The 68,378-nt window shown below is 41.4% G+C and overlaps 1 protein-coding gene across 4 annotated transcripts; it reads right to left on the bottom strand.

The window, feature by feature from the left end:
• LOC109843393 (bZIP transcription factor TGA10) lies at window positions 17,880–25,591 on the bottom strand. 4 transcript variants are annotated; one of them, XM_020412324.1, is made up of 11 exons: window positions 25,219–25,589; window positions 24,251–24,351; window positions 23,310–23,362; window positions 23,051–23,224; window positions 22,834–22,902; window positions 22,680–22,739; window positions 22,503–22,580; window positions 22,343–22,415; window positions 21,969–22,240; window positions 19,805–20,044; window positions 17,882–18,566 (listed from the first exon to the last, which is right to left on the bottom strand). In XM_020412324.1, exons 1-11 carry the CDS (start codon window positions 25,347–25,349, stop codon window positions 18,417–18,419), a joined length of 1,401 nt encoding a protein of 466 aa, XP_020267913.1. In that variant the 5' UTR covers window positions 25,350–25,589; the 3' UTR covers window positions 17,882–18,416. The 4 variants fall into 4 exon arrangements, with proteins under 4 accessions (XP_020267915.1, XP_020267913.1, XP_020267914.1 ...); XM_020412325.1 differs by having other exon boundaries at window positions 24,251–24,348; XM_020412326.1 differs by lacking the exon at window positions 22,834–22,902 and having other exon boundaries at window positions 17,880–18,566; window positions 25,219–25,591.

Below are 68,378 nucleotides of genomic sequence, written 5' to 3'. Positions count from 1 at the left end.
AGGGCGGAGCCACCATTTGGTGGCCCGGCCAGGCCGAGCCACCGGGTGACGCTTCAGCCAGATTTGATCCTGTTTTGGTTTTGACAGTTTTTTTTGGGATTTGTTCGTTCCTGAGTGTCCTAATTGATCTGATACTGTGGTTATTCAGTTCTCAACTGAAGATAAGGAGGAATCCTTCGTTCTTATCCAAATACCCGCTCCCGAAGCTTATAAATAGGAGCTCGGGTGCTCATTTCTCTAGGGTTGAAGATCAAGGGGGTAAAACGCTGCCGAATTAGAGAGTGGAGCCACGAATTTACAACAAGGGTTAGCAGATCTTGGCAATCTCCTGTGTATAAAGAGTGGAGTTCGAGAGATGTGAGACTCATCCCCTATTCCTCCGGATTTAAGTTTGGTCTTAAATCTCGAGAAGAGCCGTGATCCCGCTTGGTTGAGATTACCACTACAGTGATTACTTTCTTCGTGAAGTAAGAGCTTTGATCATCAATCTGTTAACCGGATGTGATCCGTGGCGATCCACAGATATCAACATCCCCGGCACAGGCAATGTTCCCATGCAAGCAGCCGGTGATAAACGTCTGTTGTGCTATTTGACAAGAGTCGTATCTTTTGTATTTTCATTGTATAAGGAGATCTTATAAAAAGATCAAATTTTTATTTGAGTTTATTGTAAATGACTAAAGTTGTAATAGATTCAATCACATTGAAAACAGCGACTTTTGATCCAAACACGCTGGCGATCACAGTGGGAGCCAACAGCTTCACTACCGAAGCTGTCGTACTACAACCAAGGATCCAGATCGTGGTTGAAGAAGTGGTCGAGTACAAATTCGACCAAATGAAGTTCGAGGAGTATCTGTCGTCCTCCTCCTCCAGATCCTCTACCCCTCGCAAGCGCAGGAAGATCAAGGCCCGCGTTACCGTTGCAATCTCGCCTTGCAAAGCCCCTCCGACCTCCAACGAGCCCGGATCTATAGATCTGGACCCTTCCCTATCAAGGAGTCAATCGCAGAAGGCACGCCAACCTTATCAAAGAGGGCACGCCAAAAGCAGCGCCAACGACTTGCGTGCCGACTTGCTAAGGCTTTGGAGCCTGTTGACGGGATTAGCTATGAGATGGATCTGAAATGCAGAAGGCACTGAGTGTCCCAGCAGCAAATAAATAGCCTTGTTTGGGTCAAAAGTTGCCTTTTCCATTGTTTTCAAACCTGTTACACCGTTTATCGATTACAAGTTCAAACTGAAAAGAGAGTTGATCTTTTTATAAGATTTTCTTACAACGAAAAATAAAGATTACAACTTTATCAAACAAAACGTAGCAGTAGTTTATCTCCCGCTGCTTTGCGTGGGATCTTTGCCTGTGCCGGGGACGCGTTAGTCCGTGGACCACCGCAGACCAAAGCCGATCGACAATATAATTACGCTCTTGTTTCACGAGGGAAACAATTGCGGAAGCGACAATCACGACCAAGCGAGATTGTGGCTCTTCTCGAGATTAAAACCAAGTTTAATCCGGAGGAAAGAAGGGAAGAGAATCACAAACCTTTCGAAGGGGCTTTCTTTATGAAAGTGTTCGCCAAGCTCTGATGATTCTCCTCTGAAATTCGTGGTTGACTGGTCAATTTGACAGCACCTCGCCTTCTTAATCTCAGATCTCCGATCCCCTTGAAAGAAGACCTTAGGCTTCTATTTATAGGCTTTTTGAGATGTGTCTCCTAGTAGGAATTGATGTTTAAACGTTATCTATGGTTTATAACTGTCTAAACGTGTTTATGGATAACCTCAGAGCAGTTGGAGAGGTTTTGGGACGAAAGAATCCTTAAAAATCATCGAAATCCGTGTTTGGGGAGGTTTTGTATCCAACAAGAGTCCTGGTGACTCAGAAATGTGCGAGTCAGCTTCTGGTGACTCGGAACTGTGCGAGTCAGCTTCTGGTGACTCGGAACTGTGCGAGTCAGCTTCTGGTGACTCGGAACTGTGCGAGTCAGCTTCTGGTGACTCGGAACTGTGCGAGTCAGCTTCTGGTGACTCGGAACTGTGCGAGTCAGCATTTGGTGACTCGGAACAATGCGAGTCAGCTTCTGGTGACTCGGAACTGTGCGAGTCAGCTTCTGGTGACTCGGAACTGTGCGAGTCAGCTTCTGGTGACTCGGAACTGTGCGAGTCAGCTTCTGGTGACTCGGAACTGTGCGAGTCAGCTTCTGGTGACTCGGAACTGTGCGAGTCAGCTTCTGGTGACTCGGAACTGTGCGAGTCAGCTTCTGGTGACTCGGAACTGTGCGAGTCAGCTTCTGGTGACTCGGAACTGTGCGAGTCAGCATTTGGTGACTCGGAACTGTGCGAGTCAGCTTCTGGTGACTCGGAACTGTGCGAGTCAGCATTTGGTGACTCGGAACTGTGCGAGTCAGCTTCTGGTGACTCGGAACTGTGCGAGTCAGCATTTGGTGACTCGGAACTGTGCGAGTCAGCTTCTGGTGACTCGGAACTGTGCGAGTCAGCTTCTGGTGACTCAGAACTGTGCGAGTCAGCTTCTGGTGACTCGGAACTGTGCGAGTCAGCTTCTGGTGACTCAGAACTGTGCGAGTCAGCTTCTGGTGACTCGGAACTGTGCGAGTCAGCTTCTGGTGACTCAGAACTGTGCGAGTCAGCTTCTGGTGACTCGGAACTGTGCGAGTCAGCATTTGGTGACTCGGAACTGTGCGAGTCAGCTTCTGGTGACTCGGAACTGTGCGAGTCAGCATTTGGTGACTCGGAACTGTGCGAGTCAGCTTCTGGTGACTCGGAACTGTGCGAGTCAGCTTCTGGTGACTCGGAACTGTGCGAGTCAGCTTCTGGTGACTCGGAACTGTGCGAGTCAGCTTCTGGTGACTCGCTTTACCATTTGTTACGGGAATAGGCTACCCGGCAACGTGTATTAGACGTTGACTTATCCCTACTTAGGCTTCGGGATGAGATACCCCAGAATCGAACTCTGGTGTCTTTTTCTACAGAGAAAGACTAAACCGGCAGCGCGTGTTAGGCGTCGGCATATCCTTTCTTAGGATTCAGGATGACATTCCCCATGCGTGTAAGGCATGGATTTTGGTGTTATTAATAACAACCTGTCATAATGTTGAATATGTGAACGGGTGTTCTTTTCGATGGTTAAGAACTAACCGGCAGCGCGGGTTAAGCGCAGACTTATCCTTGCTTAGGTTTTAGGATAAACTACCCCAGAATCGAACTCTGGTGTCTTTTTCAATCGGTAAAAGACTAAACCGGCGACGCGTGTTAGGCGTCGGCATATCCTTTCTTAGGATTCAGGATGAAATTCCCCATGCGTATAAGGCGTGGATTTTGGTGTCATTAATAACAACCTGCCACAATATTGAATATGTGGACGGGTGTTCTTTTTAACGGTTAAGAACTAACCGGCGGCGCGGGTTAGACGCTGACTTATCCCTACTTAGGCTTCAGGATAGAATACCCCAGAATCGAACTCTGGTGTCTTTTTTTCTACGGAAAAAGACTAAATCGGCAGCGCGTGTTAGGCGCAGACTTATCCCTGCTTAGGATTCAGGATAAAATTCCCTGTACCTGTGAGGCACAGATTTTGGGAGTTGACAAAGGTGGTGTCTTCTCTTGGGGCAAAGACGAACCCGAAATGGGAGAGGAAGAATTTTATATTCTATCTCCCGACACTGAAGAAGAAGAATTTTATATTCTATCTTCAGCTAGAAAGGAGGCTCGAGGTGGGATCTCCACCCCTAGAATCTGGAAAGGTGAAACTAAGAGTGGGATCTCCACTCCGAGAATCTAAAACTTGAAACTAAGAGTGGGATCTCCACTCCAAGAATCGAAAAGATTCGTCCTAACTGTAGGAAGGTTTGGCCAAACAGGAGTTTGAGATGACCCTAACTGTAGGAAGGTTTGATCACTCGATTTGAAAGTGGACCTCTCGTTCATTGGAGGAATCGAGAGGGGAATTTGACTGTGGTCCTAACTGTAAGAAGGTTTGACCAATTGGGAGGTTTGAGACGATCCTAACTGTAGGAAGGTTTGATCGCTCGACTTGTGGACCTCTCGTTCGTTGGGGGAATCGAGAGGAGTTTTGGTTTTGGTCCTAACTGTAGAAATGTTTGACTAATTCTGAATATTATGTACAGACTCTAGCAATGAGAGTGTTGAGTGCACAGACGCGGTGAGAATTTGAATGGGATTAAACTTGATTGAATTTAACGGTCCCACCGTCAATTAGTCTGATCGGTGAGAGATTTAGTGTTCATCACTTTGTTCATGTCGATCGGGTTATCTCTAAGAATATTAAAATTCTTTTGGGAACTTCCCGTTACACGAATTATCCACTCCCAGCTTTCTTACAAAACTGGGTGTAACGAGGAGTACGTTATCCTCAATCGCATGATCATGTTATCCTTAAGAATATATGATTCTCTAGGAACTTACTGTTACATAAATCGTCCACCCCTAGCTTCCTCTGGTTCGGACATTATTCTCAGTTACCTGACCGGGTTATCCTTAAGAATATTAGTGTAACATCCTCCAGGAACTTCCCGTCAAAAGTGGGAAACAGTTTAGACTCATATACCTATTGGAGTATGCAGGGAGCAGTTTAACCTCTTGCACCTGTTGGAGGATGCAGGGAGCAGTTTATCCTCTTGCACCTGTTGGAGGATGCAGGGAGCAGTTTAACCTCTTGCACCTGTTGGAGGATGCAGGGAGCAGTTTAACCTCTTGCACCTGTTGGAGGATGCAGGGAGCAGTTTAACCTCTTGCACCTGTTGGAGGATTGAGAAACAGTTTATACTCGTATACTCTTTAGAGTTTGCAGGGAGCAGTTTAACCTCTTGCACCTGTTGGAGGATGCAGGGAGCCCGTAGTGTTGTCAGCTTCCTCCTGATTTGTGATAGGTGGTAGCTTGATCTTGTTGCTTCCAAAGAGGGATTCGAAGATGGCTGGAACGTCTTCGTCCTTGAAAGAGTACACTTTTTGGAGTCTTGGACCCGAAGTCTTTTGCTGCCTTCGGGATTGCTGTTGTGACGTTTGGTTAGCACCATCCACAGCTGTAGGTGCCTTGCCCTTACCACGAGAGGCGAAGTTTGAGTTCAGCGGATTAACTGTTGGTCGGTTCCTCTCGGCCTTCTTCCTTCGGAGGAAGCGTTCGGCTTGTTCACCGCGTACCTTCAAGTCCTTCCATGTCTTGGATGGTGCGGTACCCATAGCTTCTAATACATCTATGGAAAGATTATTATGGCACGTCTGGAGTATGAACTCCTGCGCGACCAGATCTCGGCAGTTCATTGCCTTGTCCCGGAAGCGTTTAACAAAGTTTTCCACGAGTTCTCCATCTTTCTGCTTTTCTTCAAAGAGCGTCCCGATTGACACCTCCGTGTCATCGTCGAAGAAATTAGCGAGAAACATGCTTTCCATATCGTCCCATGTAGTGATACTTCCCGGTTTGAGCCGGCGAATGCCAGTCTTTTTTACTTCTTGGGCAGACATCAAAGCATTGATTTTGCTTTCCAAGTCTTTCATCTTAAGATCTTCGCCTACCTCTCTCTTCTGGCGATTTTGGGGATGGATATTGATACCACCCCCAGCGTTAAGAACGCCTTCCGTATTCCTGTTCTCGCGGGGAGTCTCGATGTTAAGATTTTCTTCTACCTCTGAGTCGCTATCTATCTGATTAGCGGTCGGACGACGACTAGATTCACCGCGCTGGTTTGTCAGCTGTTGGAGTTGTTGTGCGTGTAAATCTTTAACACGTTGTACAGCCATCTCCATTTCAATTTTAAAATCCTCCTTTTGCTTTGCCAAAGCTTCTTGAAGAAGTTGAGCCATCTGTTCAGTGGTGATCATGAACGACTCTCGAGACTGTCCTGTACTGGATATAGTAGCATCTGAAGCGATCACTGAGTTAGCATCCGACGCCCCTTCGTCTGAGGACTGTCCTCTCTGGATTCTGTTATAATTGTAATCTCTAGGCCTTATAGCCCCGATTTGCAGCCGAGTCAACCGTTTGGACATTTGTGAAAAAGGCTCAGGGTTGTAGCGCCGCGTGGACTTTCCTTTTTCTGCCATATTAATCGTGAATTCCGAAAGTTCACGTTCCTGAACGGGTGGCTTTCTTTTACGGAAACGTCTTGATTTATTTCTCTCCGTTTCTGTAGAAAGTCTTTCAAACACTGAAATCCTTTGCGAGGCAGTCTTGGAACAGTTACATTCTGCTAACACTGCCTTGATGAGTTTAGTACAAGGACAACGAGAATCCCTTTCTCGGGAGTTTCTCTTCCGAGATTTACTCATACCCCCAGTCTGATAGTACAGCTCATCGATATTATTATCGGAGCCACCTATCTTGTGTTGGCATAACCCTCTTATTCTAACATCGTCTTCTTCTGACGAATAAAACTCTCTTTGAGGATATATCGCTCCGTCATTATTTTCAAGAGTCGCTCGTTTGAAAACTCGCCTTCGCGCGCGTGAGGGTTCAACAGAATCTCGAACTTCTACCCGTAGCCCAAGGCGAGCGGTTACTGGTACTTTCTCTGTATGAGGGATTTTTGAGTTACTGGAGACTCGCTCCCGACCCCCATTCTGACAAATCATGCGGGGTTTATTTTTATGCAAAGGGCCGAGACGATCCATTATGCTCATTTTAACTCTGGATAAGTCCACGTTACCGTGGGGTTTTACAGGAGGTGAGGAAGTCATTGGAACAAAAGCAGGAGCTGTCGGAGACTTGAAGCTGGTCGCAGGAGGCGAAATTTCTGCAGACAGAGATGAACCAGCTCGCGGGTCAGCAATTGGTGACTCGGCCTTGGCCGAGCCAGCGTTTGGTGACTCGGCCTTGGCCGAGCCAGCAGCATGTGCCTCGGTTTTTTCGGGCTTTGTTCTGGATTTTGGCCTCCAGATTTGACGTGGTTTCGTCAGTTTAAAATCTGCAGTACTTGTTTGTAGTTTCTCGGCCTCTTGTACCAGGATTCTTGCGTGAGCAAGTAAAGCGTGGCGCTTCTTGGTTCGTTCTTCAAGAGTGGAACGTGTCCTCTTAACGGGGACCCATTCATTTGTCGTTGGTTTGGACCAATCGCTAAGTCGCTGCTGTGCCTGTTGGCGTCCTCTAGACTTCAGATCCGCTTCATAGCGGATTCCATCAACTGGCTCGGAGGCTTTGGCCAATTGGCGTGCAAGGCGTTGACGCCGCCTTTGACGCGCCCTCTTGGATAAAGTTGGCTCGGCCTTGATAACTTCAGTTTCACAAGGAGTCTTTTGAACCGCTGCGGGATGAGGTTCTTGATTTCGAACCTTCAAATCCAAATGTCCTCGACCTTTCCTTGTGGAGTTTCTCCTATTCCTACGAGGGGAGGATGATCGGGAAGAGGAGGATAAGTACTCTTCATATTTTGCTAGGTCGAACTCGTACTTGACCTCCTCGTTGATCGGTATGACGATCTTTGGTTGCGACACTACAGCTTTTGCAGAAAAGCTGTCGGCTCCCACTGTGGTCGCCAGTTTGTTTGGGTCAAAAGTTGCCTTTTCCATTGTTTTCAAACCTGTTACACCGTTTATCGATTACAAGTTCAAAACTGAAAAGAGAGTTGATCTTTTTATAAGATCTTCTTACAACGAAAAATAAAGATTACAACTTTATCAAACAAAACGCAGCAGTAGTTTATCTCCCGCTGCTTTGCGTGGGATCTTTGCCTGTGCCGGGGACGCGTTAGTCCGTGGACCACCGCAGACCAAAGCCGATCGACAATATAATTACGCTCTTGTTTCACGAGGGAAACAATTACGGAAGCGACAATCACGACCAAGCGAGATTGTGGCTCTTCTCGAGATTAAAACCAAGTTTAATCCGGAGGAAAGAAGGGAAAAGAATCACAAACCTTTCGAAGGGGCTTTCTTTATGAAAGTGTTCGCCAAGCTCTGATGATTCTCCTCTGAAATTCGTGGTTGACTGGTCAATTTGACAGCACCTCGCCTTCTTAATCTCAGATCTCTGATCCCCTTGAAAGAAGACCTTAGGCTTCTATTTATAGGCTTTTTGAGATGTGTCTCCTAGTAGGAATTGATGTTTAAACGTTATCTGCGGTTTATAACTGTCTAAACGTGTTTATGGATAACCTCAGAGCAGTTGGAGAGGTTTTGGGACGAAAGAATCCTTAAAAATCATTGAAATCCGTGTTTGGGGAGGTTTTATATCCAACAAGAGTCCTGGTGACTCGGGACTGTGCGAGTCAGCATTTGGTGACTCGGAACTATGCGAGTCAGCTTCTGGTGACTCGGAACTGTGCGAGTCAGCTTCTGGTGACTCGGAACTGTGCGAGTCAGCTTCTGGTGACTCGGAACTGTGCGAGTCAGCTTCTGGTGACTCGGAACTGTGCGAGCGTGATTCTTCCAGTTTCTTTGTTTTGCGTACGCTTCGTCGCCTTGCTGATTTTGGATGAATTCCTTTGACTTGGATAATAACGTTTATCGTTTTTTCCTTGTCTTGCACTGTGTTTGAGGACCTATGGGCAATTTTTAACGCCTACAGGCCTCTTCTCCAAACCAACAGCGAATGAGTGGATCCAAGTGAAACGGACCTGCTCAACCCTCGAGGAGCGAATTCAGAAGCACCGCGCCTTGATTGCGCATGCACAGATTCTCGTACAAGAAACGCAGAAGTTGAAGAAAAAAGAGATGATCAAGAGGCCACAGAAACCATGCCAAGTCTGGAAACCAAAGTTCAAAACGACGTCGACAAAAAGTCAAATAGCGCCCGGAACTGCCAGAATGCGCGAACCACCATCTAGTGGACCGGCCAAAACAGAGCCCCAGTGGTGGCTCGGCGTAAGCCGAGCCACCAAGTGGATGGTTCGCGCCGGTTCACACCCGGTTTGGTTCAGTTGGCACGTGGTCCGGTTCGGTTCGCACCCGGTTCACCTCCCGCAGTCCCGTTTAAGCCTCCGACAGCCCCTGTTTCTATCCCGATGAATTACGCACTTCCGGTGAAGCCTCATGACCACGGAGACTTGTCCCGTTTCAAGATGAAAATGATGGATCGCCTGGGTCCTTTGCACGAGGATCGAGGAAAAGTTTTAATCAAAGAACGCTTAGGTCCGGTGACTGAACCCTGAGCAACCACTAGAGCTGGAGGTCGCACACACCCTCGCAACAAGTCAGAGCTTTCCTATAATGGGGAAACCCCTGCACTTGACCGCCTTGGACGATGAATTGAAGTCCAAGAGCCCATCAAGAGTTCGTGCTCCCAAAAGCATAGCTCCAAATACGTGACTCTTAAGAACGCCAATAAGGCAGCAAGCTCTCAGAAGGAAACGTGTTCGTCAGACGATGACGTTATACCTGAAAAGTCGTGCCAACACGTGATAGGTTGCTCCGGTCATATGACCAACGAGTTGTACTATCGGGTTGGGGGTACGAACAAGTCTCAGAAGAGAAGTACCCGAGAAATAGAATCTCACAGCCCATGCGCCAAACTAATTAGGGCAGTATTATCAGTGTGTAGCTACCCAAGACCGCTCCGCAGAGGGTCTCGGTATTTGAGATGATAGCTAACGGAGCGACTAAGTCCAAGCCAAAACGTTTTCGCATGAAACAATCGGCCGTTCAAGGTAACGAATTTTTGGAAGTCACAATAAATATGAGTGATAAGGGAAAGTCGATTCAACCTTCTAACTCTGACCCGCTTATATCGTATCATCTAACCCGGTTGCAATTAGGAACTATTAGACAAAGAGATTATCAGAGAATGTAGAGGGGATTATCCTCGGATGATGAAGCATCAGATGCTAACTCTGTAGTCGTTTCTGACAAAACGGTGTCCAGCTCAGGACAATCCTATAAGGCATTCATGATCAACACCGAACAAATCGCTAAAATTCTTGAGGATGCTCTAACCAAGCAGAAAGAGGCATTCAAGATTGAAATGGAAATGACTATGCTACGGATGAGAGAAGAGCATGACCAATAAATTTGGGCTCTGTCCAATCAGTTCGGTGAATCCAGCCGTCACAACTTTGCTGACCAAGCAGCTAGTGATTCAGACGTGGATGAATACATCAATGCGGATGACCCTCCTGTTGACTAGAATGCTGGGGGTGGCCCCACTAAAAACAACGACGCTGGGAGTAGTCCCACCAAAAATGATAACACCGGGGGTAGCCTTATTGTTCCTCTTAAGAATCGTCCAAAGCCCGATACGAGCGAGGATAAAAAAATAAAAGATCTCGAGAGCAAAATCAACGCTCTAATGTCTGCTCGAGAGGTAAAAAGGATCGGCATTCCATGTCATATCCAAGAGAGTGGGATTCAATAGCATACCCGACGAAGTTCAACTTGATTAATTTCACGCCGTTAGATGGGAAGGGATCGCCCACTCAACATCTGATCTACTTCAAGTCCCATTTGGGTATGATCTCTAACAATAAAACCTTAATAGTTCGATCATTCGTTGGCACCCTTCGTGGGCCCGCCTTCGATTGGTATCACCGTCTCAAGCCTGGAAGTATCAACAGCTGGGACGATATGGAGAGCTCATTCCTTAGTAATTTCTTTGACGACGCCGCCGAGGTATCCATCAGGATGCTCTTCGAGGAGAAACAAGAAGACGAAGAAACGGTCGACGACTTTATCAAACGTTTCCGGAATAAAGCGATAAACTACCGAGATCCGATCACGGAGGACTTCATCCTCCAAACATATCATAACAACCTATCTATTGAGATATTGGAAGTTATAGGAGTCCAACCGTCCAACACATGGAAAGAGTTGAAGACGCGCGGAGAGTAGGCTGAACGTTTACTCAGGAGGAAGAAAACTGAGAGAAGCCAACCAACGGCTAACTCTCCGAACTCAAGCTTCGTCTCTCGTGGTAAAGGGAAGACACCTGCAGCAGTCATTGACGTTAATCAGACATCACAACAGCAATCCCGAAGACAGCAAAAGACTTCGGGTCCGAGACTCTAAAAAGAGTACTCCTTCAAGGACGAGGATGTTCCAGCCATTTTCGAGTCCCTCCTTGAAAATAACAAGATCAAGTTACCACCTATCACGAATCAGGAGGAATCTGACAACACCACGGATCCAAAGTACTGCATGTACCATAGGAGGATCCTTCATCCCACCAAGAACTACTTTACTCTTAAAAATAGCATCCAAACCCTGGTTGAAGCAAGCGTCATATCGCTCAATTAGGTCGAATGGACAACTCCAACAAGTATAAGAGTATAAACTGCTCCTTCTGACACTCCGAAGAGTATACGAGTATAAACTGTTTCTCAATACTCCAATAGTTATATGAGTCTAAATCGTTTCCTACCTTTGACGAGAAGTTCCTGGAGAATTTTTATACGTAATATTCTTAAGGATAACCTGGTCATGTAACTGAGTACAATATCAGACCCAGTTCCGCAAAGGAAGCTGGGGGTGAATGATTCATGTAACGGGAAGTTCCCGAAAAAATACTACATGTAATTTTCTTAGGGATAACCCGATCATTATGAACAAAGTGATAAACACTAAACCCCTACTGTGATTTCCGAATACTCTTTTGCTGAGACGAGATTCGATCACTTCGTTAGATCAATCTTCCCTCACAAAACTCCCATTTGTGTTTGACAACTCATAGTCTTCCACCATAAAATCCCTCACTAATCAAATTAATTGACAGTGTGTCCACTAAAATTCTTTCCGGTTTAATCCATGCAAACTTCTGCATGTTCGTGCACTCAACACTTTCATGGTTAGAGTCCGGATATAATGCTTAGAATTTTGATTTGTCAATCCTTGACGAATTGTCAAACCCCTTCGTGTTAAGTCCTTATCACTTGACACCAAGAACCCCTACTGAGTGATTTGTACAAGTCAACACTCTCACTATGATTTGTACTCCTACTCCCACTGTCCACTTGGTCAAACCTTCCTACAGTTAGGACCACAGTCAAAATCCCCTCTCGATTCCTTCAATGAACGAGAGGTCCATAAATCGAGCGATCAAGCCTATAAAAGTTAGGGTCATCTCACACTCCCACTCTCACTTGGTCAAACCTTCCTATAGTTAGGACCAAAACCAAAATCCTCTCTCAATTCCTTCCATGAACGAGAGGTCAACTTTCAAACCTAGTGATCAAACCTTCCTATAGTTAGGATCACCTTAGACTCCCGCTTGGTCAAACCTTCCTACAGTAAGGACCAAAACCACAATTCACTCTCGATAAATGAGAAATCTATCTTTAGTTCGGTAATCAAATCTTCCGACAGTTAGGGTTATCCGAATCTTTTTGATTCTCGGAGTGGAGATCCTACTCTTCGTTTCACCTTCCCGGATTCTTGAAGTAGAAATTCCACTTTGAGTTTTCTTTTGTAACTGGAGATAGAATATAAAATTTTTCCTCTTTAGTTTTGGGAGATAGAATATAAAATTCTTCCTCTCCCGTATCGCGTTCGTCTTTGCCTCAAGAGAAGACACCACTTTTTCAACTCCTAAAATCCATGCCTTACACGCGTGGGGAATTTTATCATGAATCCTAAGTAGGGATAAGTCAACGCCTAACATGCGTTGCCAGTTTAGTCTTTCACCAATTGAAAAAGACACCAGAATTTAAGTCTGGAGAATTTTATCCCGAATCCTAAGTAGGGATAAGTCAACGCCTAACACGCGTTGCCGGTTTAGTCTTTTACCGATTAAAAAAGACACCAGAATTCAAATTTGGGGAATTTTATCCTGAAGCCTAAGTAGGGATAAGTCAGCGCCTATCACGCATTGTTGATTTAGTCTTTTACTGATTGAAAAAGATACCAGAATCCAAGTCTGGGGTATTTCATCCCGAAGCCTAAGTAGGGATGAGTCAGTGCTTAACCCACGTTACTAGGTGGTTAGTTCTCATAAAAATGACCGAGTCTACGTATTCAGTATCATAGTAACAAAAATCCATGCCTTTATGCATGGGGAATTTTATCCTGAATCCTGAGCAGGGATAAGTCAATGCCTAACACGCGTTGCCGGTTAGTTCTTAACCATAAAAAGAATAAAAGCCCACATATTAGACATTGTGGTAGGTTGTTATTCATAGTGTCAAAATCCGTACTTCACACGCACGGGGAATTTTAACCCGAATCCTAAGTAAGGATAAGTCGGCGTCTAACACGTGTTGCCGGGTAGTATATTCCCGTAAGAAAGACGAAGTCTACATATTCAATATCATAGCACTAAACTCTCTTAGCACAACGTTATATATGAAAACGGGTTTAAACAATTCACATGCAAGCCCGATTCAAACGGTAGTCGGTAAAGGCACGTCAAATCCGTTGATGGCTGAGGATTTGCTAAAAATCCTAAGTCTACGTCTAACATACGTAGCCAGGTAGTCTATTCCCGTGAGAAAGACGAAGTCTACGTATTCAATATCGTAGCACTAAGAGAGTTAATTCTCTTAGCACAACGTTACATGTGAAAACGTGTTTAAACAATTCACATGCTAGCTCGACTCAAACGGTAATCGGTAAAGGCTCATCAAACCCGTTAATGGCTGAGGGTTTGCCAAAAATCCTATATATGCGAAAGTCATTGACGCACTAGCCTCATTAGTTGGTATCGTGACTTGGCATCTAACAAATTCGGGATAAGATCCACACATACAGATGAATCAGTTTTAAATAATTGGTCCTGCAGCCTAATATTTGGGACCGTCACACTCTAATGCCTTAAAAGCTTAAACTGTGTAGACTCCAGCTAACGTATGAGTATAAACTGTGTTAACGCCGGATAACGCGTTACAATAAAGGCCGATGCTGGTCGACACATCAACAATTTCGCTAAAATAAGGAAAAGGATGATTCCAGGGAGTTCAATCACATTCAGATATGAATTTCTGACAAAGATAATCAGTTCAAAGTCAACTCAACGATAAGATCTAAATTCGAAAACTGACGCATCAACTTCAATCCAAGATTTTGTTAATGGTCAGACGATAAAGGCAGCACCGAAAAAACTTCATCTATTCGATAAAATACTGAATAAACTAAAGGCTGAAGTAGTCAAGAATTCAAGTAGTTCACAGGTCCCTCTACGGGATTGAGGAAAGGACCTATCTTATCCAAAGCATTCCAGACTCCCCTATAAAAGAACGAGTCTGAAATTCTTTAGAGGGGGTATCTGTAGGCGTCAAAAATTACCTATAGGTTTCTGAATACAGCTCGAGACAGAAAGAATGTGATGAACGCCATTATCTAAGTATAAGAGGATTATCCAATGCCGATGAACACATGAAGTGAAACGGCGAATCGAATAGCCTGTGCGCTCATCGACCACTAAATCGGTGAACCAAGTGGCCTGCGTACTCACCGGCTACCACCAAGTGGCCCGCACGCTCACTGGCCACCAAAACAGCGTACAGATCAACGAAACGATGAAATACGCGTAAAGACAGAACGAGTCAAACCCGAGAAAACCAAGAAAACCTCTGACGGTCGGATCGCGTCAAAATGATTCGGTCGGGCCAGTGGCTCAGCACAAGGCCGAGCCACCATTTGGTGGCCCGGCCAAGCCGAGTCACCGGGTGACGCTTCGGTCAGATTTGATCCTGTTTCGGTTTTGACAGTTTTTCTTGGGATTTGTTCGTTCCTGAGCATCCTAACTAATTGATATTGTGGTTATTCAGTTCTCAACTGAAGATAAGGAGGAATCCCTCGTTCTTATCCAAATACATGCTCCCGAAGCTTATAAATAGGAGCTCGGGTGCTCATTTCTCCAGGGCCTGAAGATCAAGGGGGCGAAACGCTACCGAATTAGAGAGTGGAGCCACAAATTTATAGCAAGGGTTAGCAGATCTTGGCGATCTCCTGTGCATAAAGAATAGAGTTCGAGAGATCTGAGACACGTCCCCTATTCCTCCGGATTTAAGCTTGGTCTTAAATCTTGAGAAAAACCGTGATCCCGCTTGGTCGAGATTACTGCTGCAGCGATTACGTTCTTCGTGAAGTAAGAGCTTTGATCATCAATCTGTCAATCGGATCTGATCTGCGACGATCCACGGATATCAACGTCCTCGGCACAGGCAAAGTTCCCACGCAAGCAGCGGGTGATAAACGTCCGTTACGCTGTTTGACAAAAGTTATATCTTTTGTATTTTTATTGTATAAGGAGATCTTATAAAAAGATCAACTTTTTATTTGAGTTTATTGTTATTTTTATTGTATAAGGAGATCTTATAAAAAGATCAACTTTTTATTTGAGTTTATTGTAAACGATTAAAGTTGTAAAAAAGATCAACTTTTTATTTGAGTTTATTGTAAACGATTAAAGTTGTAATAGATTCAATCACAATAAAACAACAACTTTTAACCCAAACAGAGGGTTCTAGCCTCAAGGTGAATAGTACAAGAAATTAAAATCTAACTACAAAATAAATTACAAAATCTAAACTACAAACTAAATTACAAGAATTAAATGCAAAAAAAAATCTAACTTATAAGCATAAAATAAATCTAAGGAAAGAGGGTTCTACCCTCTTGGCTATTTAATAAGAAAATAAAATCTAACTACAAGCATAGAATTAAATCTAAACTAATAAGCAAAAAAAAAAGAAATAAAAGAGAAAATAAAAACAAACCTTCAAATTGATCTTCATCTTCATCTTCATCATCCAACAAAGAAAAGAAAAAAAAAATTAAAGTGGTGAAAAAAATTCTTTTATTAATTATAACAAAAAGTTATAAGTTTGGAAGGTCTTCTCAATTAAGAGTAACCCTTCTCTCCAAATAGAGATACAAAATTTTTTACACCCTCAACCTCTCACTCTCTACCCCTATTTATAGTAAACAACAATGAATGAGAGCCCTTGGATGAAGACTTAAGTCCTAAGGAAACATTTTTATTCTTTGAGCTTTTGGGCTTGGATTCTTAGGCCTTTTGCTTGTTTTCTTCATTAATTCAATGGGCTTTTGTTAAAAGAAGAGATCTTGGATTTTATTCTTCATTAACCTTTAATTTCTTCCCATAATTACTTCTCCAGTGCAGAAATTCAAATTATGCTTCTTTGTACAAATATTTGTTCATGATATGTTCCTACAAGAGGTCAGGATTTTGATCTAGACTTTTCTCCCTTGCCTTTTCCTCGCTCATTGCCCTTTCCTCGCTCATTGACCCTTCCTCTAGCAAATAGTCTCAGAGCTTTCTCCTTGTTACCACTAGTGGCCATGTCACTAGTTGTAATTTTTCGAAGATCATCCGTCAGAAGCGCCATTCTAGTCTCATCCATCGTCTTATTGTCTCCTATAAGCATCAATATTTATACCAAGTTCTCATAAGACTTCGATAAAGAAAGAAGTAGATCGAAGAAGTGCTTGATCCTCATCTTCTACTGTCACATTAATATCCTTAAAATCCGATATGATCCTATCGAACTTTTTAATACACTCCCGAATTGACGAGCCTTCCTCCATTTTGTAAGTATACAATTTGAACTTTAAGTAGATCCGATTTGTTAGACTCTTCATCATGAAGGTACTCTCTAACTTTGACCACACGCCCGCAGCCGTTTCCTCTCCATTTACCAAGAAAGCAACATCCCTCTTAAGGCATAGGATAATCGAAGCTCGTGCTTCGAGATCTAACTCTTACCGATCCTCATCGGACATATCTTTGTGCTTCTTTTCTTTTCCTAGTAAAGTCTTGTGCAATTTCTCCCAAATCAACGAATTTTATCTGTATCCTCCAATAGGAAAAATTATTCTTCCCATTAAAATTTTTAATCTCGTACTTTCAATTTTAATTGTTTTACTATAAGACGTCATTCTCTGCTTGTATTAATAAAACCGCTTCTCTCAGGAATTTTAACAAATACCTTGTGTTTACTACACAATAATCAAGCATCACCTCAGATCAGAAATTTTGCCACCTTCAATCTGAATAAAGAGCTATGATACCAATTATGGGGCGTTGAATCGCGTCTTCACGTCGCGGAAACGATATCATCCGAGAGAAAATTCTGGCTTTTGTTTTCACAAAAGCTCAAGTCAACCTCTATATTCTCGTTTCACAAAGGAAACAAGAATAAAAGTAAAATATCTCAACAAAGTGAGATATACACTCTTCCTCTCAGCAGTTCTAGGACTGAATGTCAAGCGAACCTACAAGCAATAGCCAACACACAGTTTAATATATAAGATTTACGTGGTTCGACAAACTTGCCTACGTCCACGGGAGGTGGGTTCACTATGAGGAGAATACCAAAATTTTACAACTCACAAGCTCTCTTTTTCTTCTCTTCTCACTCACTCTTCTCACTTACTCTCCACAACACTTTTTCTTTTCTTTCCCATAACTTCTCTCTTCCTCACCTCTTCTATTTATAGGCAAAGAAGAGGGGACAAGAGAGTATGGGTGAGCATGGGGAAGCATGGGGGGCTCCACCATCTGTTGTCCCACCATTCCACATTCATAATTTCCATCCTCCTGATCATTCTTAATTGTTCCATTTTTAAGGAGTGTAAAGGTTGGACAATATCTTTGCAAGTTCCTGCACTGTTTTTGAGCTTTGTGGCTCATTTCTTTGTTTTTGACAGTTGAGATTTCTCAATTTTCTCTGAGAACTCTGATGTACAAACAATGCTCATGTTGGTGAATGAATAAAAGTTTTCATTGACTAAAAAAAAGGTATATTAAAGAGGCTAGAGCACAATGCGACAACAAAGGCAGAGCTGATCTTTATCTCTTCTCTTCTCTCATTGACGATTATGATCGAAAAAATGTTCTCTCTATATGTTAATATTTGGTGATTTTTTAAAAATCAAATATTAAAGTACCGGACAACAAATGTTGATCGAAATTTTCAACATTTTAGCCAACGTCCATTTGCAACCCCTTTGTCTTCTGTCCTATTCGCCAAATATTCCACAGCATGCACCGCGCCTTGAGCCACATGGACAAGAACCAACCCCATCCTACTAGCTTAGTGTACATTACAGCACAACCTATTAAAATAAAAATAAAAAGAGAGAAAAAATTGAGACAAACCCCAAATTTGATCTTGCAAGATCACCTCAACCCACTTCTCCATTCACTGCTTCTGAGAAATACAAATACTAATTCCCAAGTCTCCACTGCAACTACGTATTTATAAGTACTCTCCTGGTTTAATACAAAGGTAAGCTAACTAATCAGAAAGAGTAGAGAAATGGGTGAAGCCCTATTCTAATACAACATTAATTCAATGTATATCTGTCTGTGATCTATATATGTCTGATCCCTATACATCTTTCTCCACAAAAATGGAGGAGATCCCTGACATCTCTATATTAATTAACTCCTTTAATCAACAAAGAAGAAAACATTTGAGAGTGAGACAACTGGTAATGATTAATCTTTCTTTTGATCACCTCTCCCATTTTCCCTCTCCAGAGCGCTTTGATGGCAACTACTCCTGCCTTGGCCGAGCCATCCAGAGGGAGCTCAATGCACGAAGGCGATGGAAGTATTCGGCGATAGCCAGGAAGCAGCGAGCACTTTGACGTGTTGTCAGGATTTGGTGAAGCCTGTGGAGGGTTTGCTGCCTCAGATTATCTGCCTGTAAGAATTCATAATTATCAGCTAAACTGATAATACACATTTATAACTGGTAACTAGGCTTAGAAAATAGTAAGACATAACAACTAGAAACATTAGAATACCCACACTTGGACGTATATATGGAAAATAATAGTTACATTGAAAAAGGGGGACATTTTTTGACTTTTAATTGGACGAGGATGAATAATTGAGCATTCACCTAAACTTGAGACAAATGTTGAGGATGGATGTAGAATTATTGCCTTATTTGGTTAGAAGAAGCCTTATACAGTGTGAAACAAGGTATTTTGCAAGGATTCTAGAGGGAAAAATTTGATACCATGACCATAAACATCAATTAGGCCCTGTTTTCATGATATGATGGTGAGAGGTGAAGAGCATGGAGGCATGCCAAATATTTTTCATTCATTGAGATGTCAAATTAATACAATCTTCGTGTTCCAAATATCATTGTTTCTGATAGCAACAGAGCCTTCATGCATATACCTTAAATCCCATTCTCTTTGTAGGGATCGTGGACTAGGTGATGTTAACCGAGGGCCTGTTTTGAAAATAATAGAACTGTGGCATGCATATATATATATTTCTACCTAAACCATTGAGCTGTACTAGGACTTTCAATAACCTAACAACTAAATAATGAAACTATCAAAGAAATTAAAATCATATTGAATTCCCTGTTTTAAATTAATTATGGCCTAATTAGGTCCAGTTCTGTTAGGACAAGTAGAGCTAATACTTGTTCCATCAAGGTAAAACCTACTCAAGATTCCAACATAATGTTTTTTCCTTCGAAATTGGTAGGTTCCTTATGCTTCTCCTAATTTAGGGGAGAAAGCTATCCAATAAATGTTGTTTTTAACTATTAATTCTATTAATAAGGCCATATGTCTCATCAACCCTCCAGAAGTCCCGCTGATTCGAGCACAATGTTTCAGTATAGCCTATAACTAATACATAACGTCTAAGTCAAACATATCTATGCTTGTGAATGCAAAAATTTTAAAACACATTGTGAAAATATGAAGAAACAAAATAAATGGATTGCACCGGTTTGAAATAAAACCATCTTGACTATTAGATTGAAAAACCATGCGAACATTTTATAACTAGAATATCAAATCTCAATCGATCATAATGATAATATTACTTCTACTACGTATAAAAGATGTACGATAAATTAGCAGTTAACTATAAGTTTGATTTGCGAGTGGTAAAAGAGGTAGTAAAACTTACTTGTCGAACAAACCCCTCGAGTGTGGAGAGCTTGTTCATGGCAACAGCCATCTGCCCCATGTAGTTGGCCATGTTGGAGGGGCAACTCAAAGCATCGGAGACGACAGTGTCAGATAGAGACTGATAAAGGGATTCAAGCCCTTGGCTAAGTGCATCCTCTGTCTCCTGTGTCGATTGTTGCAACGCGCATATTCCTAGTATTTGTTGTTCCGTTAATGGCTCTATGTGGCTCAAAAGAATCTACATACCCAATTTACCAAACAAAGTAAATTGTTGGAGATAAATTAGTATCTAACTTTTTCTTTGATATGCAAAAGAGGATGTATAACGTGCAAATCCATGAAACTTAAATTCTTTTGAGACAAATATGTTTCTTCATGCAAGAAAAGAATCATTATATGTATATATTATATATATATATGTGTGTGTGTGTCAAGGAATCATAGAATAAAACACTTTAAGCGTACGCTTGTTCATTCTTTTTTGGGAGATTTATATGTTATATATAGTTAGGAACCACAATAAAAAGAGGCATTACTTTTTTGAAGTTATATAAAAAGAGACATTACTTTTTTTTTTAGTTATGCCTAGAAATTCATAATCTAATAAAATGTGTTATGAGTTGAGTTCAATAAAATAAAAAAAAGGGGGGAAGATTAACATCTCTAGAAAATGAATAACTGGATAGAATGTATCCCATGCGTTTTGCAACTTTTGCTCATTTATTATGTGGTGTACAAACTATGAAGGGTAGGGGAATAAAAGGACCATGCTTGCACGGATCAGCAACGGATCGATCATTCATTTACGGTGACTCTTGTTCCTTTTTGTTTCCCATTTTCAGGTAAAAACTAACATAACTTTATAAAATACATGAAGGTATGGCCACATCTCCACCATTAGAGGAAAGCCTTCTCCACATTTTTGTAATTTGTCACATTTTGATTTATCCACTCCCATACCACACCACCAACTTCCCTTCCTTAACATAACTTTGTGACAAAGAAGGGAAGAACAATGTCAAAGTCTTCATAAATTGAACCATAAAGTCCATCTAACCATGGACTAGCATAAAAAGAGAGAATTGGACATTCCAACAGATATTGGTGACATTCCCCCGTTAGTCATATCTATAGTAATTTGCACCTAATGTCTTCGATCTCCCTAGCTGGTATTAGAAAAAGTTGTGCTAAAATTAACAAATCAATTTGAACCTAAAATCTTCCAGTAAGTGCAGAAAAATATAGAATTCTGAACCTCTTGAATATAGCAAGTTAATTTGTCTACTTCAAAGAGACGACCAGGAAACACTTTGCAATACTTTGCAATACTTGGCAATTTTAGTCGCAGCATATATATATTGGGAGTGCTTTCCTATGAACCTAATAACGACCCTTTAATTTGTCTTCATAAAATATTCGTCAAAACCATCATTTCTAGAATATTACAAACTAGTTGGCAGCATCTTGCATTACGTTTTAGATGAGGCTGGTTGTTATAATTATCAGAACTTCTTCAACATTCTGATTTTCTAATGTAAAAAAAAGTTTTAGAACTCTTTAAATAATTTTAAAATATATATATATGAAAAACTCGTATTGTTGACCCAAGGTTGTTAACCAACTTAAAGGATATTTTTTATCACTTCCTTTGATATTTAAAGTAATTTTTAATTTGCTTCTCTAATTAAGCAATATTTATTGTGTACTTGACCATGTTTATATAAATCGTTAGTTGTATAGCATTGTTTGTAACATATTTAAAATTTAAGGCTTTTACAACAAAGGAAAAAAAGTGTGTCACTCGTATATCTTTAAGTAGCAAGCAAATTTGTAAACTGTAGCTTTTAGAGATAGTATAACTCAGATAATTTTATATGAAATTTCTTGAAAATATGTAGAGGTGATATTAGGTGACAACGTACTGTAAATAAAGTTTGACATTGACGTAGAATTTCTTTGAGTTCATTTTAATTAGGTCAAGTTTATAATTAATGTGACACATGATTCATTAGCTGTCTGATCTTCACCTACATTTCCCTTCCTTATATATATATATATATATATATATATATCAAGATGATTTACTGTATACTAGCATAAATCTCATGACTTAGGTTTGGAATCATGAATGACTTTCGTCTAGGGTTAGGGTTTACAAGGACCTTGATGAGCTCTGACGGGCGAAACCCGCCCATCCACAAGAAGCATCGCTCCGCTGGAGTCTTCCACATGCCAGAAACAAGGTGGAAGACATCGGATTTGGCAGCCATGGTCTTGAGGCTGAACATCTCATCGTAGTGGTGCAAACAATTATCGACGAACATCCTCAGCTCATTCTCCTGAAGGTGCTCCTGCACTGCCGCTCTCAGCTCACACATGAGCCTGTGGTGCTCCTCTAGCCACCTCCCGTACTCCATGTCAAACACCGCAGCATCTAATCCAAGTAAATACAAGAAAAATCATTTTAATGGGAAAAAAGATTAAAAAAAGAAAATGTAAGCTTAATTATCCCTGGTTTGGAGTGGAAGATTAATGCCTGAAGTAAGGCCGCCGATGCCTGCAGGAAGTCCTTGGTCACCAAGAACGCCTCCACCACCAAAGAACACACCCTAATATTTTGTGAGAAAATAGCTAAGAATATTGCAGTGAGTAAAGGAAAACACAAAAAATAAAGCAGTAAAATAAAAAAAATGTACCTGAGCTCTAGCCCTCTGAAGCTCTTGCTCTATCTGAGTTAGCTTGATCCTACTGGACTCTAATTGTTGAACATAAGCCTGTTAAAAAAATAAATTCTTTTTAGAACTAAGGATGAGAGAGAGAGAGAGAGAGAGAGAGAGAGAGAGAGAGAATATTTTAGTTTTTGATTAACTTGCCTTCTTTCTGAGCCTGCTTTTTCTTGCTGCCTCCCTATTCTGAGCAAGTCTTCTCAAAGTCTGCAGATATACAAGGCAATAATTAGTTCAGTAAATTCTTTGATAATTATCCTTATTTAATGTATTCCATTTTTTTTCTAGAATTAAACTAAACCTTAGGGTCAGGTGTTTTAGGTCCTTCATGTTCTGAACTAGACTGTGCCCCCTTTTTGTTCCCTTCCTTCTGCTTAAAGAAAAAATATATATATAAAAAAGGTTACTATTTGAAAACCATTAATTAATTATTCGAACTCGATCAGTAGAAACGTCATCAGGTTAGTTTATGTTTTTTGAGAGAGAGAGAGAGAGAGAGAGAGAGAGAGAGAGATCACCTTCACTACTGCCTTCGTGTCCTTGGCTGAAGATTCAGATGCAGTAGCAGCAGCTTGAAGACCAATGTTACTGTTGTTGTTGTTGTTGTTCCTTTTGGTGCCTATCTCCATGGTTGGCTCTGACATTGTCCCCTTTGAGCCACCACTTGCCGGAGACCCTAAACTCATCCCAACCTACCAAAAAAGGCCAAAAAAATATCAATATAAAAAATTATATATAATTTCAAATTCATGATAAAGAAATAAAGAAGTAGTATACCTCTGTTGATGGCTCTACATGCATTGGTTGAGAGGGGAAGATGTTCAAAGTTTCTGCATACATGAATGAAGCCCTGCAAGCATTAAATCTCCTGAAGAATGGGAGTTATCAAAGCTAACAAATACATATATACAGCCCACATTTCATTTGTACTTGTGTGTGAGCTTTATCAAGGCACCACTTTTACTCTAACCTAATATTATAACATATTATTATATATATCGTTCTTTTTTGTTTTGGTAACCTATATGTATCATTCTTACTCATGGTAGAGAAATAAATAGAGATATATAGAGAGAGACAGAGAGAGAGAGAGAGAGAGAGAGAGAGAGAGAGAGAGAGAATCCGGGTCATCAATATATAGAGAGAGAGAGAGAGAGAGAGAGAGAGAGAGAGAGAGAGAGAGAGAGAATCCGGGTCATCATGCATTTGTAGCTCTCTGACATTCAAAACAGAAGAAAAGAAATGGAGAACAAAAGGAAGAGAGAGAAAATCTAAATCTATTTGTTTTTAGTTGTAAGAATTTGTTTCAGGGATATCATGATGATTATTCTGTTACATGTCACAGTCTACACAGAATATTCAGAAAAGAATACAAAGAATGAACTAAAATTTAATCATATAAAAAAATTAGCAGAAGAGACAATCATTCTCACAAATTCATTTTTCATAAAATTCAGAGTCTATATCCTTTTCTGGGCAAAAATCAGGTCTAACATCGTGCACAGAGATCTACCGAGACATGATCTTCTCATGAGCAGCAGAAAACAGCTTTTCCTAAAACGAATCTATAACTGATGCATACAAGGTACATAGCTTTTTCCACATTAGCACAATATTAATACAATAAATTTATAGAAAGACATTAAAAAGAAAAATAGAGAATAAAAAAAAAGATTTGATTTTAGGGACAAAAACAGTGGCAATAGGAAGAGACTCACGTCTTTGCTCTTGGACTGATGAATGGTCTTGCCCCTCGAGATACATAAACAAAGCTTGATCCAACTCACCCAAGTCATAAGCCCCACTCTCTTTGCTTCTGCTAAATATCCAATAAAAGTTGGGGGAAAGAAAGTTATTTAAAAAATTAGTATTATTGAAGTAAGTTAGCAAATCTCTGCATGAAATCAAGCGAGGGAAAAAAGAGGTAAAAGCTTTTGTACATCACAAATCAAAAGCATATATATACAGGCCGACTCTCTTGAACACGATTTGTCTAATTAACATCACAAATCAAAGGCATGGGAAAATATTTTTTCTAAGAAATTAAGGGAAAATACGGCTTTCCATGACCCAAGTCCATGTAGTTAGCTAGTCACATAAAATAAAGCCTTTTTAATGCAAAATTTTCAAAATTAAGAAAGTCAAAGGCCTTTTGCCTCTATCGTATTGTTATTCTCACCATAATCAAGGTTGAATGAATTCAAGAACCTGATCTCTAACTCAATTCCTAGTACTATAGGGACACACACACCTGAAAGATAAGCCAAAGGCTTAAATTAGCTATACCGCTATGTTTTTCCTTGTTGAGGAAAATGAAACATCCAAGTCATGGATAAATTTTCTTCTTGCATAAATCTAATCGATAACAAAAACAAGAAACAAAAAAAAAAGAAGGATGTATGGAGATGATCCAAAACATGGATGATGAAGTTAGAAGTTAGTGAGTCAAAACTCTTGGAATGCAAGGCTTATATGCTATAAAACCCTAATATATAATAGCCAATATAAGAGGAGAAGGCATCGATAGAACTCATGACACGCATATAATTGTAAGGGTTTCTCTTCTGTAGCTGAACTCCACTACCTCTGATCATCTCTCACGCAAATCGCTGGGAACCAAAACGATAGAAAAATAAAAATAAAAGTCTACGAAATAAGTAATATGTATTGCTTGTGATTAATTTACATGTTGAAGTTGCCATGCATGGAAGAAGAGGGCTGGATCATTCCAAAAGAGATTTGCTTCTCTTGGTGCTGATGTTGCCCATGCCCAGCTTGTTGATGATGAGAAAAACTGTTGTTGCCTCTGCTTGCCATTGAGAAAACTGGCTAAACCTTCCTCCTTCCTCTTTCTCTGAAGGACCTCCCACCTAAACAGCCCATTAATGGAAAAACCAACTCCCGTTTTCCCCCATTGAAAGAGTTGAAGAAAAAGGAAAAGCTAGCCAACTTCTTCTCTCCTTTCCCTATAGATTGTTGTTTGTTTTTATTATATGTTTGGATTGAGCTAGTGAGAAGAAGGTGAGTACTTAATTCAGAGAGTTGCAGACGGGAGGGAGCAGATAAGGAGTGGGTCAGATTACCACCTCAACCGTTCTCCAAGACAAAGACAAGAACCGCCGTAGACCAATTGAAAACTACTCTTTTATCTTTGGAACGGAGGGGGATAGTACCGCCCTTGAGAAGGTGACCGGAACCACCTCGTGTGATTTTTCATACCCCCCGCAACTTGGCCATCCCTCCTTGTATTGACCATCATGTCCTTATTGGACTTTTATTTTGGCTAGCTGTTGGAGTCTATTGAGTCTGTACAAGCAACTATAGTATAAATGCAAAAAATAAAAATAAAAAATCTTTCTAGAGTCCACAAAACTAATTAATTTGTGTCATGATGGTTGAGATCTGACTCGGTGGTAAAGCATGAATTTAATTATGAAAAGTCTCAAGCTAAAAATTTATTTAATTATATTTCGGATCTTTTTCACTATCAAAAAAAGAGCAAAGAGATCATTATTTTATCATAAACTTTGATTATCTTGTAGATACACTATAATTTTTGTAGTACAAAGTTAGAAGTTTGTAAGACTCGTATATGTGGATGTGATAGCATGTTACATTTAGAATGAATACCAATTACTTAGAAGATAATGAATAAGTGTAATAAAATAGTGGTCTCTTCGTTACTTTTTCAATAATAATAGGGAGAACCCAAATTCATATTAACTATGCAGCTATAGTATCGGTACATATAGATCCTAAGTAACCAATATTTTACATTCTATATATTGTACCAAACTAAAGGTCAGTTTGATATTGCTTTTTATTTTTTTTAAAAATAAGTCAATATTGACACGTGATAAACTTTTTGTTCATGCTAAGTTTAACTGCTTTATATCTGATTTTATGGGATGCTTTTAGTCTTTTAGATGATACCCCCCTCCCCCCAGATGGTTCTTTTAAAAGCAGTTTCTGCTTTTATATTTTATATACTTTATGTACCCTTTAAAATTTGACAATAACTTTTACTATCAATAAATATGAAGCTAAACTATGATAAATATGAAGCTGAAATTATGTGTATTTCGGTTAAATTATGTGTATTTTGGTAATTTTCACTTATGTGTATTTTGGTAATTTTGCTAATCTATGATAAATATGAAGCTAAAATTATGTGTATTTCGGTAATTTTCACTTATAATAAGCTTTAAGCGTAGTTTTATCAAGAACTTTTTTTAGGTCAATGAAAAGTATTTATTTCATTACTATAGGCGTTGGTAGCGCATATAAATTGCCTCATGCATATCTAAGCATTACACTTCTAAACTCTGGTGCTAAACCATTCACATCTCTAATACATAGAGTTCAACAAACTATGATCTTTAAAATAGTCATTATAATGTAGCGTAGACACAAAAACATAGTACTTTATCAGCTGCACAATCTCATTAGGGTTTTTCCTATTTACATCCGATAAAAAGATTACTTAATGTAATATTATTGGGAAAATTTGCAAAATAGACCATTTTTATGAAATATATAGCGAAATAGACCACTTTGAAAAATAATTAGCAAAATAGACCTCTTTTGAAAAAAAGAGGTCGATTTTGAAAAACAATGCTCAGAAAACATACGGGACTACTAGTCCCGTATATTTAGAGCCAACTAATCACGGATTAGTGACTCAGAAAACATACGGGACTAGTAGTCCCGTATGTTTTCTGAGTAGAAAATTTCACTAATCCGTGATTAAAACATACGGGACTGTTTTGCATAATAGACCTCTTTTTGGCCTGTTGGCCAAAAAGATGTCTATTTTGCTAATTATTTAGCAAAACGGTTTATTTTGCTAAATAATTAGTAAAAACGGTCTATTTTACAATTTTTTCCAATATTATTATATCGTAAATACTATTACGTTGCATAATGGAATTTGATGATCATTTTCAGACAATTCGTCATTTTAGAAAATAGGCTAATCTCGACATTTATTCTTTTCATCTGGTGACCGCCGGTAAATGCCGCTTGCATTACGTATGCGACGCCCGCCTTCACCTTGCCACGTGCCGGTGGCGAGCAGGTCCACCACTCTTTTAGAAAGTCTGGGGCGTTATGAGATGGGTCCCACGGGTAGCGCTATCTACACCAACATTTGAGACCGACGAAGGGACTAAAGTCTGAAAGTGGACATCAAGCGTTAGCGATCTTAGGTGCTAACTTGGGCTCAGTTTACATTCGCAGAATAGGCAAGCGAATGGGCCCACTCTACCGGCTTTCGCTCTCACCCATTTCTTTACTCCCTCGCCCCCAACAACTCCCAAGATACGGACTACTGTTAGGAACAATGGGAATAGAATAACAGGGGAATTGTTATTCTCACCCCGACTTATTTATTTATTTAACTTGAAGCCCAAAACTAATAAAATATAACAATATCCCTTGGAAATATGTAGGCCGCGAGAGAGAATATTCACAATTTTAACGTTATTCTATTTCCGGTATGAATTTCACCCAGCCATGTCTTTAAAGAGTCTTCGGAAATTTTATTCGCTTTTGGATATATAACATTGTAAAGCTGATCTAATAAATTGCTGCCTTTGCTGGTTTCTTCCCTGCCCTAATTTTTAGAACTATGTATTTTGATGTGTTTAAAGTAATATTAAATTATAATTAAACTATTATTACTTATATTGTCATGCCCCACTCATGGGTAATGACCTGATAGGCAGAATATTAATACTATCAAGTATATAAATTGTGCTACAAATACCATGTAACCTGTTTTATTATACATCCACAACAACTCATAATACAGATATACATGAAAATATAGGTCTCATCACAATATATATCGAGTGTACGTTAGCGCGCGATCTTGGGAAGGGAGCAGCTCTGATGGTGTACGTTAGCGCGCAATCTTGGGGTTGCTAACCTACACCTCTGCCGAGATCTTGATGGCAAAAAAGAAGAAAAATAGTGGTAAAAAGATCTTTAATATAGGTCTTAGAGCTTCAAATCTGAGTCTGGTTTCTCATGGAGATCAATTTGATACAAATTTTATTAAGGATAAAAAAGGATCTATCTAAGATGTAATGAGGTCAACTAGTCCTCATGGGGAGAAGATGAAGAAATTCATGACAGAAATCCTTGAATCTACGTTTCCTCAGGAGACTCCACTGTTGAGAGGGGTTCAAATTCGTCAACTAAGTCTCCCCTCTCCCAAATTGGTGCCAGTTGTTTGGGTCAAAAATCACTGTTTTCATTGTGATTAAATCTATTACAACTTTAATCGTTTACAATAAACTCGAATAAAAGTTGATCTTTTTATAAGATCTCCTTATACAATGAAAATACAAAAGATACGACTTTTATCAAACAGCACAACGGACGTTTATCACCCGCTGCTTGCATGGGAACTTTGCCTGTGCCGGGGACGTTAATATCTATGGCCCGCCGTGGATCAGATCCAGTTGACAAATTGAAGAACAAAGCTCTTACTTCACGAAGGAAGTAATCGCTGTAGCGTAATCTCGACCAAGCGAGATCACGACTTTTCTCGAGATTTAAGACCAAGCTTAAATCCGGAGGAATAGGGGACGGGTCTCAGATCTCTCGAACTCCACTCTTTATGCATAGGAGATCGCCAACATCTGCTAACCCTTGCTGTAAATTCGTGGCTCCATTCTCCAATTCGGCAGCGTTTTGCCCTCTTGATGTCCAGCCCTGAGAAATGAGCACCCAAGCTCGTATTTATAAGCCTCGGAAGCCGGTAATTGGATAAGAACGAGGGATTCCTCCTTATCTTTAGTTAAGAACTAATTAACCATAGTATCAAACCAGTTGGGATGCTCAGGAATAAACAAATCCCAAGAAAAACCATCAAAACCGAAAAATTACACTTTTAGATCGAAACAGGCTGAGACGTCACCCGGTGGCTCGGCCTGGCCGGGCCACCAAATGGTGGCTCCCCTGCGCCGAGCCACCAATCAGGCCGAGCAACCAAATGGTGGCTCGGCCTTTGGTCGCCGAGCCAACTAGCCCGATCGGATCGTTTTGACGCGATCCGGCCACCAGCGGCTTTCTTGGTTTTCTCAGGTTTGACTCGTTCCGTTGTTACGTGTATTTCATCGTTTCGTTGATCTGTACGCTATTTTGGTGGTCGATGAGCGTGCGGGCCACTTGGTGGTGGCCGGTGAGCACGCGAGCCACTTAGTTCGCCGATTTGGTGGCTGATGGGCACGCGGGCCACTTGGTGGTGGCCGGTGAGCGTGCGGGCCACGTCATCAATAGTTCGTTGATTCATCGATCGGTGTCGGATATTCCTCTTTGACTTAGATAATGGTGTTCATCATCTTCTCTCTGTCTCGAGCTATGTGTAGATACCTATTGGTATTTTTAGACTCCTATAGATACCCCCTCCAAAGCATTTCAGACTCATTTCTTTTATAGAAGAGTTTGGAAGGCTTTGGATAAGATAAGCCTTTTCCTTAATTTCGTAGAGGGACCTGTGAACTACTTCAATTCTTGACTTCTTCAGCCTTCAGTCTATTCAGTGTTTCGTCGAATAGATGAAGTTCTTCCGGCGCTGCGTTTATCGTCTGACTGTTGTCGAAATCTTGAATTAAAGTCGGTGTGTAAGTTTCTGAACTTAACTCGTGTCATTGAGTTGACTTTGAACTGATCATCTCATCAAAAATTCATATCTGAATCCGATTGAACTCCTTGAAATCATCGTTTGCCTTATTTTGGCGAGATTGCTGATGTGTTGACCGGCATCAACCTTTGTTGTAACGCGTTGACCAGCGTTAACACAGTTTATACTCATACGTTTGCTTGACTCTACACAGTTTAAGCTCTTAAGGCATTGGGGCGTGACGGTCCCAAATTCTAGGCTGCAGGACCAACTATTAAAGTCGTTGGATGCTCAAGCCAGGAGACCAACTAATAAAGTTGATACGTCAATGCCCCATATTTATAGAATTTTTAGCAAATTCTCAACCATCAACGGGTTTGATTAGCCTTTACCGACTATCGTTTGAGTCGGGCTAGCATGCAGATTGTTTAAATCCGTTCTGCACATAATATTATGCTAAAAGAGTTAACTCTTTTAGTGCTACGATATTGAATACGTAGACTTCGTCTTTCTCCTGTGAAAAGACTAAACAGCAACGTGTATCAGATGTAGACTTAGGATTTTGGCAAATCCTCAGCCTTCAACGGACTTGACATGTCTTTACCGATTACCGTTTGAATCGGGCTTGCATACGGATTGTTTAAGTCCGTTCCGCATGTGACGTTATGCTAAGAGAGTTAACTCTCTTAGTGCTACGATATTGAATACGTAGACTTCATCTTTCTTACGGGAATAGACTACCAGGAAACACGTGTTAGGCGTAAGCATATCCCAACTTAGGCTTCGGGATAAAATTCCCCAGATTTGGATTCTGATATCTTCTTTAATCGGTGAAAGACTAAACCGACAACGCGTGTTAGGCGTTGACTTATCCCTATTCAGGATTCAGGATAAAATTCCCCATGCATAAAAGGCATGAATTTTTGTTGCTACGATACTAAATACGTAGACTCGGTCATTTTCACGGGAACGAACCACCCAACAACACGGGTTAAGCGCTGACTCATCTCTACTTAAGCTTCGGGATGAAATGCCCCAGACTGGATTCTGGTATCTTTTTCAATCGGTAAAAAACTAAACCGACAACGCGTGTTAGGCGTTGACATATCCCTACTTAGGATTCGGGATAAAATTCCCCATGCGTGTGAGGCACGAATTTTAGGAGTTTGCAAAAGTGGTGTCTTCTCCTCGGGCAAAGACGAACCCGATGTGGGAGAGGAAGAATTTTATATTCTATCTCCCAAAGCTGAAGAGAAAGAATTTTATATTCTATCTCCAGTCACAAAAGGAAACTCAAAGTGGGATCTCCACTTTAAGAATCCGGGAAGGTGAAACTAAGAGTGGGATCTTCACCCCGAGAATCAAAAAGATTCGGAGAACCCTAACTGTCGGAAGGTTTGATTATCGAATTAAAGATGGGTTTCTCGTTTATCGAGAGTGAGTTGTGGTTTTGGTCCTTACTGTGGGAAGGTTTAACCAAGCGGGAGTTTAAGATGATCCTAACTGTAGAAAGGTTTGATCACTCAATTTAAAAGTGGACCTCTCGTTCATCGAGAGGGGATTTTAGTTTTGGCTCTAACTGTAGGAAAGTTTGACCGAGTGGGAGGTTTGAGACGATCCTAACTGTAGGAAGGTTTGATCGCTCGATTTGTGGGCCTCTCGTTCATTGGAGGAATCGAGAGGGGATTTTGGTTGTGGTCCTAACTATTTAAAGGTATGACCAAGTTGGGAATTTGAGATGACCCTAACTGTTTAAAGGTTTGATCGTTCAATTTATGGACCTCTCGTTTATGGAAGGAATCGAGAAGAGATTTTGGTAGTGGTCCTAACTATTTAAAGGTTTGACCAAGTTGGGGATTTGAGATGATCCTAACTGTTTAAAGGTTTGATCGTTCGATTTGTGGACCTCTCGTTCATGGAAGGAATCGAGAGGGGATTTTTGTTGTGGTCCTAACTATTGGAAGGTTTGCTAAGTAGACAGTGGGAGTGGGAGTACAAATCACAGTGGGAGTGTTGACTTGTACAAATCACTCAAAGGGGGTTCCTGATGTTAAGTGACAAATACTTAACACAGAAGGGTTTGACAATCGTTAATGTTAAGTGCACAGACGCATCAAAAGTTTGAGTGAATTCAAACGAAAGGAGTTTTGGTGGTCCCACCGTCAATTAATCTGATCGGTGGGGGATTTTGTGGTAGAAGACTATGAGTCGTCAAACACCAATAGGAGTTTTGTGAGGGAAGATTGATCCAATGAAGTGATCGAATCTCATCTCAGCAAAAGAGTGTTCGGAAATCACGATGGGTTTAGTGTTTATCACTTTAATTGTAATGATCGGGTTATCCCTAAGAAAGTTACATGTAGCATTCTTCCGGGAACTTCCCGTTACATAAATCATCCACCCCTAGCTTCCTTTGTGGAACTGGGTCGGACATTGTATTCAGTTACATGACTGGGTTATCCTTAAGAATATTAGCGTAATATTCTCCAGGAACTTCCCGTTAACGATAGGAAACAGTTTAAACTCATATTCCTATTGGAGTATTGAGAAGCAGTTTATACTCGTATACTCTTCGGAGTGTTAAGAAGCAGTTTATACTCGTATACTCTTCGGAGTATTGAGAAGCAGTTTATACTCGTATACTCTTCCGAGTGGTGCCGTTCTCATCTGGCTTATCCTAGCGTTATGACGCCGGCTTTCAACTAAGGTTTGTATGTTATTCTTGAGAGCAAAACAATCTTTGGTGGGATGAAGGACCCTTCTGTGGTACGCACAGTACTTTGGATCCGTAGTGTTGTCAGCTTCCTCCTGATTTGTGATAGGTGGTAGCTTGATCTTATTGTTTTCAAGGAGGGATTCGAAGATGGCTGGAACGTCTTCGTCCTTGAAGGAGTACTCTTTTTAGAGTCTCAGATCCGAAGTCTTTTGCTGTCTTCAGGGTTGTCGTTGCGACGTCTGATTAACGTCGACAACTGCTGTAGGTACATTGCCCTTACCACGGGAGGCGAAGTTCAAGTTTGGATGATTGGTCGTTGGTGGATGGTGCTACTCCCATAACTTCCAACACGTCTAAGGAGAGGTTGTTATGACAGGTTTGGAGGATGAAGTCCTCTGTGATCGGATCTCGGCAGTTCATCACCTTAGAAGTCCTCTGTGATCGGATCTCGGCAGTTCATCACCTTATTCCGGAAGCGCTTGACGAAGTCGTCGACCATCTCGTCGTTTTTTTACTTCTCATCGAAGAGTGTCCTGATTGACACCTCAGCATCATCATCAAAGAAATGAGTGAGGAATATGCTCTCCAGGTCTTCCCAGTTATTAATACTTCCGGACTTAAGACGACGGTACCAAACGAAGGCGGGCCCGTGAAGGGTGCCAACGAATGATCGAACCATCAAGGCTTCATTTTTGGAGATCATACCCAAGTGGGATTTGAGTAGATCAGGTGTTGAGTGGGTGAACCCTTCCCATCAAACGGCGTGAAGTTAATCAAGTTGAACTTCGCCGGGTATGCTTGCCGATCCTTTTCACCTCTCGAGCAGACATCAGAGTGTTGATCTTGCTCTCGAGATCCTTCATCTTCTCATCCTCCCCTATATCATGCTTCGGACAATTTCTGAGACAAACAACGGGGCCACCCCCAGTGTTGTCATCATTGGCGGACCACCCTCAGTGTTGTTGTCTTCAGTGGGACCATCCCCAGTATTCTGGTCAACGGGACGGTTCTTAGCATTGAGACGTTCATCCACATATGAACCGTTACCTACTTGGTCAGCAAGGTTGTGATGGTTGGATTCACCGAACTGATTGGACAGAGCCCGAATTTGTTCATCATGCTCTTCCCTCATCCGTAGCATAGCCATTTCTATTTCAATCTTGAATGCCTCTTTCTGCTTGGTTAGAGCATCCTCGAGAATTTTGGTGATTTGCTCGGTGTTGATCATTAATGCCTCATGGGATTGTCCTGGGCTTGACACCGTTTTGTCAGAAGCGACTGCAGAGTTGACATCTAATGCTTCATCATTCGAGGATAATCCCCTTTGTATTCTCTAATAATCTCTTTGTCTAATAGTTTCCGATTGCAACCGGGTTAGACGATGCGATATAAGCTAGTCAGAGCTAGATGGTCGAATTGACTTTTCCTTATCAGCCATGTTAATTGTGACTTCTGGAAGTTCGTCACCATGAATAGTCGATCGCTTCTTACGAAGATGCTTTGGTTTGGACTTAGTCGTTCCGTTAAAGATCCTCTCAAATACTGAGACCCTCTGCGGAGTGGTCTTGGGGTAGCTACACGCTGATAATACTGCCCTGATTAGTTTGGTGTACGAGCAATAAGATTTTGTTTCTCGGGTATATCTCTTGCGAGACTTGTTCATACCCCCAGTCTGATAGTACAACTCATCGGTTAGATGACCGAAGCAACCTATCGTGTGTTGACACGACTCCCCTAGTATAACGTTGTCATCGTCAAATGAATACATTTCTTTCAGGGGATTTGCCGCTTTATTAGCGTTCTCAAGAGTCACGTGTTTGAAACCACGCTTTTGGGAGCGCGGGATCTCAACGGGCTCCTGGTCTTCAATTCGCCGTCCGAGGCGGTCAATTACAGGGGTTTTCCCATTATAGGAAGGCTCTGACCTGTTGCGAGGACGTGTGCGACCCCCAGCTCGAGTGGTTGCTTGGGGTTCAGTCATTGGACCCAAGCGTTCTTTGATCGAAACTTTGCCTCGATCCTCATGTAAAGGATCCAGGTGATCCGTCATCCTCGTCTTGAATTAGGACAAGTCCATGCTGGCACGGGGCCCTGCCGGAGGTGTGTGATTCATCGGAACAGAAACAAGGGCCGTCGGAGGCTCAAATGGGACTGTGGGAGGTGAACCGGGTGCGAATCGAACAGAACTAGGTGCGAACCGAACTGAACCGGATGCGAACCGAACCGAACCGGATGCGAACCAACGCAAACCACCAATTGGTGGCTCGGTGCGTGTTTGGGTCAAAAATCGTTGTTTTCATTATGATTGAATCTATTACAACTTTAATCATTTACAATAAACTCGAATAAAAGTTGATCTTTTTATAAGATCTCCTTATACAATAAAAATACAAAAGATACGACTCTTGTCAAACAGCACAACGGATGTTTATTCTTGTGTGGGAACTTTGCCTGTGCTGGGGATGTTAATATCCGTGGACCGTCGTGGATCAGATCCGGTTGACAAATTGAAGAACAAAGCTCTTACTTCACGAAGGAAGTAATCGCTATAGCGGTAATCTCGACCAAGCGAGATCACGACTCTTCTCGAGATTTAAGACCAAGCTTAAATCCGGAGGAATAGGGACGGGTCTCAGATCTCTCGAACTCCACTCTTTATGCACAGGAGATCGCCAAGATCTGCTAACCCTTGCTGTAAATTCGTGGTTCCACTCTCCAATTCGGCAGCGTTTCGCCCTCTTGATGTCCAACCCTGAGAAATGAGCACCCAAGCTCGTATTTATAAGCCTCGGAAGCCGGTATTTGGATAAGAACGAGGGATTCCTCCTTATCTTCAGTTAAGAACTGATTAACCATAGTATCAGACCAGTTGGGATGCTTAGGAATGAACAAATCCCAAGAAAAACCATCAAAACCGAAAAATCATACTTTTAGATCAAAACAGGCCGAGACGTCACCCGGTGGCTCGGCCTTGGGCGGAGCCACTAGCCCGACCGGATCATTTTGACGTGATCCGGCTGCCAACGGCTTTCTTGGTTTTCTCAGGTTTGACTCGTTCCGTCGTTACACGTATTTTATCGTTTTGTTGATCTGTATGCTATTTTGGTGGCCGATGAGTGTGCGGGCCACTTGGTGGTGGCCGGTGAGCATGCGGGCCACTTAGTTCGCCGATTTGGTGGCTGATGGGCACGTGGGCCACTTGGTGGTGGCCGGTGAGCATGCGGTCCACGTCATCAATGGTTCGTTGATTCGTCGATCGGTGTCGGATAATCCTCTTTGACTTAGATAATGGTGTTCATCATCTTCTCTCTATCTCGAGCTATGTGTGGATACCTATTGGCATTTTTAGACTCCTACACCAGTAGCTCTAATATGGTGTCTTGGGCCGATGAGATCGAATTGGAAAATTCTTAGATTCAAATCTCAAATTCATCTCAAGTTCTTGATTTGGATTCGATTATTTCTTCTTTGAATGCTATTGTTACTTTGAATTCTACTGATTGAGCTAATTCTTCATTGAATGCTATTGTTCCATTGAATTCTACTGTTTTAGTTATTTCTTCTTTGAATCCTGATTTAGCTACCATTCCATTAATTTCAACTGACGGCTTGAACAGGTCTATTAGATTGGATTCTACTGAAAACTCTAATGTTGAGATATTAACACATGAGAAATCTGGATTTCCCCCTAGTGAGCTGCAAATAAATGTTTATAAGTCTTCTCATGCCAAGAATACTAGTCGAACTTAGGTTAGTTTCTTCTCAGATAACAGGAAACCTGGATGTGGTTTGGATTTGAGCTATGTCCCTTCTGAAGCAAATGATTCAGTTATTTTTAATGATCAGGAATGAAATGATGGAATATCCTTATGGCAATTCTCCCTTGTTGGTCATGTGTTGGGATTAAATGACAAATTCAAGACAATGGAAAATTTTGCTCAAAAAGTCTGGTCTCAATTTGCCCTTCCTGAGGTTTGTCTTCTTAAAACAGGGTTGTTCCTCTTCAAGTTTAAAAACAAAGATGAAATGAATGATATCATTGTTAATGGACCATGGTTTTTTGGCTCTAGACCTATGTTGTTGAAGCCATGGTCTATTCGTGCAGATCTAGAAAAGGTTAATGATTGTATCTATCCTATGTGGATTCAACTACCTGCTCTAAGGCTCAATTTATGGAATGAAAAAGGTATAATTAAAATAGCAAGTGTTATTGGTCGACCTATTGCCACTGGTAAACTCACGACTAGTAGGCAGAGATTAACTTGTGCTAGAGTTCTAATTGAAGTTAAAATGCCTTCTTCTCTCCCTGATCAGATTCTAATACAAGGCCCAAATGGAAAAAAATTATTACCAGAAGGTGATTTATAAGTTAAAACCAAGATGGTGTGATCACTGCAATCAATTGGGGCATGATACTAAATTCTGCAAAAGGCACCCAGTGATTGAAAGATGGATTCCTAAACAAAACAAAGTTGTAAACCAAGCTGTACATGACAGTAATCTGGGTAATCGGAGAAATCAGGATGAAATGAGCTCCTATGTCCAATTAGTCCAAGGTAACATCAATACTGATGGCCAATATTCAGTGCATGTGTAGGGGAAAGAATCTGAAGCTATTCAGGAAACCATGCATTGTTCTGTGCATGTTGTGCATGTTCAACAGCCAGAAACTAGAAAAAGCAAAGAACCCTTTCATGATAATACCTCTTGAACTCCAAATCAAAGAAGGAAAATGAAGAGTTACTCTTTGCCTATAAATCCTTTCTCTCCTCTCATAAATTTGGCTAGTGGAATTGATCCCTCTACAATTGATAGAGGGGGTCTAAATCTATGAACCTGTCCTTTTGGAATGTTAGGGGATTAAATAAATCCCCTAAACAGCATTTGGTAAAGCTACACCTAATGCAATATCATCTATCTTTCCTTGTTCTTCTTGAAACCAAAATTAAAGATGGCAATGTCCATTCTATTGCTAAGAGGATTGCTAATAACTGGAAAGGTTCTCTAATTTCTATTGCTAAGAGGATTGCTAATAACTGGAAAGGTTCTCTAATGTGAATAGTTCAGAAAAAGCCATGATAGTGATCTTATGGGATCCAAACATTTTGGACATCCAAATTATCAGTTTTTCAGCCCAGCAAATTACTTGTGCTGTCAAGTCCTCTGATGGAAGATTAAGTTGTATCATTTCTTCAGTCTATGGATACAACCATCTAGAAGCTAGAAAAGTTTTGTGGTCAGATTTATCTCAGGTTCAACAAATCATAGGGAATGTGCCTTGGCTTATATGTGGAGATTTTAATGCCTTGACTAGCAATGAGGAAAAGTTAGGGGGTGCAATGCTTGCTGATGCAAATACCAGGGATTTTATTCAGTTTATTGAAGACTATCATCTATCACATCTTAAAACTATTAGATGTTTTTTTCACTTGGAATAATAAACAAGACCCTATCACAAGGCTTTGGAGTAGGCTGGACAGGGCATTAGTAAATGATTCATGGATACAAGAATACAATTCTAACCATGTTGAGTTCTTGCACCCTAGCTTCCCTAATCACTCCGTTGCTCTTGTGTTAATTTATGAGGATAGTATCCAAGGTAAAACGCCTTTCAAATTCTTTAAAATGTGGACCAAGCATAAAAATTTTCTCCCTGCAGTTTCCTCTATATGGCAATCCCTCGTTGACGGACATACAATGTTCAAAGTTCATACCAAGCTAAAACTATTGAGGAATGCTCTAAAAGATCTTAATAAAAGAAATTTCTACAATATTAGTGAGCAAGTTCTTAGAGCCAAAATTGAGCTAGAGAATGTTCAAAATTTACTCCAACTTGACCCTCTAAATTCTGTGTTCATAAGACAGGAAAAAGAGTGCATTACTTCTTACAATAAGCTCTTGGAGTGTGAATTATCCTTCAATCAATAAAAAGCTAGAATTGCCTGGTGTCTTCAAGGAGATAGATGCACTAAATTTTTCCACTATGTTATCAACAAAAACATGCATCATAATAGAGTGATGGTCCTCCATAATAACATGAGAGATAAAATCACTGATGGAGAGGATATTACTAATGAACTAATCTCCTTTTATAAGAATTTGATGGGTACAGCTATTACTATCTCCATTCCTAACATTAGCATAATTCAGAGTGGATCCTGCCTTACTGAGAATCAAGCTAGAAGCTTATCAAGCCTAGTTACAAAGGAAGAAATCAAAAAGGTTTTATTCTCAATGTCTGACAATAAGGCTCCAGGTCCAGATGGTTATAGCATTTCCTTCTACAAATCTACGTGGTCTATTGTTGGGGATGAAGTCTCATCAGCTATTGAAGAGTTCTTCAAAATTGGAAAGCTTTTGGGTGCAGTAAATTCTACATCTATCACCCACATTCCAAAGGTACAATGTCTTCAAAACCCTGCTGATTTTAGACCAATTTCATGTTGCAACTGTCTATACAAGTTTATATCTAAAACTCTAGCAAATAGAATTCAATCTGTTATTTGTTCAATCATTAGTAAAGCTCAAAGTGCTTTTATTAAGGGTAGGCAAATTTCTAATTATATCTTGCTAGCACACGATCTTGTGAAGAACTATGGCAGAAAGCATTTATCTCTGAGGGCCATGCTAAACATTGATATAAGAAAAGCATTTGACACTATCAGTTAGGATTTTCTGGAAAATATGCTCAAAGGTTTGGGGTTCTCAAATGTGTTTACTAAATAGATTATGACGTGCATTTCATCCCCTAAATATTCTATTTCCCTTAATGGTTCTCTTCATGACTACTTCAAGGGAGCAAGAGGCTTAAGGCAGGGAGACCCTCTCTCCTCCTACTTGTTTATTATGGCATGGAGTATCTCTCTAGGAACCTGAATATGTTGAAGCAAGATAAAAAGTTCAAATTCCATCCAAAGTGTGCAAAGCTTAAGATCACTCATCTCACATTTGCTGATGATCTTCTTATGTTCAATAAAGGGGATTTTTATTCAGTTCAAAAGTTATATCAGTGTGTAAAAATTTTTTGAGTCAAATCTGGTCTTGAAGCAAAATTTTCAAAATGTTCTATTTTCTATGGAGGTGTAGAGGACTCTGTTAAAAACTCAATTTATGGGTACCTAGGTTTTCCTAAAGGAAACTTGCCAATTAAGTACCTTGGTGTTCCTCTGATATGTAAGAGATTGTCCTTTATTGATTGCACACCACTGTTTATTGGAAAATTTGTAATAAGAAAATAAAAGAATTGAGTTTGATTTATTCTTTCTAACTGCTTAGAAAAAATGTTTACAACTCTGTCAACCTCAATGATAATTTGAATTTCCTGGTTACAAAAGAGAAGAGAATTGATGTGAATTCTCTCCTTTATTTAATTCTGGGTTCTTCACGGTGGCGATGAGATACCTCCCTCGAATGCTCACGTTGAGTTTGCTTCTCATTGACAATTCGAACGTCTTGTTTTACTGGAACGCGGTTGATTCCTCTTGATTGATGTTGAGGATAACTTACATGGCAAGTTTGAAAATAACTCTTAATGAGTTTAAGAAATCAGAGCAAGTTTAAACTCTGTAACAGAGTTAATTTAGACCAAAAATTGGTTTATAAGACAAGTAGGAAAGCTCCAAGAATGGCTCTTGATGATGCTCCAGGCCTGAACAAGATCCGAAGATGCTCCAAGGGATAATTGTCGATCTCAATACTTCAGTAATTCCCCAAAAAGCCAGCCCCGAACTCAGTTGAGTTTACCCATATTTATAGGGGGGTTAAGAGGTGTAACCACCCCTTTAATCCGCTCCTAAGTGGGGCGGAAATCCCTCCAATTGTGAAGGAAAATGGTTTCTAGAACCGTTCAACTCGAGCTTGAACGAGTCAAATGCCGAAAATATCATTCTGGGCCTGAACTCTACATTTTAGACTTGAAACGCAGAGTTGGGCCTGTTTTAGGCTAAAAATGATGTGTTCGCACAGCGTTGTAAATCTAAAATGCAGAGTTGGGACGTAGAGATGAACTCTGCGTTTTGAGTACATGAACTATGCGGTTTCAACTAGAACGCTGGGGATGAACCCTGCGTTTTGCATATGGAACGCGGGCATGAGCACTGCGTTTTGTCTCTGGAACACAGAGGTGAACCTCAGGTGAGTTTGGTGAGCCTTAGGCTAAGTCCAAATTTCAGGTGAAGTCCAGTCTTGTAGACGGACTTTGAAACATAACTTGCTACGAAGAACAGGTCATAACTTTCAAACCGTAAGTCAGAATTAGACAAATTATATATAAAAATTGACTATCTCAATGAGATGGATCCAACCAAACCAACCCTATAGGGTTAGGTTTACTCTTGTCTGTTTTACCAAATTCCTTATGGTTTGAGAGATATCTGCATTTTGATTTGAAGAGACCATCAATTTGTAGTCTCTTTTGCTATAGTGTTGCAAAGATCATCATCTTGTACCCTTTATCTTGGCTCTTTGAAAATATGAGAGTCGTCAGATTATAACTCTCGATGTTGATTGTGAAGGCTATTGATTAGAACTTTTATCAGTTATTGTGAAGGTCGTCAGATTGTAACCCTCATTGATCTACGTGAAAGTATTCAAATTATAGCCTTCTGAAAGCCGTCAAATTGTAACTTCCATCATCAATGTTTGATGAGGATCAGCTATCTACAGTGATTTTTAGACAACCTACAGAATCCTCTCCAAAGTTTTTAAAAGTTCGCGGTTGATTAGGATGAATTTTAGGAATACTTTGGATCTCAACTCTGATCTTGGAGCTGTTGATTCCTTGTTATAAAGGAGTCATTCTCTGCACTCGCTTCAAAAACATCTTGGTTGAAGGGATTTGCCACGTAGGACCCGTATAAAGGTATGCGTCATAATCCTGCTTCTGGAATGTGAGGGTGGACCCCTTTGTTTTGAACTTGAGACGCGGGTCTCACCCTTGCATTTTAAATTTAAAACCCAGGTGTGACTTTAGCGTTATGGTTTTTGCAACGCGGGTCTGACCTTAGCGTTTTGACTTGAGATACAGAGGTGGCTTTCATGCATTTTTGATTAAGTCTTTAAGACTTGTCTTTAACTCATCTGTTTCAAGTCTTGGCTCACATCCATTAAGCTGATGGACCTACAAACATGCATAGGATTTTTGGCAAACCCTCAGCCATCAACGAATTTGATAAACCTTTACCGACTACCTTTTGAGTCGGGATAGCATGTGAATTATTTGAATCTGTTTCACATGTAACATTGTGCTAAGAGAATGAACTCTTTTAGACGTAATGCTATGATTTTGAATACATAGACTTTGTCAATTTTACGAGAATGGACTACCCGGCAATGCGTGTTAGGCATAGACTTATCCCTACTTAGGATTCGAGATAAAATTCCCCGTATATGTGAGGTACGGATTTCGGTGTTATTAATAACGGCCAGCCACGATGTTGAATACGTGGGCTTTTAACCTTTTTACGGCAAAAGACTAATCGGCAACGCATGTTAGGCGTAGACTTATCTCTAATTAGGAATCGAGATAAAGTCCTCTATACGTATGAGGTATGGATTCAAATATCATTGGCTACGATATTGAATACGTAGGATTTACCACTGTTTCTTCCTGTGTTATGTTTTCACTTGAAACACTGAAAGAAAGTTAGAAGTACCAGAGGTGTAATATTAACTTAGCATGAATTGTCACCTAGAGTGAAATTCAGAAATTTTCTTCATTATCACTAGGATAATTTTAGAAAATCTTTAATCTGCTGGAGATTTTATAATGAAAACTTGCTATTCTTGTTAAAAAAGGATTTAACAAGTTCATTGGGGGGGTTTGACAGTTAGAGGTGTGATGTTAACCTAACAATATTCAATAGGTCTATCGCTCTATTGAAGAGAGTCGATAAGTTGATTTGATTGTTAGAGGTGTGATGTTAACTTGACAGATTTGTGGACCTATCGCTCTATTGAAGAGAGTCGATAAGTTGATTTTGTCATCAGAGGTATGATGTTAACTTGACAGGTTTGTGGACTTATCGCTCTATTGAATAGAGTCGATAAGTTGATTTGGTCGTCAGACGTGTGATATTAACTTAATAGAATTTTGTTGCGATTGGAGTAACTTTGAGGACTTATCATCCTATTGAAGAGGATTGATAAGTGAATTGTCAGAGATGTAATATTAACCTGACAGAATTTGTACTTGTGATTTGAACAATATTTTGAAGACTTAACGTCTTGTTGGGGAAGATTACGATTTGAGTAATTTTGAGGACCTACCATATTGTTGACAAGGATTGACAAGTTGATTGTCAGAGGTGTATTGTTAACCTGACAAACTGGGAGTGATACAAGCTGAATTCATACTCCGTGGGGATGTAAATCGTCAGAAGTATAATGTTAACTCGACGATGTTTGTAGACCTGTTATTCTATTAAAGATGATTGACAGGAAGATTCGTTAGTGGATTTTAGGTAACCAACCCTAAGTCTTGATTAAGACTTAGCAGGGGAAGGATTTTTATAGTTGACAGAGGTATTCTATTTAACATGGCAACTCAGAAAATTTATTACTCATAATCCAGTGGACCACAAATAAACCAACCCCCGGTCTTGAACAATTGTAGGGGAAAAAGAGACAGACAGGACACTATCTGTCAAGTCGTTCAGTGACATTGGAGTATAACGACTATGAAGAGTTTGGAATACGTCATACAGCAAGCTGTTATCTGAAGAGTTTGGCTATCAGATATAACTATTAACGTGATAGCTTTGTGCACCTACCATCCTATTAAAGAGGATTGGCTTCAGTGGTCGTTGTATCTCCCCCTTCTAACTGAGAAAATTAGGGTTAGTCCCATTACTCAGGTTGATTCTGCCTACTTTGTTCTTCGGCTCTGATTCTGGTAATAATTTTTTGACCCTATTCACCTTGAGAGATTAGTTGTCTCCAAGAACGACATTCTACAACCCTCATTTATGCTAGAAGGTCGGTCTACAAGTTGTGTCAATAGGTCTCCACTAGGATAGACTGTGTCATACCTGACTAACATCGGAGAGACATAATTCGGAACCTATTGACGATTGCTTGACGGACTCCCTCTTCTCTGCTTAGTAGCGAGAAGGGTATAGATGGAGACTTTTGTATCCTCTTCAAAGAATCTTGACAGGAAGAGTCTCTCCAGATCCGCCCACTTTTGTATACATCCTGTAGGCAGTTTCCTGAACCATTCAAAGACAACTCTCTTGAAGGTGCCAATGAACAATCGAGCCAGTATGGCATCGTTTGATATCATATTCCCAGTCTGTGACTTGAAATGATAGATGTGTTAGTTTGGTGATCATGTGCCATCAAACATTTATAGAGTTAGGACCTCAAACTTTAGAGGATAAGGGGCTGCATCCCATTCAGCAAGATAAGACCGCACTACTCCCTCATCTTGGAGATCGCTTCTATGGGCTATAGCATTAAGGCGGGCTTCCAATTCCTCGATTTTAGCCGACTGAGGATTTTGCTCATTCTCAGCTTCTTCTTCGGAGGATGAATCTTCGTAATGAATTTCTTGCTCAGTAGTCTTATTCACTCTTTGTTTCCCCTTTGATATCGATGATCCTCCTTTCCGGGAGGATTCCGGCCGAGGTTGTGACTCAGCTTTCTGGAAATTAGCTCTATTTGCAATAATCTGAGTCATAATATTCCGAAGTTGATAGATGGTTTCCTACTGTGCTTAGAGCATGGCCTCCTACTCAGCAACCCTCTTTGAAAGATCTTCAGAATTTTCTACCATATGGGCGAAGCTCTCATGCCTAACGAAAGAACTTGATGATTGGGACTCCGTAATGGCTGAGTGGTCATCCTCGGAATTGGTTCCTCTGGCTAATCTTCGATAATCGACAAGGGGAATGGCTCCCGTTTGAGTCCGAGTATGTTGATAAATTCCATTGGACCTATTCAACAGGTCTTTCAAGCCAGGAGACTGATCTTTCTCTGACTCATCGGAGCTAGGGACTGATGATCTCCCTCTGCCGACTATGTTAGAAGTGACTCTAAGGTATTCATCCTCCAAAGTATTTTTCCTGTGAGAACGTCATTGGTTATTGAGCAAAATAACATTGGTTGGTTGGTTGAACATCGACAAATTGACTATGCATGTGCAGCACTGGCTTCCCGAGAGAATCACAGAAATCAATCATTTGTATTGGCATGAACAAGCAACTTGTTGTATAAGCCTTCCTCCCGACAGTAATTCCTATAAGTCAAAGACTTAGGATGAATCTCTCATAGAGCGTTAGGGTAGAGATGGAACCCCCTGTCTGTCAGTGGATGGGACTGGTTATTATTAGCAAACATGAATTTTAAATCCATGTTGATCTTTTTTAACACGACGAATCACATCGCGTTTTGAAGAAGGAACACGAGGGTCGTGTTTAGCTTGATTAATGCAAGACCGAAGTCTGTGTTTTGGTGATGAAACACAGTCCTGAGATCTATATTTTGCTGATGAAACGTAGCCTTGGAGTCTGCATTTTGGTTCTGAAACGCATGCCTGGGAGTTGTGTTCCGTTTTGGAAACGCTTCCTTGAGGGTTGCATTTTAGCTCAGTAACGTTCCCTTAAGGTATGCGTTTTGACTGAATAACACACTCCAGAGAGCTGTGTTTTGGCTGAATAACACGCCCTGAGTGTTGCGTTCTGCTTGAATAACACACTCCTGAGAGCTGCGTTTTGTTTGAATAATGCGCTCTTGAGATCTACGTTTAATTTGGTTCATGCGAAGCTCTTGTTTGGGCTCATGAACGCGTGTCTCACTTTTCATAGTAGAAACACAGAACTCAGAGTTGCGTTTTAACTCACAAATGCGAAGCTCACGTTGGCTGAGAGATCGGCTTTCTCAAAGTTTTGCTCGTTGTCGAGATCTTCTCCCTCGTCGAGCGGCATTCTTATTGGCTTGTTTTAAGGCCTTTGCAGTGATGTCATTGGCGTTGATGGAGTTGGTCGTCACGATGGGCCTTTTGTGACCCGATACCCGTCACTTTGGTGCGGATGCAGAACCTTCAACTCGGTGGACGAGTTTGGCAAAAGCTGAGCCCACTCCTTCAGAGGAGGGGCTGTTCAAGCACTCTTGGCTAAAGGAGAAGGCTTTCTTCGGCATAGGAGCAATAGTTAGAGCTTTAGTCTCCTTGGAGACTTTACGGATCATGCGCATAGCCTTGGGGCTAAGGGATCCGGAGGAAATGGGTTCCTCATACTTGGCTTGATCGAACTCGATGATCAGAGTTTTAACGGTCATTCCATCGAGCTTGGTATCGGATTGCACCACCACTTCTTCATCGGTGAAAAATCTAATCCCTTGTGGAGTCGTCATCTTTTGTTTGTTGAAAAATTTGTAACAAGAAAATGAAAGAATTTAATTTGATTTATTCTTTCTAACTGCTTAGAAAAGAATGTTTACAACTCTCTTAACCTCAATGAAAATTTGAATTTTCTGATTACAAAAGAGAAGAGAATTGATGTGAATTCTCTCATTTGTTTAATTCTGGGTTCTTCATGATGGCAATGAGATGCCTCCCTCGAATGCTCACGTCAAATTTGCTTCTTATTAACGATCTGAATATCTTGTTTCACAGGAACGTGGTTGATTCTTCTTGATTAGCATCAAGGATAACTTGCGTGGCAAGTTTGAAAATAACACTTAATGAGTTTAAGAACTCAGAGTAAGTTTAAACTCTATAACAAAGTTAATTTGAACCGAAAATCAGTTTATAAGTAGGAAATCTCCAAGAATGGCTCCTGATGATGCTCTAGGCCTTCCAAGATCCGAAGATGCTCCAAGAGATAATTGACGATCTTAATTCTTCAGTAATTCCCCAAAAAACCAGCCCCGAACTCAGTTGAGTTTACCTATATTTATAGGGGGACTAAGGGGTGTAACCTCCCCTTTAATCTGCTCCTAAGTGAGGGTGAAAATCCCTCCAATCGTGGAGGAAAACGGTTTCTTGAACCATTCAGATCGAGCTTAAGCGAGTCAAACGTCGAAAATGGCGTTCTAGGTCCACTCTACGTTTTAGACTTAAAACGTAGAGTTGGGCCTGTTTTAGGCTAAAAATACTGTGTTCGCACAGCGTTGTAAATCTGAAACGCGGAGTTGGGATGCAGAGATAAACTCTACGTTTTGATTCCACGAGCTATGCGTTTTCAACTGGAATGCTAGGAACCCTGCATTTTGCATCTGGAACACATGCATGAGCTCTGTGTTTTGACTCTAAAACACAGAGGCGAGCCTCAGACGAGCTTTGTGAGCTTTAGGCTAAGTGCAATGTTCAGGCAAAGTCTAGTCTTGCAGACGGACTTCAGAACATAACTTGCTGCGAAGAACATGTCATAACTTTCAAACCATAAATCGGAATTAGACAAATTATATATGAAAATCGACTATCTCACGAGATGGAGCCAACCAAATCTACCCCATAAGGTTCGGTTTGCTCCTGTCCGTTTTGCCAAATCCTTACAGTTTGAGAGATATCTGCGTTTTGATTTGAAGAGACCGTCAATTTGTAGTCTCTTTTGCTAGAGTGTTGCAAAGATCGTCATCTTGTAATCTTCATCTTGGCTCTTTAAAAATATGAGAGTCATTAAATTGCAGCTCTCGATGTTCATTATGAAGGTTATTGATTAGAACTTTTATCAGTTATTGTGAAGGTCGTCAGATTGTAACATTCATCAATCTACGTGAAAGTCTTTAAATTGTAACCTTCTGGAAGCCGTTAAATTATAACTTTTATCATTGGTATTTGATGGGGAGCAACTATCTACAGTGATGTTTAGACAACCTACAACCACTTTTTAAGAAAATCATAAATGAATTCCAAACCTGGCTAAAACACAGGAACTTTTCATATGCTGGTAGACTTCGTATCATCAAGAGTGTCATATTAGGTGTTCAAATCTTTTGGACTTCTAACTACATCCTTCCAGCTAAAGTCCTCCAGAAGATTGATGACTTGTGCATGGATTTCCTATAGGGTAAATTAGATCAGGTCTTTAAGTCTCCCCTTGTATCTTGGGACAAAGTTTGTAAAGAGAAGAAATATGGAGGTATGGGTATTTTTTCTACAACTACATGGAATATTGCCACTGCCTTAAGAACTATATGGTACATACATACTAACAAGGAGATATTATGGATAAAATGGATTCACAACACCTATTTAAAAGATAGAACAATTTGGCAAGTAAATGTGAAAACAAGGGATTCTTGGATGTGGAAACAACTACTATAAGTCAGGGACAAAGCTATTATCAGTTGTGGAGGTGTTGATAATTTGAAGCAACATATTAGCTCGTGTTACAAAAATTCAAAATTACATCTCTCTAAGCTGTATTCAGTTATTTCCCCAAAAACTAACAAAGTTCCATGATTTACTACAGTCTGGGATAACTTAAGCTACACAAAATATTGTTTTATCTTGTGGTTAGCTATGCAAAACAGGCTTCTTACACGAGATAGACTGCTCAGGAGAGGGATCTCTCATATTGGCCTGTAGGTAGAGTAAACTTGATTTCTTCAAAAGGAGAAGATTTGTATTAATAAGAATGACATATTACAAATCAAGAAATTAAAAATTACAATAGAAGCGAAGAGAATGTTCTTCTTATTTAGTGTGGGTTCTTCGGTAGCGATAGGACGCCTCCCTCAAATACTTGCGTCGAGTTTGCTTCCCTTGGACGATCTAATCGAAATTGCGGTTGAGATTCAGTACGTAGTAGAAGCTCTTGTGTGATTGAGTTTAATTATACCCGAGCTTGATGAGTATCAAGGTCGAAAGCTTAGAGAGGGATATAATGCAAGAGTTTGTAGAGAGCTAATGAGTCTCAAATCTAAGAGTTTAGATTGGGTCTACTTTAATAATCAAAGCTTATAGCCAAGAAAGCTCGACCAAGCAAACCAATGGAAGTCTCTGTTTGAAGAGCCTAAACACCAGCCAAGAACAAGACCTATGACCCCTTTCACATTGGCAAAGGAGGTCTTTAAATAGGCAAGGAAAAGCCTGGTTTCCCCTTAACTTGTGGCAGGTGACCACTAATAGGTGAGGAGCACCATGCCCTCTCCTAGCTGTGGGATGTGACCACTATAGGGGTGATGAGAGCCATGCCTCATCACCCAGGACGTGGGACGTGAGTGGACCTACTCCCATAAGCAAGTAGCTGCTTGTACTATTCAGGCGAGGCCAACAGGCTTGTGGGCGAGCTTGGATGCTGTTTGAATGCTCAAGCGAGCTTGTATGTGAGTTTTTCTACAAGCAAGGTCGGCTGACGAACCCCTTAAGCATTTTGGCGAGCTTAATCCTATTTGGAAAGCTCAGTTTGTGTGGGCGAACCTCCTATAGATGATCTTGACTCGTGCTGGCGAGTCAATCAAACAGGCGAGCTTGACTTGTGCTGGAGAGTCAAACAAATAGGCGAGCTCGACTCGTGCTGGCGAGTCAAACGAACAGGCAAGCTTGACTCGTGCTAGCGAGTCAAACAAACAGGCAAGCTCGACTCGTGCTGGCGAGTGAAGCCATATTGGCGAACTTTGGCTCGTGCAGGTGTGCAAAGCGTGTTGGTGAGCCAAGCTTACAGACGAGCTCTGCTTTGACCTCTAGAATATAGGCGAGCTTGACTGGGGCTGTCAAGTCAAGTTTGCAGGTGAGCTTTTCTTGGCTTTATGAATGCAGGCAAGCTTTGCTTGCTTTGAGCATGCAGGCAAACTCAAACAGGCAAGGTTTGAGCTCTCTTATGTAAAGGCAATTTTATTACCTACATGGCTACTATTGTTTATGTATTATTGTAGTTCTGGAAACCCGAAACCACCTGTTTTTTGAATATATCTTCTCATATGGAGTTTGAAGTGGTATTATGGATTAGCTTCAATTTAGTTGGAGGGCTTGTGACTGGAATCTTTTGTTGGATTGGTTCAGCTATAGGTTAAGAGGAAAATGTTTCAAGCAAAGAGTGAAGAGATTTTGACTCCCCAAAATCTTTGACTCCCCAAAATCTTCTCTAACTATAAATTCCCGTCCTCTATCAGCGAGCGTATAAAGTGGTAACATACATTGATGTGTTTCATTCTGACATGATGTACTAGATTCTTGGTAAGGTGTATATCACTCTGGCTATTACAATAAAGAACTCTATTACCCTGCTTCAAACCTAACTCTCCTAAGCACCCGGTCAACCTAATCATCTCTTTGCTGGCTTTAGTCACTACGACATTGTTTGTGGGAAAATTTGCAGTAAAAAGACAATGAAAGAAAATTGACTTGTATTCTCTCAAAATCGATTACAATTTGGATTCCGATTACAAAAGAGAGGAGAATGATCTGGATTCTCCCCTTTGTTTAAATCTGGGTTCTTCACGGTGGCGATGAGATGCCTCCCTCGAATGCTCACATCGAGTTTGCTTCTCGTTGACGATCCGACGTCTTGTTTCACTAGAACATGATCTTCTCCTCACGATTTGACGTTGTGGAGAACTTGCGTGGCAAGTTTGAAACTCTGGACGAGTTGATAACTCTGAATGAGTTGGAAACTCTTGAAAAAGAGTTGATTTAAACCGAGAATCAGTTCTCAAGCCAAGGATGAAGAAGCTCTTGTTGCAGATCTCCCAAGCTCTAGAAATGCTCTAAGGATCCTGTTGACGAGCCAAGAAGTTCCAACAGACCGAACCCGAACTGAATTGATTTTTAGTTATTTATAGGGGATTAAGGGGTGTAACCACCTCCTTAATTCGCTCCTAAGTGGGGCTAATGGGATGTAATCGCCCCTTAAATCACTCCTGAGTGGAGTTGTGATCCCCTCAGATCGTGGAAAACGGTTTTGATCCTGAGTGGAGTTGTGATCCCCTCAGATCGTGGAAAACGGTTTTGGAACCGTTCAGCTCGTGTTTGAATGAGTCAAACCCAGGCCCGCGTTCTGGCATGGATTCTGTGTCCAAACGCAATGCCTAAAAGCTTGAACGCAGCATCTGGAAGCTCGGACGCAGCGTTTGGAAGCTTATTTGCAGCGATTTAAGAGCTGCGTTTGGCAGCGGATCTGAGCCGCGTTTACAGCAATTTGGAAGCTGCGTTTGTACGATTTAAGAGCTGCGTTTGGCAGCGGATCTGAGCTGCGTTTGGAGCTGGATGTGACCTGCATTTACAGCGTTTGAAGGCTGCGTTTACAGCGATTTAGAAGCTGCGTTGGCAGTCGAATCTGAGCTGCATTTGCAGCTTTTGGAGCTGCGTTTGAGCTACGTTCGTGGCTATGAACGCGGCGCATCTTGATGCTGGTACGTAGGGAGGACTTCTACGTCTTGATTTGAAGAGACCGTCGATTTGTAGTCTCTTTCTGTCAAAGCGTTGCAAAGATCGTTGTTTTGTAATCTTTGCTTTAGCTCTTTGATATGTGAGAGTCGTCAGATTGTAACTCTCGATGTTGATTGTGAAGGCTGTTGATTAGAGCTTTCATCAGTTGTTACGAAGGTCGTCAGATTGTAACCTTCATCAATCCACATGAAAGTCTTTAAATTGTAGCCTTCTGGAAGTCGTCAGATTGTAACTTCCATCATTGGTGTTTGATGGGGATCATCTATCTATTATGATTTTTAGACAGCCTACAGAACCCCCTCCAAAGTTTTCGAAAGTTCGCGGTTGACTGGGACGAATTTTCGGAATACTTTGGATCTCAACTCTGATCTTAGAGCTGTTGATTCCTTGTGGTAAAGGATTTGTTCTCTGCACTTTCTTCAAAGGCATCATGGTTGAAGGGATTTGCCACATAGGACCTGTGTGAAGGTATTTGCCATAATCCTGCTTCTGGAATGTGGGGGTGAACCCTGCATTTTGAACTTGAGATGCGGGTCTCACCCTTGCATGTTGAATTTGGAACACGGGTGTGACCTCGGCGTTCGGTTTTTGCATCGCGGGTCTGACCTCAACGTTTTGACTTAAGACATGGAAGTGGCTTCCTGCATTTTTGACTAAGTCTTTGAGACTTGTCTTTGGCTCATCTGTTTTAAGTCTCGGCTCACATCCATTAAGCTGATGGACCTGCAAACGTGCATAGGATTTTTGGCAAACCCTCAGCCATCAACGGATTTGATAAGCCTTTACCAACTACCGTTTGAGTTGGGCTAGCATGTGGATTGTCTAAGTCCGTTTCACATGTAACGTTGTGCTAAGAGAATGAACCCTCTTAGACTTGATGCTATGATTTTGAATACATAGACTTTGTCATTTTCACGGGAAAAGACTAACCGACAACGCGTGTTAGGCGTAGGCTTATCTCTAATTAGGGATCGAGATAAAATCCCCCATGCGTGTGAGGCATGGATTTTGATGTCCTTTTCATGATAAAAGACTAACCGGTAATACGTGTTAGGCGTAGACTTATCTCTAATTAGGGATCGAGATAAAGTCCCCCATGCATGTAAGGCATGGATTTCAGTGTTATTAATAACAACCTGTCACGATGTTGAATACATGGACTTTGTCGTTATTTCTTCCTGTGTTACTTGAAACACTGAAAGAAAGTTGGAAGCGTCAGAGGTGTAATATTAACTTGGCATGAATTTTCACTTAGAATGAAATTCAGAAATTTTCTTTATTATCACTAGGATAATTCCAGAAAATATTTAATCCGTTGGGGATTTTATAATGACAACTTGCTATTCTTGTTGAAAAAGGATTAACAAGTTTATTGGGGGGTTTGACTGTTAGAGGTGTGATGTTAACCTAACAGTATTTTTATGGACCTATCGCTCCGTTGATGAGAGTCGATAAGTGGGGACCTATCATCCTATTGATGAGGATTGATAAGTGGGTTGTCAGAGGTATGATGTTAACGTGACAAGATTGTGTTGCGATGGGAGAAACTTTGTGGACTTATCATCCTATTGAAGAGGATTGATAAGTGGATTGTCAGAGGTTTGGTGTTAACATGACGGGAATTTGTTGCGATCGGAGCAACTTTATGGACTTATCATCCTATTGAAGAGGATTGATAAGTGAATTTGTCAGAGGTATGGTATTAACATGACAAGAGAATATGTTGCGATCGGAGCAACTTTGTGGACTTATCATCCTATTGAAGAGGATTGATAAGTGAATTTGTCAGAGGTATGGTGTTAACGTGACAAGAGAATGTGTACTTGTGATTTGAACAAGATTTTGGGGACTAGCGTCTCGCTGGGGAGAATTGCTAAATGAGTTTATCATCAAAAGTGATGAATTTTGATACTAAGATTTTGAAGACTTAGTGTCTTGCTTGGGAAGATTGCGATTTGAGTAATTTTGAGTACTTCTCATCCTATTGATAAGGATTGATAAGTTGATTGTCAGAGGTGTATTGTTAACGTGACAAATTGGGAGTGATGCAAGCTGCATTCATACTCTGTGGGGTGATGATCGTCAGAAGTGTAATGTTAACTTGACGATGTGAAAGATTTATTACTCTTAATCCAATGGATTCCAAGTAACCAACCCCCAGTCTTGATTAAGACTTAGCAGGGGAATAAAAAGAGGTAGACAATGCACATCACCTAGTGGGGCACTATCCATGAAGTCGGAATAGAGGCACATCACCTGGTAGGCCATTATCTGATGAGTTTGACTATCAGAGGTAACTGTTAACGTGATAGTTTTGTGGACCCGCCATCCTACTTGAAGAGAATTGGTGGGGGAATTTGGAGGAAAAGGACTATCAGAGGTGACGGTTAACGTGATAGTTTTGGTGGACCCGCCATCCTACTTGAAGAGGATTGATGGGAGAATTTGGAGGAAAAGGACTATCAGAGGTGACGGTTAACGTGATAGTTTTGGTGGACCCGACATCCTACTTGAAGAGGATTGGTGGGAGAATTTGGAGGAAAAGGACTATCAGAGGTGACGGTTAACGTGATAGTTTTGGTGGACCTGCCATCCTACTTGAAGAGGATTGGTGGGGGAATTTAGAGGAAAAGGACTATCAGAGGTGACGGTTAACGTGATAGTTTTGGTGGACCCGCCATCCTACTTGAAGAGGATTGGTGGGGGAATTTGGAGGAAAAGGACTATCAGAGGTGATCATTAACGTGATAGTTGTGGTGGACCCACCAACTTGATAGTTTTGGCAGATTTCGTGGTTGACAGAGGTATTCTATTGAATATGACAACTCAGAAAATTTATTACTCATAATTCAATGAACTATAAATAAACCAACCCCCAGTCTTGAACAAGTGCAGAGGGAAAAAGGGTAGACATGGCACATCACCTAATGGGCCACCATCTAATTAGGTTGACTATCAGAGGTAATTGTTAACGTGATGGTTGTTGGACCTGCCATCCTACTGAAGAGGATTAGCTTCAATAGTCGTGGTATCTTCTTCTGACTGAGATGGACCTGCCATCCTACTGAAGAGGATTAGCTTCAATAGTCGTGGTATCTTCTTCTGACTGAGAAGATTAGGCTTGGTTCGATTGCTCAGGTGAAGATTGGGCTTGGTCCGATTGCTCAGGCTAATCCTGCTTACTTTGTTCTTCAACTTTGATCCTGACAATAATCTTTTGGGCCTGTTCTCCTTGAGAGATTAGTTTTCTCTAGGAACGACATTCGACAACCCCTATTCGGGCTAGGAGGTCGGTTTGCAAATTATGTCGACAGGTCTCCACTAGGGTAGACTGTGTCATACCTGTCGGACATCGCAGAGCCATGTTTCGAAACCTTTTGACGAAGGCTTTGACAGACTCCCTCTTCTTCTGCTTAGTGGCGAGAAGGGTATGGATGGAGACTTCTATATTATCTTCAAAGATTCTTGATAGGAAGAGTCTCTCTAGATCCGTCCACTTTTGGATACATCCCACATGAAGTTTTCTGAACCATTCAAAGGCAACTCCCTTGAGGGTGCCAATGAATAATCGAGCAAGTATGGCGTCGTTTGATATCACATTCCCAGTCTGTGACTTGAAATGATAGATATGTTGGTTCGGTGATCCCGTGCCGTCAAAAGTTTGTAGCGTCGGGACCTCGAATTTTGGAGGATAATAGGCTGCATCCCATTCGGCAGGATAGGGTCTGACAACTCCCTCTTCTTGGAGCTCGTTTCTGTTAGAATTGGCATTGAGGCGGGCTTCCAATTCTTCCATTTTGACAGACTGAAGATTCTGTTCGTTCTCCGTCTCTCTTCCTTCATCAGAGGAAGATTCTAGGTTGTGGGCTTCTTGGTCAGAAGCCGTGTCATCAACTACTTTTTCCTTCCCTTTGCTTGTGTGAGGTCGGGATGAAGATGTTTTTCCTCTCCGGGAGGATTCTTGCCTAGGTGGCGAATCTGTCTTCTGAGATTTAGCCTTGTCTGCGACGAGTTGAGTCAATAGGGCCATGAGTGATTTGAGCATGGCGTCTTGCTCAGCAACCCTCTTTGAAAGATCTTCAGAATGTTCTGCCATGTGGGTGAAGCTCTCATGCCCAATGAAAGAGCTTGATGATTGAGACTCCGCAATGGCTGAGTGTTCATCATCGAAATTAGTTCCTTGGGCTAACCTCCGATAGTTGATAGGGGGAATTGCTCCTGTTCACGTCCGAGTGCGTTAGTAGATCCCTTCAAACTCGTTAGCAATTTCTCTGACGGTCGGTGAACGACTTGTCTCTGAGTCATTGGAACTAGGACCTGAAGCTTTCCCTCTGCTGATCACATTGATAGTGACCCCAGGATATTCAGTCTCTGGAGACTTCTTCCTGTGAGAACGTCGTCGTTGGTTGGGCAAAGCAACGTTCGTAAATTGGTCGAACACTAACAGTTTGGCCGCATATGAGCAGCATTGACATCCCGAGAGAATGAACAACTGATTTGTTGCATCGGTCTTTCTCTCGATATGAACTTTCTCAAATTTGTTGTGAAGATTCGAGGAGAACTACTCACTGATCGTGAGGTTTGAATTGGAACCCCCAGTCCATGATTGGACAAGACTGGCTCTTGGTGAACATGGATCTGGTTGAGATACCTTGAATCCATAAACTTTTTATATCCGCCCCTCGATTTAATTGCGGTACGCAGAGTATTCGGGGGTCTCGCTGCCCGGTCAGCGAGCTGGGGGTCCATGGGGCGGCGCGCCCTTGGCCAGGGGGTCCGGGGGGAAGGAATACCCCCCGGCGGGGGTAGTCACCCGAACGCATGCCTGATCTATAGGTGTTGCTGGTGAAACGCAGTCCTGAGGGCTGCATTTAGCTTGGCTTATGCAGAGCTCGTGTTGAGGCTCACAAACGCGGAGCTCGCGTTGATTAGAGGATTGGCTGTTTTGGAGTTGTGCCGAAGCTAAGTCTTGTCCTTCAGAGAGGGGACTGTATGAACAGTGCAACCCCCAAGGGAGACAGTCCTTCAACGAGTCGGCTATAACTGGAGCTTTAGTCTCCTTGAAGACTTTGCTGATCTTGCGCATAGCCTTGGGGCTAAGGGATCTGGATGAGAGGGCCTCCTCAAACTTGGCTTGATCAAACTCAACAATAAGAGTTTCGACGGTTGTTCTAATAAGATGAACGTCGGATTGCGCCACCACTTCTTCATCAGAGAAGCTTTTCCCCAGCGGAGTCGCCATCTTTTGTTTATGGGAAAATTTGCAGTAAAAAGACAATGAAAGAAAATTGACTTGTATTCTCTCAAAATCGATTACAATTTAAAATTGACTTGTATTCTCTCAAAATCGATTACAATTTGGATTCCGATTACAAAAGAGAGGAGAATGATCTGGATTAGATTACAATTTGGATTCCGATTACAAAAGAGAGGAGAATGATCTGGATTCTCCCCTTTGTTTAAATCTGAGTTCTTCACGGTGGCGATGAGATGCCTCCCTCGAATGCTCGCGTCGAGTTTTCTTCTCGTTGACGATCCAAGGTCTTGTTTCACTGGAACATGATCTTCTCCTCACGATTTGACGTTGTGGAGAACTTGCGTGGCAAGTTTGAAACTCTGGACGAGTTGATAACTCTGAATGAGTTGGAAACTCTTGAAAAAGAGTTGATTTGAACCGAGAATCGGTTCTCAAGCCAAGGATGAAGAAGCTCTTGTTGCAGATCTCCCAAGCTCCAGAAATGCTCTAAGGATCCTGTTGACGAGCCAAGAAATTCTAACAGACCGTCCCCCTAAACTGAATTGATTTTTAGTTATTTATAGGGGATTAAGGGGTGTAACCACCTCCTTAATTCGCTCCTAAGTGGGGCTAATGGGATGTAACCGCCCCTTAAATCACTCCTGAGTGGAGTTGTGATCCCCTCAGATCGTGAGAAATGGTTTTGGAACCGTTCAGCTCGTGTTTGAACGAGTCAAACGCAGGCCCGCGTTCTGGCATGGATTCTGTGTCCAAACGCAATGCCTAAAAGCTTGAACACAGCATCTGGAAGCTCGGACGCAGCGTTTGGAAGCTCATTTGCAGCGATTTAAGAGCTGCGTTTGGCAGCGGATCTGAGCTGTGTTTACAGCAATTTGGAAGCTGCGTTTGTACGATTTAAGAGCTGCGTTTGGCAGCGGATCTGAGCTGCGTTTGGAGCTGGATGTGACATGCGTTTACAGCGTTTGAAGGCTGCGTTTACAGCGATTTGGAAGCTGCGTTGGCAGCCGAATCTGAGCTGCGTTTGCAGCTTTTGGAGCTGCGTTTGAGCTGCGTTCGTGGCTATGAACGCGGTGCATCTTGATGCTGGTACGTGGGGAGGACTTCCACGTCTTGATTTGAAGAGACCGTCAATTTGTAGTCTCTTTCTGTCAAAGCGTTGCAAAGATCGTCGTTTTGTAATCTTTGATTTAGCTCTTTGATATGTAAGAGTCGTCAGATTGTAACTCTCGATGTTGATTGTGAAGGCTGTTGATTAGAGCTTTCATCAGTTGTTGCGAAGGTCGTCAGATTGTAACCTTCATCAATCCACGTGAAAGTCTTCAAATTGTAGCCTTCTGGAAGTCGTCAGATTGTAACTTCTATCATCGGTGTTTGATGGGTATCAACTATCTATTATGATTTTTAGACAGCCTACAGACATACTCTGCCTCAGTCATGGATAATATTACTATATTTTACAAACATGAGACTCAGCTCACTACTGTCAACCTTAAGGTATAAACATACCACATGGTACTTCGCCTAGTATCATGATCACTAGCGAAATCTGCATCCACGTATCCTACAGTACCAGCTCCTTTCTCCCAAAACATAGTGGCATATTCGTAATCCCTCTTAAGTATCGCAATATCCACTTCACGGCCTCTCAATATTGCTTCCCTAGATTGCTTGCAAACCTGCTCATAACTCCCACTGCATGAGTGATATCCGGCCTTGTACAAACCATCGTGTACATAAGACTACTAATGAATGATGAATATGGCACTCTGCTCATGTGCTCCTTCTTTGCATCTGTCTTGGGCGATTGCTCCTCAGATAAAGGGGTATGCCAACGGGCTTTACATTCTGTATATTGAATCTTTGAAGTATCTTCTCAATATATTCAGCTTGACTCAACATCAACGTCCATTCATTTTCATCTCAACTGATTCGTATCCTAAGAATTTGCTTTGCTGCACCCAAATTCTTCATAGCAAACTCCTTCGCCAACTACTTCTACAAATTGTTTATCTCCTCTAAATACGGTCCCGCAATTAACATGTCATCTACATACAACAATAAGACAATATAGCTGGACTCGAACCTCATGAAGTAGCAATAATGGTCTAAATTACATCTTCCATAGCCATTGCTCTGTATGAAGTTATCAAACTTCTTGTACCACTGCCTTGGAGCCTATTTCAAACCGTACAAGCTCTTCTTGAACCTACACACTGTAGGCGTCAAAAATACTGATAGACATCCAAACATAGAAAAGATTACCCAAAGAATCATAGATAGTGTTTATTGTCTCGCTAGCGAGGCAGTGTTTACTGTCTCACAGCAAGACAATATTTACTGTCTCGGCCAGCGAGACAGCATTTACTGTCTCGGCCAGTGAGACAGCATTTACTGTCTCGGCCAGCGAGACAGCATATACTGTCTCGGCCAGCGAGACAGCATTTACTGTCTCGCACGCAAGACAGTTCTGAGATGGTTAAAAATTGTTGAAATAACTGCCACACACGTGTCCATCAACTGTCAAAGAACGTGGGAAACATCATGGGTGAAAATCACGTGGATAACTGCCAAATTAACGGAGTTTGAAACGTGGGAAGGTAGTTACAATAGACACTGTCTGGCAGTTGGATTTTCCGAGACAGTCTTTACTGTCTCGGAAGCCGAGACAGCAAACACTGTCTCGACCGCCGAGACAGTAAACACTATCTCGCAGCCTTAACTTATTTACATGATTGTATTTTCAGTTAAAGTATCCCAGAGGCTATAAATACCCCCCTAGGGTCATTACTGAGGAGGATCGAGCAGATTGGAGCAGATCTGAGCATAGAGAGCAGAGAGAAAACAACAATTGAGTTCCTCGTGTGATTCTTTGAGATTCGAGCTTTGACTTGATCTTAAGAAGAGTGATCGTCTTACTTTGATAAGATATTCACTTTAAATTTCTACTTTGTTCGATAAACGAAGGAAGAATCTCTAAACCCCTTCACAATCTGTGATTTGGTGGTCCACGAGTCAAAGCACTCCCAGCACAGGCAAAGTCCCACAAAACAGGAGTCGATAAACGATTTCTGTGTTATTTTTCAAGAGAGTTGTAATTTGCTTATTTTTTCATTGTAATTCTCTATAAATGATTTAAGTTTTTTTAATGGAATCAACAATGGAAATAACTTTCGACGAAAACAAACTAGCGACCACAGTAGGAGCCAACGGTCTCGCTGCCGAGGCCGTAGTGTCGCAACCGATCAAGATCATGATCAATGAAGAGATCGAATATGAATTCGATCAAGCAAAATTCGAGGAGTATCTGTCATCCTCATCCTCAAAATGTTCTTCGCCTCGCAAGTGTAGGAAGATTTCCTCTTCCAAGAAAGTTTTTAAGTCTTCAATTCCGATGGAGACCGCATGTGAAGATTCTTGCCCGATCGTTGCTAAGGAATCTGCCCGCAACATCTCTGCTCCAAATGACTCTGCACCAATTAAGGAGTCATTAAATCATGGCCCGCCGGCACTGACAAAAAGAGCTCGTCAGAGACAACATCAACGTAGTGCTCGTCAATTGGCTAAGGCCTTACAACAAACCGACGGGGTCCATTACTATGCAGATCTAGAGTCGAGGAAGCATAAAGTGGTACAGTTGCCTCATCGGCAAACTAATCACGTTTCTGCACAACTTACGATGGAGGAATGGACTCTCATCAAAAGAGCCCGTTCGACCCTTAAAGAACATATACAGAGGCATCAGATGAAGGCTGCTTGTGCCCGTGCCCTTCGTCAACAGACGCAAGGAATGAAGAAAGAAATAGTGTCTAAAAAATCACCAAAGAACCATAAAGTTTGGATTCCGAAGACGCCGCAAACATCCATTCCGGGTCCGTTTACTACATCACCAGTGAAACCCTGGGTTAGTCCAGACTTATCAAAATTCAAAATTACAATGGCGGATCGCCTCGGTCCTTTGGCTAATGATCGAGGCAAAACCCCAATCAAAGAATACTCAAATCCAGCAAATAAACTTTAGTGGTTTCTTATGCAGGGGGTCGTAAATATCTCCCTGTCAGAATTGCACAAGTCTAAAACGAGAAAATACCAATTCGTTCTCGTTTAGGACCTATGAAGACTCCATGCCCGTAAGGGGGTGGATTTAAGAATTCAACCTTGGATCGCCCAAAGGCGACAACTAGTCGTCCTGTACATGTTAACAAGGTTCAAAAGTAAAAGATAGGTTGCTCAAATCACTATAATGATGAGCTGTACTATCAAAATAATAACTCACGAAAAAGAATTGCCCGAGAAGATGAGTCTCATTGTGCTTGCGAGAGGCTTGTTAAAGCAGTATTGATAGAATGTGGTTGCTCTAAAACTAAACCAACAAGAGTCTCCGTATTTCAAAGGCTTTCCACTGAAACGCCAAAACCCAAAATGAGGTGCTTCAATAAGAAGAAATCTGTGATTCAACAAGATGAGTTCCCTGAGGTCACTATTAACATGATCGACAGAGGAAAGCAACAATTAGTCAACCCTGACCCTGATTTCTCTCCGGGAGGGAGAGTTGACCGGGGTCTCTCTCAAAGGATGTCTCGGTTACAACGAAGAGCCAACCGACGTCGAGACTACAAGAGAATGCACGAAGGGTTATCTTCAGATGAAGAACTGTCAGATACTTGTTCTGCCATTGTATCGGACGATACCACGTCCAATGTTGGGCAAGTCAGAGAATCATTTGCAATCATGCCAGATCAACTAGTTCAGATACTGCAGGAAGCATTGGCTAAATAACGCGAGGAAATTAGAGCTGAAATCAAAACCGAGATGGAGTTGACAATGCAGTAGATGCGAGATTTGCAAGCTCAACAACATCAACCGGAATCAAGCCAAAAAGCAGAATCCAGCTAGCGTAACGCTATACCTGTACGTATAACTGAGGTCGATAATGAAGAAGATGAGACTATCTTTGTTGATCCTCCTCTTGATAAAGACAATTCTGGAAGCGGTCCGGTTAAGTCATCTACTCAACCTCCACAGATCTACTTGAAGAAGAGTGAGGAAGAGGACAAGAAGATGCAAGATCTCGAGAGCAAAGTCAATGCTCTGATGACGGCCCAAGAAGTGAAGAAAACGGGCATTCCATACCCATACCCGAGGGAGTGGGATCTGATTCCTTATCCCCCCAAATTTAATTTGATTAACTTTACTCCTTTTGATGGCAGGGGTTCACCCACTCAACACTTGATCTATTTCAAGTCGCATCTTAGCGCAATATCCGGAAACGAAGCCTTGATGGTCCGTTCATTCGTAGGAACCCTTCGTGGGCCTGCCTTTGATTGGTACCGACGTCTTAAACCCGGGAGTATCATTAGCTGGGAGGATATGGAAGGATTGTTCCTCACCAATTTCTTCGACGACGACACTGAGGTCTCTATTGGCACCTTGTTGGACGAGAAGCAGAAAGATGGGGAGTCGGTTGATATCTTCGTCAAATGATTCCGGAACAAAGCGGTAAATTACCGAGATCCACTCACAAAAGAATTCATCCTACAGACATGTCATAATAACTTGTCGTTGGATGTATTAGAAGTCATGGGGGTTGTGCCCTCTAAAACTTGGAAAGAGTTGAAAGTGAGAGGTGAGCAAGCTGAACGCTTTCTCAAGAGAAAGAATTTGGAGAGGGGCCAGCCACCAACTAATCCTCAAAAATAAAATTTTAACCCTCGAGGCAGAGGGAGAGGATCTGCAGCTACTGTTGATGCGCATCAAACATCACAACAACCGTAACAACAGCAGTCATCCTTCTAATTCGCACCGAATCAGAATCAACAGCCTCCGAGGCAACCTAAGACTTCAGAGCCTAGATTCCCGAAGGAATATTTTTTCAAGGATGATGAAGTACCAGTTACCTTCAAATATCTTTTAGACAACAACAAGATCAAACTTCCACCGGTCACAAACCAGGAAGAAGCAAAGAAGACTAACGACCCGAAGTATTGTGCATATCACCGAAGGGTCCACCATCCCACTAAGGCGTGTTATGTCTTAAAAGACAAAATACAAACCTTAATCGATGTTGGTATCGTGACACCGAAACCAAAAGAGAAGAAAGTAGGTACAAACGCAGTGTCTATTAGCTTCGGATCAGTTCCTTTATCCTGGTTTCAAGCCGAGCCAGTATCAAAGGTTAAAATGCAAACCATCAACGATGACCCTCATGGACAGCGCCAAAAAGGGCTAGTGTCACACAAGACCCCCAACGGCGAAATCCTTTGGGTTCATCCAGATTTTCTTGAAGATGAACAGTGGACGACATCCACATCAAAGAAGAAATTAAAAGGCAAGGGAAGAGAGAAATCCTGTTATGGAGCCTCGGCAATTCCTGAGAAGAATGACGAAGAAATTCTAGCTTTACTGTTCTCTGAGGAAGAGCAAGAATCTTTGGCTACCAGGGGTGGGAATGAATACCATTATAAGTATCCTGAAACCTCTAACCCAAACGCTAAAACTCTTACGGAGCTGGGGGTAGTTGCAACTCCTCCTGTAGCTGCTGGAAAGCTGCAACAACCAGCCAAACAAAAAGAAAAAGAACCCCAACATAAAGAGGTTCAAGTTCCGAAGCAGTCTCGCTTCAATCGACCAATTGGACGAGATAAACCGGAAAGCTCGAATACTCCATATCGTTTCAATGTCATGACTCAGTTGGCTAATATCCCAGCAAGGATCACGCTGTATGAGTTATTACGCCTCTCAAAAGATACCAGAGAAGCTTTACAAGAAGCCTTAGCTGATTTTGAGGTATTCCTTACTCAGATTAAGCCAACTTCTGAAAAACCAGAGTCATCAATTCAGCATTACAATCTGGCAGCCACAAAGTTTCCTTGCATTGCTTTCATGAAAGAATATATGCAAATTAAGAATTCGAAGCATGATAGACCTTTATATTTTACTGGATATATCGGTTCGAGCGTTGTCAACCGGATTCAAGTTGATCCGGGTTTCGCTGTTAGCATCATGCCACTTCGGTTGATGTACCACCTCGGAATCCCCGCCAACAAGCTAGCATCCACAGGAACCGTTATCTATGGATTTAATACTAGTAGGTCAAGACCGTTGGGGAAAATTCGAGTGAAGTGTCAGCTCGGAGATTTGAAGTCGGAAGTTACTTGCTATGTGATTGATGCGGAGACTTCCTATAACTTACTGTTAGGTCATCCATGGATCCACAGTAATCTTATAGTTCCCTCCATACTCCAACAGTGTCTGAAATATGTCGACACTAATGATAAGGTCAAGACAGTGGTCGCGGATAAGCAACCATTCAAGGGGTTAGAAAATTACTTTACTGACTCCCTTCTCTATGGTGCCGAATCCAATACTGAACCATCGGCCCATGGCACGGACAGTGAAGAAGAAGCTGATACCGAAGCTGGGTTCGATTATAGTGAAGGTCTTGTATTGAATGACATTGAACCTCTTGTAATCGATCTTGACAGTGGTAATTCGTCGGATGAAAGTTATAACTGGCAACTTGCCAATGAAATAATAAATAATAATTTAGAGTACTCGTGTTGTCTAGATGATGTATTACACAAATTATGTAATAACTCAGACTTACACATGCCACTTCGCTCGTCTTGCACGACGATGAAATATCTTCAAGATTCAGTCGGAACGACTGTAATCCTACCCGCTAAGACAGAGAGTGAAAAAGAAATAATCTTTGGAAAGAGGGATCCATCCCCAACTCCTGATCTTTTCTTGGACACCAACTCAGATGATGAAGGGCCTGTACAACATTTCTCTAGGTATAGTTCACAAGCAAACGATTACATAAAGAAGCAAGGATATAACCTAGCACTCGGTGAAGGTCTCTGTTTTGGTCAAGGAGTTAAGGTTCCACCCCGTCCTACCTATGTACCAAAAGGGAGATCTGATAATTATTACAGCCATAAAAGGGGTCTAGGTTATGTTTCATCATCTGATGATGAATATTGCTAGCAGATCATTAGCTAGCTAATAAGTAAAAGCGGGTATTCATCCGATGCCTCAACCTGGGATTCTGACGTGAGCATTGGAGAAAGATTCAAAATCCTAATGTCGAACATGGCGACAGTTGATCCTTCCACAACAAAAGGAGACGATCAGTTACCCACTTGGGAAGATCCCTGGATACATTACATGAATATCCAATACGACGATCGATTTGAGCAAAGAGAACCTCCTACTAAGGATAAAGTAGTCCAAGTTAATATGGATGACGAAACTAATCCGAAACCTATATTTATTAGCGGCGATCTTCCACCAGATGAGAAAGAGGAACTAATCACCCTCGTTAGAGAGTATATCAACGTTTTCGCTTGGAACTACGAAGATATGCCGGGACTCGACCCAAATGTAGCAATGCACAGCCTTAACATAAAATCTGATGCTAAACCTGTCAAGCAACAATAAAGACGGTTTCGTCCGCAAATTATGGAGGCAATAGAAGCTGAAGTAAAAAAACTGATCGATTCAGGCTTTGTCAGAGAAGAACAACACCCTGATTGGTTGGCCAATATCGTTCCAGTCCTTAAAAAGAATGGAAAAATCAGAATCTGTATTGACTTCAGAGACCTGAATACCGCCTGTCCTAAAGACGACTTCCCCCTACCAATTACGGACGTCATCATTGACAACACATGCGGGTTGAGAGAATGTCATTTATGGATGGATTTTCGGGGTATAATCAGATCAAGATGCACCCGGACGATGAAAAGCATACAACATTCAGAACACCCCTTGGTGTCTTTTGTTATACTATTATGCCTTTCGGTTTGAAGAACGTCGGTGCTACGTACCAACGAGCAATAACAAAGATCTTTCAAGAGAACCTTCGGAAGACCGTTGAATGATACGTTGATGACTTGGTCGTTAAGAGCCGTGATAAAAACGACCACATTAAAGATTTGAAGACGGTGTTCGATCTTATGAGGACTCACCAGTTAACGATGAACCCGACTAAGTCATTCCTTGGAATGTCCAGCGATAAGTTTCTTGGATTCGTCGTCACCACAAAATGTATTCATATCGATCCTGATAAAGTGAAGGCGATACATCGACTACAACCCCCGAGAAATCTTAAAGAACTCAGAGGGTTGCAAGGTCGATTGGCATATATCCGTCGGTTTATATCAAATCTGTCCGGAAAATGTCAACCATTCTCTAAACTCACAAAGAAAGGCGTGTCGTTCACTTGGGATGAAGCATGTCAGAAGGCATTCGAAGATATTAAAACATATTTGGTAAATCCACCTATCCTCGTTGCACCGAAATCGGGCAGACCATTTTTGATTTACGTCAAAGCGACGAGTCATTCGTTAAGTGCATTGCTCGCACAAGACGACGATAATGGTCACGAACAAGCAGTGTATTATCTGAGTCGCACATTGGTAGGAGCTGAATCTCGTTATCCGATGATCGAGAAAGAATGTCTCACCCTAGTATTTGCAATCCAAAAAATGTGACATTATTTAGTTGGACAAACAATTTATGTCATTTCAAACATAAACCCAATCCGAGTATTCATGACCCAACCGGCCTCCATGAATTGGCGTTTAGCCAGGTGGGCTCTACTTTTATCACAATATAATTTGTATTTCAAGCAACAAAAATCAGTTAAGGGGCAAGCTATCTGTGATCTTTTGGTGGAAAATCCTACAAAAGATATAGCCAAGTTGTACGACGATCTGCCAGACGAAACTCACGAAGTTAATATCACCTAACATCAGCAAGTGTGGCAATTATACTTTGATGGGGCTTCCCGAGCAGCCAACGTGGCAAGCGCACCCGGATATTCTAAAACTTCCTCAGGAGTGGGGGTCGTTTTAGTTTCCCTGGAAAGACATGTCTTGCCTAGAGCATATTCGCTGACCAAACCATGCTCTAATAACGTGGATGAGTACAATGCATTAATAATTGGACTTAATTTTACCAAAGAGCCGGGGGTCGAATACCTTGAAGCTTTTGGTAATTCTCAATTAGTAGTTAATCAGATACGAGGAGAGTATGAAGTTAGAAATCGGGATCTGATTCCATACCACCAGGTAGCCATTGAGATGGCAAGCTCGTTCGAAGAATTTTTTATCGAGTATGTTCCACGTCTCCAAAATGTATATGCAGACGCATTGGCGGCGTTGTCGGTATCTCTAGCTCAGCCTCCCGAAACAGAACAATTAATTACAGTGAGAACTCACCAGCTTATTGTTCCAATCTACAATTCGATTGCCAAAGAAGCCCACTCAACGAGAGTTGAACCCGAAGTTCGAGATTGGCGTTACCCTATTATCGGTTATGTCCTACATGGTATCTTACCTGAAGACGTAAGAGAAAGGGATTCGATTCGACGAAAAGCACCAAGATTTTACTACAACACTGCAGCACAAATGCTGTATCGACGGTCGTATGATGGTCTATTACTCCGTTATTTATCCAGTAAGGAAGCGGAAAAGGCACTCAAAGAGGAGCATGATGGGACCTACTGTGATCATCAGCCCGGTCCTAAACTCTGCGACTGACTTAGGAGAATTGGATATTACTGGCCAACTATGGTAAAGAATGCAATCGACTATGCCTGACGATGTCAAGTGTGTCAATTACATGCAAATTATATGCACCAGCCTCCCGAACATTTACACCCATCGGCAACATCGTGGCCATTCGAAACATGGGGAATGGACATTGTGGGTCTTATTTTTCCGCCTTTGGTTAAAGGGGACCGTTTCATTCTGGCAATCACCAATTACTTCTCGAAATGGGCAGAAGCAGTTCCACTTAGAGAAGTAAAGACGAGTGATGTTATCAAGTTCGTTAAACACCATATCATATATCGGTATGGTGTTCCAAGGTGAATAGTACACGATAATGGTCCTCAATTCGTTAGCAATGCGTTTATCAAATTTTGTGGCAAATTCGGGATTAAGGATGTTTCATCAACTGCTTATAATCCCACAGCTAACAGATTGCCTGAAGCTTTTAACAAGACCATTATCAAGATTTTAGCAAAACTTGTGAAAACCAATAAGCGAGATTGGGATGACAAAATCGGCGAAGCCCTCTGGGCTTATCGTACGACTGTCCGCACGCCAACGGGAGCAACCCCATACTCCTTAACATATGGATGCGAAGCTGTCCTACCTTTAGAAATACAAATTCCATCTCTCCGCATCGCTCTCGCAACGGGAATGACGACGGAAGAAAATCATCAGAAACGTCTCGAGGAATTGGAGATGTTAGACGAAAAACGCTTGGAAGCTCAACAACAAATTGAGTTTTATCAGGCTAGAATTTCCCGGGCTTTTGATAAAAAGGTCCGACGACGAAGTTTTAAAGAAGGAGATCTGGTTCTTGCCGTTCGAAGGCCTATGATTCTCAATTCTAAGAAGAAAGGAAAATTCTAACCCAAATGGGAAGGCCCGTTTGTAATAGAAACGGTCTATTCAAATGGTGTGTATCGCCTAATTACCCAGGATGGCAGCAAATTAATGATGCCAATAAATGAGAAGTTCCTAAAGAAATATTATTCGTAATAAGGTCAGGATAACCTATGCAAAACGGGAAGTTCCTAGAGAATCCTGTATAGGATATTTCGGAATAACCCGAGATCAGTTGATTGTTCTAAATACAAGACTGCTCATTTGAATAATCCACTCTTGATTATCATAAAATAATTAAGATTCTTTTACAGTTTTGTTGAGATGAGATTCAATAGCAGAAAATAGTTAATCTTTCCTCACAAAACCCCTCACCGATCAAATTGATCGATAGTGGGTCCATCAAAATCCGTCATGGATTAAAATCCTTTAAACTTCCATTATATCTGTTTTCTAATATTTCCAATGCTGAAATTATGATACAGTGTAAAAAAATTTAGGTTATCGGTTCATATC

The sequence above is a fragment of the Asparagus officinalis genome, chromosome 5 (assembly GCF_001876935.1).
Source record: "Asparagus officinalis chromosome 5, Aspof.V1, whole genome shotgun sequence".
In the NCBI taxonomy this organism is placed as follows: Eukaryota; Viridiplantae; Streptophyta; class Magnoliopsida; order Asparagales; family Asparagaceae; genus Asparagus; species Asparagus officinalis.
This window is presented reverse-complemented; position numbering and strand designations above follow the sequence as displayed.

Coding starts and splice junctions, on each gene's coding strand:
- LOC109843393 (XM_020412324.1), bottom strand. CDS start 25,349: ATGGCAAGCAGAGGCAACAACAGTTTTTCTCATCATCAACAAGCTGGG. Junction 22,903..23,050: donor ACACGAAGGCAGTAGTGAAG/GTGATCTCTCTC, acceptor TTCTTTAAGCAG/AAGGAAGGGAACAAAAAGGG. Junction 22,581..22,679: donor AAAGCAGGCTCAGAAAGAAG/GCAAGTTAATCA, acceptor TTTTTTTAACAG/GCTTATGTTCAACAATTAGA.